Source organism: Calypte anna, chromosome 3 (genome assembly GCF_003957555.1).
Source record: "Calypte anna isolate BGI_N300 chromosome 3, bCalAnn1_v1.p, whole genome shotgun sequence".
Classification (NCBI taxonomy): Eukaryota; Metazoa; Chordata; class Aves; order Apodiformes; family Trochilidae; genus Calypte; species Calypte anna.
In genome coordinates, this window is record NC_044246.1 from 16068572 (window position 1) to 16140660 (window position 72089).

The following is a 72089-nucleotide window of genomic DNA, read 5'->3' on the forward strand; positions in this document are numbered from 1 at the left end:
AGAGAACTGCTTGACAGAGTCCAGCACAGAGCCACAAAGATGATTGAAGGAGTGGAACATCTCCCTTTTGAGGAAAGGCTGATGGAGCTGGGTCTCTTCAGCTTGGAGGAGATTGAGGAGCAACCTTATTAATGTTTATAAATATGTAAAGGGTGAGTGTCAGGGGGATGGAGTCAAACTTTTCTCAGTGATATCCAGTGATAGGACTAGGGGTAACAGGTGCAAGCTGTTGCATAGGAGGTCCTGAGTAAATATAAGGAAAACCTTTTTCACTGTGAAGGTGATGGAGCACTGAAGCTGCCCAGAGGTTGTGGAGTCTTTAATAAATGTGGAATAAAACTTCTCAGTGAGAGTCAGAGGAAAAAGCCATCTCAAGACTTCATATGCTCTATCAGTCTATTACTTATTGCAGAGAGCCCATCCCTTACCAGGATACACATCATGACCAGTCCATCTAATAGCAGGGAGTTTAGAAAGGGATTTTGGGTCAGCTTGGCTATAAGAACCAGCAGTTTCCCTGAACAGGCTATTTCTATTTAGGACAGATCAAGCAAGTAGAGTGGCATGCTACAACAACTCTGCCTAACAGAAGTGATGGTCCAAATGGATTTTCTTCTCCAATTCTGGTTTTCAGAACGACATAGGTACAGGAAATTTTAATTTTGACATCTTTATCACACTCCCAGGGTGGCTTCCAAGAAGAATACAACAAAGAGAAGTGTTCCCCAAGGACACCAGGTTTCCCATTCTCTTCTCATCCTATAAAATCCAGTGGATCATTGCATTTCACCTCCCTACTATGCCTATTTCAAACATATTTATGGACTATACTTTTGCCAGATGGAAGGAGGAGCTAAAACCATTCTTTCTCAAATTCTGTTTTGCTGTCATGGCATCATGTTGTTAGTTAGCTCTCTGCTCAGCAGACTCTTTCTCCTCATGAAGTTCCTGATTTTTATATATTTAAAGCTCATGAGAGAACTAGCTGAGATGAGGAAATCTAAACAGTTCTTCACCCTGTTCTTTTTGCATATAGTCACCCCCCACCCAAAAAAAAAAAAAGAAACCAACCCCTCAAAAAACACTCATATTTATCCCTATTCAAATATGAGCTCATTGCCAACCATGACACCATAAAGAAACAGTTGAGGTAAGGGGATGCCTCAAGCCCCATATGGTACACGTCTTCTTGCAGCATATAGTACAGATTGTACAATCTTCTTTATAGAGCTCAGCCAGAAAAGCATGTTTTTATTTAACATCAAATGCAATTGCTGCCTAGAAGAAACTGCTTCCTTGGCTTTGGAAACTAAAAACATTCCTGAAATCATTATGAGGCGAGATGAAAACAGGATTAAAGGAAAATAAGGGGCACCCACTGCCAGGAAGGATTTCCAATAAAATTTGTACCAAGTATCCTAGGAGGGAGGAGATGGCTGAGGACAGAAATAATCTTTTCCCTTTTAAAAGTCTGCCTTATGCATTGATTTAGAGACTTCTCTGAGCAGAAGCTGGTTAAAACTAGTTGGATCTATAAAGGCAGGACAGTTAGCTACATCTGAACGTCAGAAAGAAATGTCAGTGGATTTATGGATCTTTTGAAAAACAGCTGCAAGATACAGACTTTGTGGTTCACTGACTGGCATTCAATTAATCACTTGAGAAAGGGAAAGAAATACAATTATCTCCGTTTTGTTAGGGTGCTTGTTCACCTGCTGCATTGCAATTTAGAACAGTGTGTTTGGCTCTTCTCCAAAACAACTGGAGTCCTTATCAACACAGGCCACAAGAATTTTATGCAGGGTTATATGATTACTATCACATCCCTCTTCCAAAAAAATTCAGAAGTTATGCTGGACTGAAACCTCCAAGACTTATTTTCCAGGCATCAAATTTCTCCAATCACCAACACTTCCTATTTCCACTGGTGGCAATTACCCAAAACAGGTGAAATTATGCCTTATCTTTCCCTCTTTATGAACATGAAGATGAAATTTTTAAAAGTTGATCTCTTTCAGATGGATCAAAGCATCAGGTCTTTATTAAGTGCTCTAGCAGTCATGTTAAGAGACTTATGCTAGTAATATACAACTTCGTATCCTCATGAAATATGCAGGGGCTCAGAGCTGAACGCTCAAACTGAGATGCAAACAGGTGCCCTCACTCTCCCTGAAGTATCCTGAGATTTCCTTTTATTCTGTTTCTGCTGCTGACATATTTCACCACTTCAAAAAACTAACCATAAGCTGCAGTGGAGGGCCAGATCTTAGATCACAGACATAAAAGATAGAACAGACCATCTTCCTGACAAGCAAGAATAAAGCACCCTAATGAGATATTAGTCACATGTTAAGCCTCTCTCGTTTGATTTCCATTAAAATATCTTGGGTTAACACTTTACAAGAAAGAAAGAATTTCATAGTTGTTAAAAAGTCAGCACATGAACATGAAATTGCTTCACATAAACTTGGTAATGATCATAATTCATCGAATTCAAGTGCTGGGCATATTATATTTCTTTCTTATTTTTAGTATATTCCTGCTCTTTCTTCCCTCCACGGACTGATTACTTCTGTTTATTAAAATATTTGCATAATGTTATCTCTATATTTACCTGTGCAAAAGGGTAAGTAAGAAGATTATTAAATTATTCAGATCCAATTTCTACAACTTTCAAGTACTGAAACAAGATTACATGAATGCTACAGGGAAAATGTAATCCAACATTAGGAAATAGTGTGTAGAACACTTTAGCATCGCTGGAAACACAGCAAGTTTCTCTGGGTATTTCTGATAAGCTTCTTTTGCCGTAGAAACATCAGTAGACACTCTGAGACTACTTCAGAGGATATTTTCCCAGGAAACACAAGGTAGATCTGATCTCATGGGATACTTTAGCTTTAAACTAAGGGGTACTGGTAGAACTTAAAATGGCAGTGAAAAAGATGAATGGATAAAGTTAGGGAAGAGACTTTGTTTCAAGAGTTTGTGATCTGACAGAGAGCGCAAAGGTGGCTAACAAAACATAGGAGTTCAAAGTGTTTCTGCGGTGTAGGCGAGATATGAAAATGTTGTGAGGATGGGGCAAAGACAGCAAGTGGAATTATGGCTCAGAAGTAGGGTACTTTAGGCCTGTATTCATGTATAACTATCATCAACAGGCCAAAAGGGGCACTAGAAAGATGCCAGTGAAAGAAGACAATGCTTACTGTCAGGGGTCTTTTCATACCCAATCCTCTCACCCCTTCATGTTGGGCATATGTGTTTTTTCCATCAGACACTCATATGCTGGAAAGCTCCTTCACAGCAGAAACCAAACCAAACAAAACCCCCCTCAGTCTATACATTAAGCCTTCTGACATTCCCCACTAACAGCAACCGCAGTTTATGGTGTGGAAACCTCTGAAACATGTCCACTGAGTAGGCAGCTTTGGATGGACTTTGTGAAGCTGGTCAAAACTGCTGCATGGAGCTTGGTGAAAGCTGCTTCCCTCTTTCTACTGGTAAAGGAAAACTGCTGCAACTGTCACTGGGGTTGCTCTGATAAAAGAAGACAACTCAGAGCTATTGTGACGATAGCTTCCCCAAAAGCCACCAATACATAACTGACCCCTGAGGCTTACCCAGCTTCTGGCCCCAGACTACCACCACCACCCCCCCACAGAAGCAGAATTCCAATTCCAGGGAACTCTTCAGAAAGTTTCAGTGCTTCAGAAGCCCATGTTGGTCGTGAAGATCAGCCATCAGACATGTAGAAACATCTCTCCAACATCCTCTATCCATAGTGGTGGCCGGGCTATGCCAGCCCCTAACACCAGCTGTCCCATACATGTACCAGCAGTCTATCGAGGAACTTCTCTTACCTTGAGGGGCAAGAGTTATTCAGATGAAGCTAATTTACACCAAAAACCCATTATTCACAACATGTTTAGACCAAAGCCTCGCACTAAAAAAGAAAATAACTTCTATTCACAACAACATACACTCTTGCTTCTTTGAAAGTTGTTTCTGAAGTTATAACATGAGGAATTAAGTACAAATGCAGCTAGCTATTGTTAATATAAAATCCTGCTAGAAAGACTTTTTTCCACACATTTCAATGTAGCCTCTCTTAGAATGGCACCTGTCATTTATCTCTGGGCAGCATGGCTGAACAAAGAGAAGTCCTTCAGCTAAAAAAAAAAAAAAAACAATAAAATAATATGGCACAATCTCAATTTGTTCTGTGATTCAGAGGGACCTTTCCCATAACTAGGGCATCAGTGACTCCCCCCCAAGTCCTAAAAAGCAAAGACATAATGACATTAGTATGAGGGGCACAGAGGGAAGAAAACCAAAGGAAATGAAAGCCTTCCTTGTTATGCCAAGGTGATGAACAGCAACTGCTTCCTGTTCTCTTACTGCTTTCTTTTCCTAGGGTATAAAGAAATAGTTGTCTTGTCTTCAGCTTCTGTTCATTACGTGTCTGGGCTGACAATGAAGGAGGCTGCTGCTCTCTCTGCAGCCCCCAGGATCATGACAGAATGGGGTCCCTGAAGCAGTGAGGCACCACACTGCCAAATGACCTGTTCCTCTACCTAGAAAAAAAAAGTCACTTCAATGGCAAGAAGTGCCAGTGGCTTAGGGACTTGGTGATAAGTGCTACTGCACTACTCCATACAACATCTGTGTGTCAAAACCAAACAGCATTCAACGTTCAAGAAGTTCCTAAACCTGCTGCATCTGTGGCTGGTCTCTGCCATTCCTCTGCCCTGTATTTTCAGGCTACTTTTGTGACAACCTCTTGTTCTCTATTTCAGGGACTCCATCACATCTCCTTATCCCATGCCAAGGTTTCTAAATGCTTCTCTTACCACACTTTATCATTCCTCTCTTTTTCCCCCCATCATTTGCTCTGCTCTAAAAGAAATAATTCAATATATAAAAGGGAAGAGGGACAAAACCTGAGATCACAGGATCACAACATGCTTGAGTCTCGAAGGGACCCCTCTGGAGGTCATCTGACCCCCACCTACAGCAAGCTGCCCAGGACCATGTCCAGATAACTTCTGAACATCTTCAAGGATGGAGATACCACGAGCTCTATGGGAAACCTGCTTCAGTGGTTGCTTAGCCTCAGAGTGAACCTTTCCTCATGTCCAGGTGGGGCCTTGGATATTTCAGTTTGTGCCCATTGCTTCTTGTCCTGTTCCTGGGCATCACTGAACATATCCTGGCATTGCTGTTAGAGAAGACCAGAAGTGGATACCAACACTTTGCTGTTTAATCAATAAACAATTAGGAGCACAACTGATGTTGAGATCATACTAAACAGACCTATGGGATCTTGTTCTCTGACCCTTTCTGTTTTTATATATTATCAAAGCCAGATGGTTTCTAGTGGCTGATGTCTAGTACAGCACTTAGCAGGGTTGGGGCATTCATAAGTTCTCATGTTTACTGCAAAGAAAAACTGTAGACTTGTAAATAGTTCCCTCATTTCTAAAGCTGTGGTACTGTTTGTGGGCTACAGATTTGAAGACAGAGATGAAATCTGAGCTAGTAAATGTGTTGCTCCAGGCCACTTACACACCCATAGGAAAAGTAATGTTTCTGGTCACCATTATATTAACAGAGGGACATGCAGTTGCTCCATGTATGAGTACACACAATATGTATGCACAGTAGCAGTAGCTGTGAAAGTACAGCAACATGATCCTAGGACGCGACTATATATTATTACTCAGTTTTTCTTGCCAGTCATGGAAAAAGAAATATTTTACCAACATCAGCCAGAGGAATTATTAAAAAAACGCCAAGTATTGCTTAAAAAAAATAAAAAATTAATTAAGCTTCAGGAACTGCCTAAGGAGAGATATTTGATCTCTTACTCTCATGCTGAGCTGTCTGGAGAAATGACTTCCAGGTGTGGCAAAACACCACACAATGTAGACACCTGCTCTTCTGGGACCTAGCACAGTCTACTCCTTTAACAAATGCTAAAGATATGCACTGTATGGCAGATGCACTAACAGCATTTGAAATCACAGAGAAAACCCCATGGAGATGTTTTGAGGAGGTTTCCCCACAAAAACACCATGGAAGTTTCTAGTCAGAGGCATGGCAGGGTGAAAAGTCAATTTACCCACAAATGAGATGGAAAACCACAGACAGAAACCCAGCCTGGCCCAGAGCCAGCAAGCTCAGCAGCTGTGGCCACATGTTGCCTGTATGCTAATGTGATGGAAAGGGCTGCTGAAGATCCATGCCACTTTCTTTTGCAGCAAACATGGAAACAAGAAGATGATCATGTGTGTCAATCAAAGCTCTCTGCTCAGCATCACAGCATTAAATGCTGAAACCTCAGTCAAACTTTTCCCAATGTTTCCATGAGACTGACCCTTTCCCCTCATTAGTCCAGTGCTGCTTGGACACTGAGAAACAGGTGCTCTGCTCCAGGCTGGAGAGGCTCCTGCCCTGCCTCCATATCCATCTGTGCAGTGTGCTCAGACACACTTTGCTGTCATTCAGAGAGGGCACAGAGAGAAGAAAGGTGAGGTAGAGCAGGGTAGAGGCACTTTTAGTCCCCAGATGCTAAAGAAACATAGAAATATGGATGCTTTCACAGGGTCTCGGTGCTGCATGAGGAAAAAAAAATTAAAAAAAACACTCAGTCTTTTGTGAATGGATGTGGGAAAGCAAATTATTTGCACAAGTGCACCCATAACTCTTAGAAACTGCATAGCTATGTAAGTAGGGTAGAGAAATCCAAGATGCACAGTGATGGATGAGGCCACCTCAAGGCTTCTGAAGTATGCACGGAGAATCTCAAAACCCTGAGGATGAAAAGTTAAGCCTCTAACAGGGAGACAGAACTCCAGTTACAGAAAAAAAACAAGATAAAGAAAAGGGACAGAAATAGAGATCTGGAGGGTTGAATTTGCTCTTCACCAGGGAGAGTGATGGTGGCTGCAGTTCTGCAGCAGCAACTGATGTCTCTTTTCCATAATCACTCTCACAGACTCAACTTTCAAGGCTTCCAAACACAGAAAATCCAGAACAGGTTTCCAGGTTTCTAAAAACATGAGAATTGCACGATGTTTTGTGGCCACCCAGTTGCCTGCTTCCCTGGTGAACATCCTCTCTGCCCTTGCCTAAAGCCAACCCTGAGAATTTTGCTGGCTAACCTAGCAAAATCCACAGCACAAGGGAATAAACAGATGCCATATTTATAGGAAACAAACCAAGGTTGTTCTTACGTCTGATTTCAGTGGTTTTCCACAAGAGAACTTTAGACTCCAGATCCATTCAATGAGGAACTTTTGATAACATTAGTTTAATTTTATGTTATGGAAAGAAGAAAAGATTCACTCTTGCTATGGAGAGGGTGGAAATGACAATCAAACATCTACAGTGTGACTGTATAATAAGGTTCCTGTTTTTGTTATCTTATTTTTCCCCTCTGTTATCTTTTCTCCAAAGTATTTCTGGTTTGGAATGAGATTTTCAAGCTGAAAGTTTTTAGGATGAAGGGATTCCAACAAAAATAAAAGAAGGAAAAAAGATGGAGGAGGTTGCCCCAAATATTTATTTAAACCTGATGTATTTTGTTGTTTTGTTGGTTTTTTGTTTTTTCATAATCTCTGGGTTCATTTCAATGTCTTTGCAAACATGTACTTTTTTAAAGTGATATGTGCCACTTCCAGCAGCAGGTTCCTGAAAACAGGAAAACTCTCTAACATCTCACAGGGACACAGACAGCTTTCAGCTACCTATACAAACCAGATGGACTAAATTTCTTCTCAACAAATGGACCCGATGAGGGATGAGCTAGAAAGGCTGTTTCTTTTGGGTGGCACTAGTCATAAAACAGAGCATTTGATATCTACACTCTTTCTGCTCAAAACCATGGAGAGGGCAGAAAACCAGAGCCCTGTTGCTAACCAGCTCATTCAGATCATTATTTTCCCAAAGCAGGAGACCTGGCCCCTGCTCTTCCTGATTCAGAGGTGATGTCAGAAAAGCAGACTGCTTGCATCTCAGATGTCCCAATTTGCAGTCCTGTTCACACACTTGCTCTCACTGGCTTGGACATCTGCCCTTTTTTAGTGGTTCATGTGCACCAGAGGAAAACAAAAGCAAAGTTCAGAGCAGCCAGGAGATTACAGCATCCAGTCAGTAGGTAGAAAACAGGAGCCCACATTCCCAGGCCAGTTTGAGGGGAACTGGAGTTGAATATGGGCTGTCACATCCTAAATGAACACCAGAGTCCAGTTGTCCTGCCTTTCCACATGGAAGAAACAAGGTGTCCAAAACAACAAAGCTTGCTCTGCAGGGAGAAACAGTTTCTATCCCTCTGCTGAAACTGCTGCCTTTTACCCTGACACTCAACTTCAAGGACCTCCTTGAAAGTTAATACCATTTCTTCTTTCTGACAGAAGGCAATCTTTGACCTGCAGTGAAATCACACTGTAGAGGCTTATCTAGCAAAAATATCCCTTTCCTTGGACTCTGACTCACTTCTGTAATCAACATTCACAACCTCAGGGAAAGCCATATATCAGAAACACCTCAGAAAGCACTTATCGCCTCCTCACCTTCTGAACATGAGATGAGGGGACAACATATGCTTTAGCTCAAATTATCTGCTCTAGTGAGATTTGGGAATTGCTATCAGCAAGTAGGACACCTGCTGGGACTCCAGGAAAGGAAATACTTAACCACTGTTGAGCCATAACCGAAGGCTTAGGTTTACTCCAATGTGGTTTAAGACAAGAGGAGTCAGAACATTTTATCTGTCTGCTGAGCCTGTAGCCTTTTTTCTGTTTGTTTGTGAAACAAATGCAATCTGTTGCATGACTCATCAAGCTAAAACAACAATGTGTAATCAGCAAATTAAAAGTGGATGGATTACCTTCCTCAAAGCTGAAGCTGTTGGAGCAGTTATATTCTAGATCTTTAGTGTTAAACCTCCTGGAACAGTGCTACAGGCATGATAAGCAAAGGTTTGCTGTTTGTATAACAACACCTTCTCAATACTGCTGCTAATGGGAAAGTGAGAAATGGGAAATGCACCGAGAAGGACCATTTTATTCTAGAGAGTGTTTATTATTTTAAATGCTCATAGCTCTGCATTATATCTCTCTCTGTTCACAGTAAATAGTTCTAGAAAAAAAAATACCACCAAGTGGATTTTAGATATAGGCATAATTTCAACCTAAAACACTGCCACTGCACTTCATTTCTAAAAAAAAGTAATAAATGCACTCCAGAGAAAGTCTCATCCTCATCTTTTTCTACCATACTTGAATTGAAATTATCACCTTTTTTTATAGTCAATTGTAGTGTACAAGGATGACATATAGCATTATTGTAACGAAAAGTTTTTCCTGGTCCTCTTCGCAAAACATATGAATCTGCTTCACAAAAGCCGATGCAGAATTTTGGTGTCTTTGTCACAGTCCCTTTCAGCTACAAATAATCAGACTCTATAGAATCTTTTATTGTTTATTGTATAGAACTCAAACTGCATCTCAGGCACAAGAACAGAACAGACAACATCTCTTCTGTCTGTCTTGCACTTCTCACATAGTCACTTATAATGGATTTACTCTTCGTTTACCTTAGTATAGGCAGCATAAGACAAAGTAAAAGGCGACATGTTACAGAAAACAGAAGAAACTCCTGGAATGCAAAGCAGCAAGAAAGGCTCAGCTGCCAAAATGAAGACCAGAAGAAGAGCAAGGCACCTGTTGCAAGGCAAGTCAGAAGCAAAAGGCAGCAGCATATTGCACGAGTGACCGCATGTCCCCAGGCCCCCCCTTGCCTGTGAGTCAGTGGTGATGGGAGCCATCTGTGCTCATGTTCCTGCTGAGGACCAGAGTAAGCAAGCAAGTCTGGCTGGGTGCCTGTGGAGGTGGAGGCTGAGAGGAACAGGGAGCTGAACATGGATTTTCAGTGTGTGAGAGTGCTTATTTTGTTGACTTTGTGCCTTGTGCTACACCCCACTGTTCTGACTCTGCAGCACGTAACTGAGGTTGGGTATTTACCTGCAACTTTATTTGATTCTGTATACATTCCCCAGATTCAGTGGTCCCACAAGGAATAAGCTTTTCTTTAAACTGTGAACTATCTTCTAGCTGCAGGTTTCCTGTTTAACAGAAAACCAGAAATATAAAAAGTATTCATAATCTCAGGAAAAATGTGACTCTTGATTTCTCACCCAATTTCTTGCAACAACGCTACAGATGTTACAGATGTATGGATCTAAGCTGAGTTCCAAAGTCCTCATGACTTTCTGTGCCAAGACTGTAAACAAACTGGAGTTGCCTATTCATAAGGCTTTGAAATGTCATAACACAACATTGACAATAGGCTCAGGTCACCTTGTCCCTTTTGGGAGGGGAAAAACAGAGTCAAAAGCCTGAGAAAGAAAACATCACATTCTTAACTTTTCATTCTACATAGAATGATTTGGTTTGGAAGAGACCTCTAAAGTTAATCTAGTATAATCTCCATGCAGTGTGCAGGGACAATCTCAGCTAGATCAGATTTCTCAGAGCCTTAAATATCTAGAATATTGAATATATAGAAGCAAAGCACAAACACAAAAAACCCCAAACCAAAAAACCAGCCAAACAAACAAACAAAAAAATCCCAAAACACCCAAGAGTTCTGATAACTTTTATTTTCTGAGCCTGCCTTACATGGCTAAAGACTGGCTACCCATATCAGCATCTTCCATTTTGGTCCATCAACAAACATTTAATGGAAGTCATCCATTTCACTTGATTGGCTTACAATGAGCTTTTATCCCTTCTTCCAAATTGTATCATGGGAGGTGAATTTCCTACTCTCTTATCTTGCTAGCTCTGTTGAAGTGAATAAGATTCACTTCCAATAGCAGTAAATCAGTAAATACTGAGATACAGGAAGAAAAGTAGCTACATAGCAGTTATTGCCACAACAAAATAAGTGGCCTAAAATACCACCAGAGTACAGGGCTTCTTTCACAAACAATAAATCAGGGCTCATAAGTGGAAATGATTACATGTGCAGCACAGCTTAGAAGATTGCCTAGAACCATAATATGTGAATTTCTGCTGCTACTTTGGTTTACTGCTTGGCTATAAATTATATATAACCAATCCTGAAAGGATTGCTTCAGACCTCAGAGGCACAAAGATTTTCAGAACAAGCCTCCTTGAGCACAGGAAGTTTCCAAGCTTCAGTGCCAGCCACCTTGGAAGCCTAATCCACTGGAGACATCTCAGAAGGGTTCTTTATGTGTTAACTCATTAACTCCTGGGGGCTTTATTTATTGCATTTCAAGAGCTCTGGAGCAGGTTATTGGCATGTATCATTACTGAAATTCATTTGAGGTCTAAGTGGAAATCCAAGCCAAAAGAGTTTAATGCATAAAATGCAAAAAAAAAAAAAAAAAAAAAAAAAAAAAAAAAGAATCAGTAAATCAATCTCAATTGAATAATTTGCAACAGATGCTTTACACTGATTCTCTGCTATGGGTGTCATCCTCAGCATATGCTCTAAGAAACTAGGAGACAAGAGGTGGGGAAAAAAACACACAGATTTATATAGGCTTGTAATAAGTTAAGGAAAAATGTATTCCATTTACTGAAACATTAAAAAAAATTATGTGCTAGGATCTGGTCTCTTTTATCCTTGGTTCATCTGTTACAAATAAAAGCCTTTTCATAAATACAGAAAAACACCCAAGGAAACAGACCAAATATCTCCTTCTGCTCATTGTCTCTATGAATAATAGTGATACCAACAACACAAAAACTAAAAAAGCTAAGCAAAGGATTTCCTAAATTAGCATCTATAGAGTTCAAGGAACATAATCAAGTAAAGAAGGGTATCATCTAACCACAGATGGGTACAATATGAAATACATGATGTCTTAGAAAGAGAAGTGGTTAGTCACTGCTTTGTTTCTGTGTCTGTGATACTAAAACAGTCCCAGGGACAAATTGTCTCACAAAGGAAAAAATAAGCAATTTTAAAGGGAAACAGGCACAGAGGAGCATACAGCTATATAGCCTCCAAGCTGTAGGTTAAGATTTCAGGATGCAAAGTTAAGATAGAAATTAAGAGCTTTTGCACACTGAATGACCACTATGCTTTCCATCCATGATGATAACCATGTCCAGTAGTGGCTTTGATGTCAGCTTTAAGGCCTTTAATAGACATTCCCATACCAGCTAGTCATCTGATGACCTCTGTGAATTAATCAAAAGATCTATGCAATAGATACCCACCTTAGTAAGTGATTCACCTACTATAGCTGAGCAAAGCTGCACCATAAAAGTGTATTTCTCCTCAGCAAGCCTAAAGGAACACATGCAGAACACCTCTATATTGGCATCTAAACCCCTAATGCCTACATATTGTTTAGGGAAAAGCCACAATTAGTACACCTGTCAGCAGCCTAAGATGTAAGTCACTTGGTAGCACATGCACCTAGTCAGCTTACACTACAGAAGGACCTGGTTTAGTCCTCTGTGACCTCAGATGAAGTTTATTCCCAAACATAGAACAATGGAGAAATGGTAAAGATGGCAAGCAGGACCAAATGTCCACATCAGATAACATTAATTTACACTAAGCATTTTCACCATTTTCAATGAGAGCATAATTTGGACAGCTGGGAGAATACCTGAAAGTCCAATAACTAGGTGTTTTTTCAAAAAAGTTAAAATATTAAGAACCAGCTCTTGTAGACCTGAGGCATTTACATAGAGGCTGAATTTTCAATGCTATTCTGTAGAAGTTCTATTGTAGGACAATTTAAAAACAAAAGCCCAAACAACCACACATCAAAACCAAAAAACCAACCCATAAAATAACAAGGCACTTTGCACCCCATCTGCATTCAGTATGCTGAGCACGTTTGTAAAGTCTGACCTTAAATTATTATCTCTGACAGACTCAAAACGTGTTTTTTGAAGAAAATGTGCTTGCTGTCATGTTAGTGAGAAACGGAAGGGAGAAGAAAAGTGTAATCACAGTAATTTGAAACTGGGTATCGAGTTTGCCAAAATATGCCTGACTGTTCTTCCCTGTTATGCACTAGTTTATCTCAGGCTGCTGGCTATGCTTGTGCCAGATACAGGCATCAAAGTGTGATTTTCTTCCTCGATAGAAACTTTTTTAGTAGACGGAAAACAGAATAAATAATAAAAAATACGTACAATGCCACATCCCTTGATACAGAACTATGAAAGACCTTAGAGTTTGATTCAAATTTGGGAGGGAGGAGAGAAGAAGAAAAAAAAAAATAAAGAGAAAGAACTTTTTAAAGAAACCTGACTTGTCTACAGCAACAAAATTCTTCATGAGACATTAGAAACTTCTGAGAAGATAAGTGATGAGAGTTAAAACAGCTAAGCATTTTAATAACTTTGAAGAGCTTTTACAGCTTTTAAACTTCTTTACAAAATCCAAGAGCTGTTATTGATATTAATTCTTGAAAAGAAATTTTGTACAGGTTAGAAGGAGCATGTCTAAATTTCTATGTATTTATTTTACAACTGATTTCTATTCTTCAGAAAAAATTGTTCAGGTAGGACTTTTAAATTGAGAATACCCCAAGTTAAGTAAAATTCTAAAATTCTCTCTTATGTTCCTTTTCCATAGACAAGAATGGAAGTATTTTAAATGTATTTTCTCCTGTTATGTTGTTGGCTTTTATTCCATCTTTATCTTGGTCAGAAGTTATAAACATCAGTTTCTCAGATTCTCTTAATCCATTTAATTTCCTGGTTTTCCTGAACCAACAGGTACACTGACGTTCAAGTTTCTGATTCTCAGAATACTATAGTAATTAAGAAAAAGTGCATTTGAAACACTATGGAGAAAATAAAACCAAAACACCAAACCCTATTGCTATTATGTAACTTGGCTTTGATAAATAAATAAATAAACCCCACAAACCTCCTATAGCACAGTGTTAAGAAACTATCTTGGTTTAATTTGAACTTGACAAAAAAGAAAATAATAACAAGTGTCCCCTAATACAGCTGCACAGGGAAACTGTATAACCACAGACTCAGGGTTAAACAACTTGTGTGTTTGCTACAGATTCAAAAAGGAGGGAGCTAGTTTTACTCTGCCAGCTCCTAAAGGCATGGGGACCTGACAGTGATCCACAGTATTTCAGGAATTTAAGAAGGGAGCAGTCTGAAAACATCTCTACAAAAGGTAGATTATACAAGATTCTCTCATTTGATGTTCAGGGTGATGATTTCTGCATGCTTATAGTTACTGAGTATTAGTATTTCCTACTGTTTCTTCACAACTGTCTTACAACTTCCCTGCTCTACAAAGCAGAGGTGGTTTTGAAACCTTTCCCTACATTAAACTATGCAAGAAGGAGCAGAGAAGCCAAACTTTTTTCTATCTCCCCACAATTGCAAAAGAAGCAGGGTGTATATGTCACAGAGCAGTGCTGATGGTCCCCTCCCCAGCACCACCAGACAGCGGGAGCTCTGCCAGGAGCACCCCAGGACCCACAGTAGTTTGTAACCAAGCCAGGATTCGTAAAAGTTTTAGCCTTTCTGGGTTTTTTATTGTTTTACTAAGAAGTAACTCTCTCTTCCTGAGAACCTATGAATCTATTTATATATCAAATGCATATACGTATCTATAAAATCTTTGCTGGAAAGTATCAGAACAAAGGCTGATGGCCCCTTTCTGTCCCCTTGTCATGTTTAGGTGGATAGGGACAGATATGGAGAGTAACAGCCAAAAAAGTAGAACCAAGATGAATTAAACTATTTGGAGTCAGACGTTACAAAAGGAGGCTGTTAAAGCTATCCCTGTGAAGGAAGCTATTCCTTGCAGGGAGAGGCACTGCTTGGTCACAGGTGGAATTACCCTGACAAACGGGATGGGATGATTTTGCTTAAAGAGAAAGGGAGAGCAGATACCTTTAAAATTACAGCAGTAATTCTAAAGCTGAATGGCAGTTTTAGTCTTCATCTTCCCTTGCAGCACATAATTGAGGTAATATCATTACCTCATTACCAGGGGATACTGCCGTAAGCTTTAAAAATGGCCTCTAAAGAACCACTGGCACCACTTCAAGAGTTTTGAGAAAACATTGTGTTTAGGAACAAATTTAATTATTCATCACGTATTTTCTGTCTCAAATGAAAGGGCCTTTGCTTTGTGAGCCACAGACAGCAGACAGGAAGAGCTGCTTGGATGAGAATGCTCAAAGTGAGAGCTGTGGCAAAAGTAGGCCCAATTATTTTATAATGAAGACAGTGTCCCCCAGGACTGTGTCCAAAACAGACCCAAGACAGAGTATCTTATATTTATACTGCAGAGCCACTACCTAACTACTAACTTCAGGCCTCACTTGATATTATGGGCTCATATTATCTCTTCTTCATCTCCAATGTGCTCCATGCCAGTTGTTTAGTTTTGGTCAGCTCTTGCAATTTCCAGACATTTTTGCCCATCTCCGGTGGGAGGGACAAAGCTCATGCAAAATCAGAGGCAAAAACCACAGCAGTCTGAAGAAAACTGCACAGCTCTTGTACCGACACTGAAACCACACATATGAATTTTATATGCACCAGTACCATCCCAGAACAATGTTTTTTTGTTCTTATATGAATGTGTTTAAAACAACTTACGGTTGCCTATTAAATAGACAGCCTCCCCCCTTCCTCTTCTGGGTGTCTCCTACTTGCTATGGTGTCCATCTGGAACACCTACTTGTGGCCAGGTGCAGTCATAAAATGACAGTTCTCAGCCCAGTTAATTGTCCTCAAGTGACAGATGGGTTTTACTGTAGCTGGTAATCCATAAGCACATGAAGCAGATGAGAAGTTAATTTGCAATGCTACTGTTTCTGTGCAAATATCTATAGAAACAAAACATAAAAAGATCACCTTATCAAGCCAGTTAGTCCACCTTGTATATTAACATTTCTCCTCCTGTAGTACATTGTAAAGGTTTGGGGGTTTTTTGCTTCTTTGAGTGCTTGTTTTGTTAGCTTGGGTTTTTTTTGTCTTTTCTTTTTCTTCTTTTTCACTCTCCTCCCCCCCCAATCTATTTTTAAAATCCCAAGAGACAAAGTTTCTATCAGCTCCCTTAGGAGACCATTCAACAATTTAATGAATCTTGCTGTCAGGAAATCTCTTCTTTATGTTCAGCCTAAAGCTACTTTTTGAAAAATTGAGCAGGCAAAAAACAAGAGGAAAAAAATTCGTATCTGACAACTCTGTAGAACAATTTCTAAAAACAAAACTGAGCTTTCATGTTTCCTAGGACACATTAGCACTAGTACAATTTTCTCTCAGTGGCAGGTTTCTCTTTATCATACCACATTACACAAATCTAGAGATTCTGGTCATAAAAGAAAAAAGAAAAAAAAAAAAAAGATGTAAATCAGTAGGGTAGAAATGAACGTTGTAATCCCAGAAAGAAGGGCAGAAGGGCAATACAGTCAGTCTTATATTCCAGGTCAAAGTGCAATGGTCAATGCCTATGCAAGCAGACACAGTATCCTAAGTCAAATTTATTTATTTAGCTAGTATTCAAAATACACACAGGAGGGAGTGGAGAACTCTGTATAAAGGAACCCCCCCTAAGACACAGTTATTTTATAAAATAACTCTGATTTCCTCTGGGTTTCAAAATAGCTCAACTATGTCTGAAAAACAGTGCTAAAAAGCCTAAGGAAAATTACTCCATGAAATTACTGGAAATCAAGATATATTTTAGTACATTCCTTCTACCACATTTAGTATGTTTCTTTTATATCTATATATATATATATATTATACACCAGCCTTCTAATGCTCTTATGCAGAGTCCTAAGATGGCTGTTTGCAGCTCATAACTGAAGAGGTTTAGCAAAACAAGATGTGTCAGCTTTGAGAAAGAAGGGAGCCCCAGCTCTTGACAACAGTTGTCTGTGGAAGTCCTTTAGCTTGCCCTATCCTTTTTTTATTTTATTTTATTTATTTCCTCTTACTTTAGAATCTTCCTGTTATTCTTTGCTGTCTGAAAAGTCTTTCCTTACAAGCAACAGCAAAAATTCCTCTGGAGATGCAAGGCAGGTACCAATGAATTATTCAACCCTGCTAAAAATAAGTCAAAGAGTAAATGCAAACCAAAAATCCCAAACTGAACCAGCACAGGCTAGAGAAAACATATTTATTCATTGGTCAGATGTCTACTTAAAGGAGCTTCCCCTATCTGACATACTTTCTAACTTCCTAGCAGGACGAGCCCTATATTCAGGAGCTCATGCACCATCAGGAACCATACACAGCCTTCCCCAAGGTCTCTCTTCCAGACAAGAGAGCCAGAAGTTATCATTATTAAACTTTCAGATCAACCACTTCTCAAGAGAGAATACAGAATGCTCCTTTCTCCTCTTTTCAGCTTAACGACACCTGTAATACAATTTGACATTTTTTCCCCAAGAAATAGGCAAATGCTTACCTGCTTCAGCTGACCTCCTGGTTCTCCAGCCAACACAACCAACTGTAGAAAAGTCCAAGGTGCAGATAAAACAATTTTCACCTAACAAGGAGTGAAACACTGTAAAAGCAATCTGAATTACTCCATCCAGAGACTGATTATATCACCATCCTTTCTGAGTCAGGGGTGCTAATAACTTAGTAGTGAATAATTCAGTAGTGAAGCTCTATCTCAACATCCTGATAGGAAATCACTGTCTCTGCCCACAACTGTATGCACTGAGTAATTAGCACCTCTTTGCACCCTGCTGACAAACAGCTGGGGGGTCTGCCAAAACCTGCTTCAGACTATGCCATGAAGACTGTAGGAACAGAGTATCCTCAAATAATTCTGAGCAAATCTGAACTGTGACATGCCTGTGCTATATCCAGTCCTGTAGCTTGTTTCTGCTAGTAGTCACTAAGGTAAACCAATTAAAAAAATTAAAAGCAGTGCAAGCCTACAGTGATAATTTCCCAGAATACTCTCTCTCTTGGCCTCTTTGCTGCTAACATTGGTCTAGCTAACATTGTTAGCTGAAGATACTGTCTTTGATCATAAAAACCCTATGTCTGTCTTTTGTTTAGCTCTCCAATTGCTCTATAAATCAATGGAAGAATTTAGCAATCCCTACATTCTGCAAGAAAAGACATCACTTCTGCTGGACCTGTTACTTAGCAGTTTAATCTGTTCTAAGACTTGTATTAGAAGAGACAAGGAACAAAAGTATCTTTCATAGTCTTAGATATCTCCATTATATTGAGTCAGAGTAAATTCCTTCCAGAATGAGAAGTAAATATGCTATTCAGTCATTCTTCATGCAAAACCTGCCACATATATATATATATGTAGGCTGCACTTTGCTGCATTTATTAAAAATCCTTTTTCATGAACAGAACTGAGTAACATCATTGATAAGAGCACTGAAGTCACTTAGCAGCTCAAGACAGACCTAAATGGGCTGTTGCAGACAAGCAGGAAATTTTACAGGATGCTCCCCTTTAGTGCATACTGAGCACTAAAGTCAATTTACTGTCACTGGATAATCATCTGCTGTACCTACAAAATAGTACCACTTTGTAGCAAACAGGAAAGTTCACATAGTACTTTCCAGGGCTCTAGAGTAGTTTTACAAGGACTAAACCCTTATGCTTTTGTTTCCTGAGCTAGAGAGTATAGGAAGATATCTTCACAAATAAGATGCTGGCATCAGCCAAAATTTCTTCCTTCTGCCATCCTGTTCCGTTATAAAGAAAAGTAAATAAAATCATGAATGAATCATCACCTGAAAAATCACAGAAATTCACAAATAACAAGCTTATTGATGACACACTGAGTAAATCATCTATATTTAATGACTACTACTGTTCTTACTTCTCTTATGGACTACATGTGCTAATCACAGTGATTGTCTTTGAAGATTTGTTGCTGCTTTTCATCTCTGCTGTAGTCACATATTAGAAGCTTTTGCAATAAGAAAAACAAACATGCCACTGCTGACTGCATGATGAGTGGAATCAGAGTGGAGCCTGAACAGTAACAGTTTGTCACAAGCAGTTTCTCTTTGTTGACTGAATGTCATGGGAGACAGAGTGGGTCTCAGGCATTACAGGAATTATCACTGCAACAAGCAGACATGGAAGCCCATCACCCTCTTTTGGGTAAGTGAAGAGTGGACAGTTGAAACTGGAGAGTAAACTCCAATCAGCCAGATAACCCCAAATGTGAAGTGGTTTGATTGATGGCTGCAGTGCAGAACCTTCTCTGTTCTGATGTCACTTTGGTTTGGTTTTGGGTTTGTTTGTCAGTCCCATAAATGTGACAAGGAAAGACTAATCAAGGGACCTAAGAATTTTTTTTGCTGCTTTTTCATAAGTAATTAAAAATCTGTTAGAAGGTGAATCCTACTCTTTTTTTTCCCATATGAACCATTTATGACTGGTGGGTATTCTTCTCTATGCCAGTGATTTTGGGTCAACTGAACTTTCTGAATTTGCTAGACTGACCATTTTCACTACTAAAGGCTGAGGTTATGTTTACCTGCACAGTAAGAACAGGGAGGTGAGAAATCCTTGGGTTCTTCATATAAAAATTAAGAGGATAAGTCAGCCATGGGCTGAGATAAATTACATCCTCCAGAATTTAGATGAAATAAGGAAACCCCAAAATTAAGAAGCCAGACATAGATTAGGTGTAGCATATTGAATAAGCAAATGTTGTATATGTTGTATGAATAAAAGTAGTCTGTAAACTGGAGTAAAATAATAGTATCAGTAGAATTTCTCCTACTGTGAATTTCATAAGTAATCCAGTATTCACAATAATTAATAGAAAATATGTGAAGATTGGGACTGCCTTGACATATACTGGGAAGCTAATATATAGGAATATATAGGAATATATAGGAATATATAGGAAGCTAAGTATAGCTATTTCTGCATTTTTATTTTTTTTTTACAATTAATAATGCATTATTTTCCATATCCCTCCCAAATGACAAGTAAATAAACTCAGCAAAAGCAAAGAGGAAGATTATTTTCTTCAATGCTGTTAAAGATTGGAAACAATTGTATAAAAGGATATGGTGGTTTCTAGTCTAGTTAATCCTTGCTACTTGAAGAAGGAAGACTTTGACTTAAATTGTCAGACACTCCTCATTTCCCTTTCCCATGGCAGAGAAAGATGAATCACCTGTTAAGGATAATCCCTGATACATTTAAAGTGGAGTGGCTGCGAGTGTCATTTTTATTAATAATATGAACCAGGTATCAGCCAACAGCTTTTCCAGTATGAAGAGCAGTGAGCTGCTGCATGTGGCTGCTCCACCACAGGAAAGTTTTTCTCACTTTTTTTTCAGTGGTTTGTTTTACTTTTCAGCTCTCACAGAAGCATTGGAGGTGAAGTTCTTTTTAACTCATTGATGATAATTCATGTGTGTGTCCCCTCCCACTCCTGGTTGCTTCAGTTCAGCTAAAAATCAGAGGTTAATTCTCTCCAGCATTTAGGAGCTGTGCAGGTCTACTTTGCTGCAGCTCAAGCCTCCCACTCCAATACCTTTGTTGCTGTTAATATAATATAAATAACAAAGTAATATGAACCTTTTTACAGCCTATTTTATTTGGAGAAGTCATTGAACTATCTGATCCCTTTACACATAGCTATACACAAAGAACAGACTGACTAATTATAATATGGAGAGTGTCTTTTTATAGGAAATGAAAAAGCTTCTTTTCTGTAAAAATAAGAAAAAATGGCACACTAATGTTTTCACAGGGTAAAAATTTTAAGTTTGTTTTAAAAAAATCTCACCAACATACCATCTGAAAACAATAAAAAAAAGCAAAGAGAGATGTTGCAAAAGAACCTTCCCCCGACATACCCAGTAAACTAATTTTGACAAAGCCTATTCTATGATGAAAAATGTTGACATGAAATTCTTCAGCATCTGTCATTAAGTTGTGTTTCTCCTTTTGCCAACATGGAGTTATTTCCCTGAGTGTATTCTTCATCTTCCCTACAGTATAACAGCTTCATTACCATCAGTACACTTTGGCTTAAAACAGATCTCTGACATACAGGAGTAGTATCTCCAATTACAAAAGCAGATGTGAAAAGCAAAGTTTATGCTTTTAACCAAGAATTAATCTAACCATATGCACACACAAATGTAGCATGTGTGTATGAACATATATAGCTAATGTTTTGGGAAAAAAATAATTAAAAGGGATAGAAGGAAATTTAAAATGTTTTTTGACCTGCAATGTTTTCTTGAAACAGCAGGAAGATACTTTATTTAAGCTGGATTCATTTTACATTTCCAGAAATAGTTATTGATTCTGCAGTGGAAACATAATTGTGAATTATTAGAGCATTTCATTCCAAATTACCATTTCCATTTCAGAGCTGATCTAATGTATGACATAAAAAAGGGGGGAAACCTTTCCGAAATTAGGCAAATTGTAATCAGGGAATCTGACATCCCTTTTTCTTTGCAATAAAGTATGGGCTTTTGGCAAGTTCTGGATTGTTTCCTCAAGGCCTACTTGGACTTTAAGATCAAATTCTCAATTAAAAGGTTATGCTTTGTTGCTGAGTTTCTATTCTAGTTTTGTCCTACAATAAATAAATATTTATTTATACATATGTATGTCACAGGGGCTGATACTGCCATTGCTTCCCATTTGAGATGCCAGAATTTACTGAATATCAATATTAAAACGCACTTATTACTATGCAGTCTGCATTTTATTAATTTTTAATGTTGGCTAGAAGTATTGATTTCCAAAATATTTGCTTTGATTTAATTCTTACTTTAATTTTTATTTCATCCCAATTGTTTCATATATATTTGGCAAACAAAATGCCACATACTCCAGCTGTGTGTGATTTGCCAGATCCTAACACTCCTGATCTGCTTAATCGCTGTTTGTGTTGCATTCAGATTGTTGGTCATCCTAATCACGTCTGATACAGATGATGCTGCTTCTCCAAATGACTCAAACACTTGAAAGTCTGGACATTTGGATACCACTCTAGTCAAGCAAATCTCAGAAAAATTAATGGGAATCCAAATGACCAATATCACTTCACGTCACTCGAAGCTTAGGGTCTATCAACAGTATTATAAGGAGCCATCTTCCTCTTGAGCATCAATTTCCAAATGTCTACTGGTAAAATCATCTGTCTTTACTTAATGTTAATGTGATTTTATTCCCTGATGCTCTATACACATTCAACAATATCTGCTACTCTACTACAAGTTGATGAAAAAAGAACTGTATGTTGGCAAGGTAAATGCTTCTTTCTTGTTCCTGGTAAAATTACAGAAATAAGCAAACCAGACCAAAACAAAATCTAAAAAAGAACCTAACAATAAAAGGACCCCAAGATATGTTATGAAATAAATTTATAGCTACAGGAGAGATTGCTTTGAAAAAGAAAGGGAATTATTCTGAGAATGACAATCTGAGATCCCATATTAATTCTTTCCAAACAGCTTTCAGATAATGCCCTGTTTAAATGTCAGAAAGGCTTTGAAAATTCAGTCAGGAATCAAAGGAAGGGAAACTGAAGTCTGAAACTGTGTTCTTTTGTTCTTAAACGTTTTTGCCACCTGTAGCTAAAGACTCTGCAAACATGGCAGAATCCACTTGGAGCACAATTGCAGCCTGGCTTCACATCTTAGAACACTGTGACTGAAGAAACAGGCTCCTGGAAACAGACCTGATTTGCTGGAAACTTAATATTTGCAGCACAAATGAAGTCTCAAGCTGCAATTTGCCTTTTACCTAAGCCAGCAAGACAAGACATATTTAGGAAGAACAGCTGGCTGCAGAGTTTGTTTTTTGTTCTTTCTGTACTTTCTGTCAATATAAAGAAAAAAAGAAGGAATGATTGTGAGAATGTTTGAGTGCAACTATATCACTCACTAAACATTGGGAGGCTTTTTATTTAGCTTTTCTGAAAATATGCTTGATTTCCATAGCAGAAGAACCTTTGTAGAAAACTGCACTTTTAATGCATGCATTAAGCTCCTTACGGTTCTATGATAAAATAACACATGCTATCAAAAAAAAAAAAAAAAAAAAAGTTGAAAGCAATTCCTTAAAACAAACATGATTAGACATATGTAAAATAAGTGGAAAACTAAATAATAGAAAGAGATAAGCACAGGCTAACAAAGACTTCATTCTCAAGTCAAGTGCCTGGTGAGGCAGAGGTGTAAGGGCCCATATACCTGATGGCCTCTGTGTGTAAAGCCTACCCCAACAGGGTCTCAGTTTCAGTCAGGTCACTCCATGTTCTGCCTGTGATTTGACACTAACCAGGGAAACGTGGGAGTAGCAGGATGTCTCAAATGAGATCAATAAGCTATGCTGGAAAGAAGTGCAGCAGCTGTTCCTTGCCCTAAGGGAATTCTTTATTTTTAAATGTAAATCCTATAGGTGAGGTAGGATGTAGCATAATTTTGATCATTTTTTTTTGAGGTACAATGCTGATGTAGGATAGATGTCACCAATGCACAAAAATTTACTGTGTCCTATATCAGCCTTCTTGCAGGAGAGAGGACTTCTTCCTTTTCTTGGCACAATTTCAAATGAAAGGAGGTTTCCTGAGCCACAAACATACAGAGTTGCCTCAGACCTCAGTTAGCAGGAAGCTGAAAAAATTGTTAAACAAGAAAATAAAACACTGAAGTGGGTATGAAATACAGTCATTTCCTGTCCAGAACAGAAGAAAAAGAAGACCTCAGCCCATTACTTCCCCTTTCTCTGGAAAAGATACCCTATGAAGATGGACCTGTCATGTTTCAGAGGGACTTTTTCACAATTTTGAAACCTTGTTGTTAGAGTCAACTTACAATTGAGAGGAGGGGTTATAATTGTTAAAAAGTGACTCATCTTCTCACTGATGTTAAAAAACTCTTTCTATTCGATGCTAAGGAAAATAAATCAATCCTCATTCTACTCATGGATTCAGGGAGGTAAAAGAAAGATGGAGAAAACAGAAACAAATGCCCAAAGGATTTGATTAATTTTTTCCATGTTCACCAACCAGCTAAAACAGATTATATGGGATAAATAAAGCACCCCACAGTGGCTCAAGGAGGGAACACCTACATACACTGTGACTAAAGGCATGTATCATAAGCCCTTCTTCAGCTTAGCCTAACACTCCAGCTCAGCAGCAATAAGGGTCATACAAATATATAGAGGCAAAGACAGCTTCACCACTGCCAATTCTTTTTTCTCTCTTCTCCCTTGCCCTATCAAAATTTCCCTAATCCTTCTCCAAGCTTGACAGTCTTTGCCCTCAGTGCATTTGCTCTCATAAATAGCCACCAGGTTGCCCTTCAACTCCTCTGCACTTACCTTCTGCCAGTAAGGCCAGCTCTCTCCAGTTCACACAAAATAGATCTCAGCCATGATTGGATCTGAAAAAACCCCATCATTTATTGAGACACCTAAAACTTCTCAACCCACCAGTCTGAGGACCGTCAGATACAGTCAGGGTAGGCTGTTGAAAGACCATGCACGAGGGAAACCTCCTTCTGTGAGACTCCTGGCAACACAATTTAATTGTGAAGCCTCTCAACAACCTTCCCCCTCACCTCAAGAAGGGCGAAGAAATCACTGCCCAAATACACCCGAGGAGCTGTGGGCAGAAGATGTGGAGCTGTGGTAATAAGGAAAGGTCACACTGTCCTTGCAAAGGGGGTGCCAACCAAAGAGTTCATGGCTTCCTGTACTACTTGTTCCTGTGGAATGGGATTAGAAAATATTGGCATACCTCACAGTGGCATTTGCCAAAAAAATTGAGATTTTCCAGTGATCACTACAAGAACCCACCCTTGATTCCCTCCTCCATAGGATTTTCTGGGACCTGACACATTTTTCCACTGAACATTTCCAGAGGAGATAAATTATTCGATGCGACTACTGGGAGAAAGTGCAGTCAATAATTTGGAGAGAAGGAATCAATGTTGTATCCTTATTTAAAAAACAATATACAGTAAATATCTGCCAGTGATAACATTCACTTACACTGGAAATAATTCAAACAAAAAGCCAACTAGCCATCAGTTTAGGAAACCAACAAAAGGGTCTCAGTCCAGGTAAGTTATGTCCTATCAGTACAGTTTGGCCTTTTTCATTTTTAGTTTGCTACACTTGTTTGACATACAAACCATGCAGAGCTTTCTGAGTATCAAATGTGTTTACCTAGCCACATAAATATTCACAAGGGGAAGGAGATCAAATTACTACTAAAATGGTTGGGAAGATTTCGATTTTTATCTCTGAAAAGACAGACATTTATTGTTGTTGCTTTCAGACCAGACAGGGATGGCTGAGCAAGCCATGACAGGCATTTTTTTTCCTCTTGACTTTTCCTTTTGTCATTTGATTGCTCATTGTTTTCATTTTGTACAGAAAGGGCAGGTACATTTTTTGAATGCTGTTAACAAAGGGATCTGATATAAATTCTGGTACAGTCTGTACTTCATTTCTAGCATACATACAGGTTCTGCCCTTTCACTGATACCACAACTCACCCATCCCACCACTGCAACAGAGGATGCAGTGTGTTGTAGACATCCTCATATCCTTTTGTCTTCTTAATTTTACACTTTAGGTTGCAGCACAAGAAGGACTACTCATTCTGACTGACATGTATACTGAAGCTTTTCTGAGGAGCTAAGGCATGATGAGAGAATGGCTAAGCACTCTGCCATTTTGAGCTCCCTTGCTCCTCATCTTGCCAAAGCATACGGCAGCTCTAAACACAGGAAAGGACAATTTTTTTCCTTACTCACCAGTGTATGTATTTCCTCCAATATCACATGTGGCTTGATAATATTGAGGTCTACCAAAATTTGTCCTTCTCCCAGCTATGTTCAACTGAAACTGAAGGAGTGGAATACTTACGCTCAGCACTGACCTACCTGCTCTGGCTTCAGTGAAAGAATAACACTGATAACTTTCTGCACCAGTGACACACACATTTTCCAGGGATTTTCAGTGCCACATCAGCTCCATTACAATAAATAAAGTGTTCTTATGTACTTCCTGTCGATTTTATCCTTAGCCCAGCATTTTGTTCTGCTCAGAATCTGGTTTAGGATGCACTAGGATGCACCAGCACTAAGTCTTACCTTGTGACTAATCAGGGTCTGGGCCTGTTTTTTACTGGATTTAATGCTATTCCAGGGCCCTCTCCTTATCTCACCTTTTTCCATAACACCACAACAGATCTGCTGGAGGATTAGAAACCTGTTCATTCCTGAGGAGAGATTAGTGAAGCCTTCTAAATGCTCCTCTGTACCACTTGTACCATCACTGCACCCATCCTCTTATGTTTGCTCTGTCATATCAGAACAGGAGTTTTTCACAGTTGGAACAGTGATTTCAAGAGCAGACACTTGGGCCTTTCTATGTCACAGCACTTGCTGGCAAAATGCTACTGGAATTATCCCCTTTGGCCAAGTAAAGTGACTTTCAGGTAGGACTTAGCATAAAAACATTTTCTGGTTCCATGAATTGAAATCAAAATGCTTACAATTTCCATGGCCAAACTGAGAAAGTAAGCCTTCTTGTGAGATAGGAGTATTTTGTTCTAGTTCAGCTCACAGATTGACTTGTCATTTAGCATACTGGGATCTGAGCATGGCCCCTTTTACAATCAAGTTTCAAATGAGTATCTTCAGTTTTCATAAAAGATGTATGAACTGGAATGAAAAAAATAAAATTTATCTTTCAGGAAAAAAAAAAGCAAGATGTTTTTTTCTGGCAGTTTTCTCCCTACAGTTTTTTTTCAGTCAGGAAATTCATAAAACTGATCATTTCCCAGTCTGCATTTTTCTGGTAAAAACAAGAACATTTATCACTGAGAAAATCCAACTCAGCTTTGTCTTCAATACAGGCTAATAGGGACTCCAGAAAGAATCAGACCCTGACATAACATCTCTTCCTTTTCTACCATATTTTCAAGTCAGCATTTTTAACTAAAAAGATGTTTTCTGACTTTTGCTGCCGCTGCTCATTTTGTATGCCAAAGTTGGCATCTTGGATTTGTTACAAATGCTTTACCATGAAGATGAGTATGTCATCAGAGACCTGAATCATGGGCAGGACAGAGCAAATGTCAGGAAGAGAGAAAAATTAGAAACACTGTCATGCTAATATTCTGAATTATGGAGAAAACCACTGCTCCTAGGGAAGTAGAAATATTTCTAATTGACATGCCCTTTTCCCAGTTTTCCTTGCGGCATCACTGTGGGTCTTTTAATGACATGTTTACATCTGTTAATTTCATGCCAGGGTTTGGCAGCCACCCACACAGAAGGTAATTTGAGTTCCTAGAGGCAGAAGCATCCCTTAGGAGCTTCCCTCCCTCCTGTGCATCCTAAGTGGAGGTGGGCTGAGCAGGTGACAGCTGCCCCTTCCCTGAAGTGCTGCATTGCAATGGGTGATTTGTGGTGTTTGCTATTATTCCAGAGTACTCAGATGAAACCTTGTTTCTTGTCACAAGTTTCAGTGACAAAATGGTGACAGATGACTGTAAGTGCCCAGCAAGTGAGCAGAGTTTCTGGACACTGGCAGAGTATATCCCAGTACCTTGGTGACTTGCCAGGGCACATTCACTGAGGTCTAAAGGGTTAAGGAAAAGTGGAAGCATAAGGAATACAGCAATGGCCCATTTATTTTTGGACAATGGATTCCATAGTCCTCAGAACCTGCTTGAAGAAGCCATAGATATCTCCCTTCTGCCTTTCCTAAGTCGTGTTACTGCTTTTCAGTTCAAGTACTACAGGACAGTCTCTCCCCACAAAAAAATGACACATGACAATCCACTACTACAAACCCTAAGAAAGTAAGGCTGAGTGCTTGGGCCAGAAAGAAGACTGAGTTATACACTTGGAACAAAATACCGTTTTTTCCCTGCAAGTGATCTTTTCATGTCAAGGTTGAAATGCATTTGCAATGTAAAAAGGGGTTTGGGGGTGACATACCCTGTTATCACCCTTTACACCCCCACTCTGGGTTGGAATAGCAAATGCAGCCTCGAGGGTTACCAGCCTGCAACCCCTCACCAGGCAGCTAGAGTCATTCTAAGTCACACGAAGTATATTCCAATCTATTACCAGTCAAACCTTGATAACTTTGAATCAGCTTCCGTTTTGTTTTTTCCTTTATTTTTTGTCCCCACAAAGACAAAAAAAATAACAATGAAAGGGAACCAGATGGGTCTAACAACATTGCACGGTCAGGGACCAGTGTCCTCTGGGAAGTGAGGGAGCAGGAGCCCTTCGACAGGGATTTCCAGGGAGCTGTCAGCCTGGGTTCCCCTGAGCAGCAGGCAGAGCAGAGGCTGCAGGGAAAGGGGATATTTGCCTTTGGCACTTCCCTTAAGGAAAAATTATCAGTGATGTTCCAATGCAAAGTTAAACAAGAAACGCCAGTGGTGAGGGGAACATCATGGGGCAGAGAGAGCAGAAGAAATGGAGGCTCTGAGGATGGATCACATTTCTCAGCCTGCCCAGAGCCAGGACTGCCTGCTTGCCTGTTTGCCAGCACCCAGCACAGCCAGACACAGGGGGTACAGAGGGCCCAAAGGCCCCTCAAAGATAACAGAGCTGTGCTTGGGAGAGCAGGACAGACACCATCTCCAGTCTGGGAGGTGATAGAACTTTGCTGGGATGCACAGGTAAAAAAGGCTTGGTTGAGCATAAGTATTTTGTTCTTCCTGTAAATGTGTTTAATTTTTATTGCATTCCCTCTCTCCAAGAGAACTAACAGCGGTTTCAGGGAAGGTCTGGAGCTCTGCTGTGACAAGGCAGCTCTGAGCAGGGCACAAACAGAAAGCAGTGTTGTGCTCAGCAGTGAGCTGTAGGCAATGCAAACTAACCACTAACCCAAGGCAAGCTGTAAACAAGGAAACTGTAACAAGCCTAAAACACAGCAAAAGTAATTATCCATCTCTTGTCCTTCTCACCACAAGCTCAAATTCGCCTTAATGCAGCCTCTGTGCACAGCAAGGTTCGATAGCAAACTGATACCCTGTGTGAACACATTTCCTCTTTACCCAGGGAGTAGAAAATACCAGTGCAATTGTGTGGTGCCTGCTGGGTTAACCCCAGAAAGCAATGTATGGTAAAGTTAAGAGGTGTCAATTTAATTAATTGTTGTTCTGTGAAGCTTAATGCTGCTTACTGTTTGCCTTTCAAAGCCTGTCTCATCTTGTCAGAAGAGTTCTTCTGTTGTATGAGTCCCAAAGATTTGGTAGATAAAATAAACTCTATTCCTCTTAATATCCCCATGACATTCCCCCAAAAAGACTGGATCAGCCCTGGCAAAAAAATGATTCGTTATTTAAATCAATGCTATTTGCCTCCTTTGGGTAGGAAGGAGTTACTCAGTATGAGAACCCTTCCTTACATACATTACTGACCACCTTACATTTCCAGTTTACTAATGCCTCATATTGGGACTTGTTGACTTAATCACCAAATTTTGCTTTCTCCTTCAGTTTCTTTCTTGTTTTTTTCAGTCATACACTTGTTTTGTATTACAAAAGTGTGCATGCATCATGCAAATCAGGGAGAGGCTGAGTTTCCATTTTGCTACATCTTGTCCTGTGCTGCCATTCAGATGCTTCCCCCCACCCAAATTCTCAGTACACTTACTTGGTCTTGTAGAGAGCACATATGTCTGTTAATGTCAGACAGCCATGACATAGCATATGCCTGCTTGTGTACCCCATTCCCCATATGTCTGATGTTCCAGTTCTGGACATCCATCACCAGTGGCATCACCTTACCAAGCACACCAACCTCTGTGACAGCACACACTGAAGTGGGTGCCCACTGACTTTCCACACCCCTCACTCCCTTCCCTCCTTTAGCTGTTCCTATGGCTCCTGTTTCTTCACATGACATTTGCCAAGGTCCCCACTCTTTCACTGTGAGGTTTTATATACAGCAGAGTCGATCTGCCCAGCACAAAGTTCTCCCTTACCTTTGAAAGATTTACTAATTCCTCCAGATTGCTGAAATCACTTTCACAGCCTTACTCTATTGCTCAGTTTTTCCTGTATTAGAAACCAAATTATTATCCTTTCTTTCAAACCTCTTTCCGTCACTGCTTCAAAACTGCCATGAAAAAATTAACACTTCAAAAGAAATGTTCTTTTTGAAATGCCTCTTCATGCCAAGAGAAGCAGAAACCAAACAGAATTTTCTCTACATTAACAATCTCAACTAGGCTAACATTTAAAGAAAATAGTTATAATTTTTTTCAATGCTTTAAAAATTCATGACAACAGATTTTCTGCCAGAGGTAACTGTGTATAAATGTTTTGTGCACATATCTGTATATGGTTTATATTACAGCTATATAGCTTATATATAGATATGTAAAAAAACATGCACTTACCTTTGAGAAGTAACATTTATCCCAGGCTTGGTAAAACAGTCTCAGGCAGGCACTTAGACCTTCTTTCTACGCCATGCATCCTTTTTCCAAAAGCAGATATAATCAGAAAAATCCTGGTCGATCTCTAGCAACCCCAAATGCAGAATAGATCGAGGCATTTGTCAGACGCAGCCTGATTCAGTAAAGTCCAAGTGTGGGAATTCCTGAGACTCCTTTTTCAGTAATATCCAAAGCACACAACAAAAAAAGAAAAAAAGAATTGAAAAAGAAGAAAGAAAGGGGAAAAAAAAGTGAATAACTTGTTCTTTTCTTGTTTGGTTTAAAAAACCCAGTCTTGGAGGACTAAGCAGCCTGCAGGCTTTTCAGGCATTCAGATCCTAGTGCATCCCAAGGTAACACATGCATTTTGGTACTGCAAGTCTTCAAATTCATTCTAGCAAGTCCAGCTTCCGTGTATGTGTGCGTGTACAGGGGAGGGGGGATGAGCTGGGTCGAGGGGGGAGAAGAGGAGAGACAGGGAGATACACTCACGCAGAGATGGAAAAAGGAAAAACAGCAAACTGGAGTGATCTCACAAAGTGCTCTAGATGGCAGAGCCTGCACGGCTTGCAAGACAAGCAATGTGCACACACTGAAAAAAAAAAAAAAAAGGAGAGAGAGAGAAAAAAAACCCAAGAGAACTAGCAGGCAGCCTCAGGATTTACTTCTTACCTCTTCTGGCGATTCAACATACAGCAAGTGCTTTGTGCTGCATAGAAATCCGTGAAGGCACGACTCAGTCAGACTTCTCAGTTCTGAAATAAACAAATGTGTAGCATAGGAAAGGGAAGAAAATCAGAAATCAGAGGAAAGAAGGGGACGAGAAGATGCTCTTAAAAAAGTAAGAGTGTCAGGTAGAAGGCTTAAGTGGGTGGGAGGTGAATAGTTAGTACTGAAAGAGGCATCCCAGCTCCTGGTCCTAATACAGATTGGCTCTGTAATTATCTAGCAAAGCACTGCCTTCTAAGCCATTGCATAATAATAGAAACCTAAGCTCTGTAGACACAGCCTGACATGCTAAATCCTCAGGAGCTACACTCAGTGTTTGTCAGTGCACAACGTGTCAGTTCTCTGGGGGTGGGGGAAGCTGAGGCAAAAGGGAAGGGGAGAAAAATTTTACCGCAAAATGGACAAGCTGCAGCTGCAAAGCACTCTCAGGTGGTGCCAATGCCTGGAATTTATAGTGGAAGTCATATATAACTGTATCTATGTAGGGGGAGATAGATAAATACAATAACACTGTCAGCTCTATTCATGCCATTCAATACTGGAAGAATTTTCTCTTGCTATATTTTAGTAACTTAAATGGCAAAGAGAAGAGTGTGTATAAAGGTTTTCTGTGTTAAATATTATTATTTGTAATGCTGCTGGAGAGAAGTAGGTCTCCCTTTTGACTTAGCAGTTTTGAAAAGTCTAAATAAAACCTAAATTATGATAAAAGAAACCAGGATAATTTATCATCCCTTTCCATTTACAGATGGGCTCCTCCCTCCAGACAGTAACACAAACATTTTCTTCTCTCTTCCTTGGTAGAAGAGGCTTCTAGACAGAGCCAGGGAATGGGGAGCACTGACTAAATAAGAGTAGGCAAAAGCCCAACTGAACTGAACTACTACACACCAGTATTATCAATACACCAAAAGACAGAACAAGTTACAATGCACAGGGAAGGATTTAAAAAAAAAAAAAAAAAAAAAAAAAAAAAGAACTATAATTTCTCAGTGGGAATTTACCTGGAAACTGCGGCCCTGGTTCACACCTATGGTCCAACTTGTATAGTATTCTGCCTCTGGACAGTGATCAGCACCACATACCTCCAAGGAATGTGAATGGATTTGTGCTTCTAGGGCTAGACAGGCAGGGCTAACCTGTTCATTGGCAAAGCTTCTCCTTAATCCCTGTTCTTTAAAGATTAGTTAATGCACTGAAGCATGAACAGGGGAACAGTTTGCTTCTGCACATCCAGATTAAACATGTAAAGTTTGATTCTGAGGTCCTTTGTAGTTGGCATAAAGTACACCTCTTTTTAGACACCTCAGATCTAAAGACTAAAATCATCTGATGCTTTGTAAACATCCCAGTGTGAAGAAAGGGCATGAGTTCAGAAAGAGCTGTAGTACTTTGGTTTGGAGAGTGAGAAGTGTATTTCTGTATAGTCTAGTCCAGCCTAGCTATTCTCCTAATTTACTTCTTAGTCCTGGTAGAAGCCATCTAATGCAGGCAGGAGAACTGGGTCACTCAGCTAAAATGTAGGTATGAAATTTGGCCTCTGGAAAGTCAAACCAGACTGAACTGAAAACTTTGAAGATATTTTTGAGAATGACTGTAGAGAGGAACACATCCTTCTTCTGGAGGGGCTCATGACAAAGATTTTGTTGCATACTTTAGATCCTTTATGTCACCAGTCGTACTGCTTTGATACATGCCTACTGTGTTCCTGAGTGCCTCTCTGTACTCCCAAGCTGAAGACTGAAGTTGTTGCACATAAGGAAGTTATTGTGTGGTAAAACAGAGGAAGAAGAGTAGATATTGCAGCATATCCAGGTTTTTTCAGATCTACATGAAAGCTGAGAGCAAGGCCAAGAGTTAGAACCCAGTAAACTTACTGGACACTAAAATAAATGGCCCGGGCAAAGAAAAAGTTTAGAAGCTGGTAATTATCAAACCAAGCATTAAGAATCTTACAAAATTACTTCATTTAATAGAAGACTAAAACATGAATTTAAGAAGGTAACTTTAAACATAGCTCCTGGGAACTGTGGGACAAATGTTGGCTAGAAAATCAAATCGAAGCTTTAATCACACCAGTGCCTTATAAAATAAATGTCAGTGCATCACAGACAAAGACAGCACTTAATGACATCAGGAATTAATAATAGACTCTGGGACTAGCATTTCAAAGTCGGATTTGAAAACAAAGTATTGCTTTCAGTGGCAGAAATCAATGAATTCCATCAATGCACTCCAAAAATCTTCCAAAAATCTTTCACCAGCTACAGCTGTGACAGTGCCAGTTCCAAAGGAAAAATCAAAGATGACACAACCCTGGCAAAAAGTCACCTAAAAAGGATTTTCATGAGGTTGTGTTGTTGTGGGTTCCTACTGTGCTAAACCAGCGTGCTTTCTAACTTTCCCTGGTGCACTTTAGCTTAAATCAGAATTCTCTGGGGTTCTCCAAATGGCTTCTTCTCTCTACTAACCATCCCTGGTATAGATTGTTTCTTTCCCAAAGAAGGAGCTTCTTAGTGAATGAACCTTTCTTTCTAGTTTATTCTGGCAGGAAGAGAGCTACCACTTCCATTCCTACCTTTTGCTCAGGTTTCCCCTGTCTCCAATCCTGCCTTAGTCCAGTCAACCAACATGGTTCCTTCAACTATGTCTGCTCTCATTTCCAACTTCAGGGAAAATCCATCAGAACCCAAGGGCCACAGGAGATATCTCACTCTGCCTAGGCAGTGATCACCTCCTGGGCTCACAATGCTTTTCCCTGTAAAGAACTGTTAAGGTTCAATATCCTGTTCCTGACTTAGGTCTGGAAAATACATGACGGAGCATGACTCTGGAGGACTAATTCCATGCTCACCAAACCTTTAAAACTGCTGCATTGCTGAATCTTTCAGTGATGCAGCAACACCAGTGCCCCAACACTGTGCATCATTTCTATATGAAGAGATCTCATAAAGCGTTTGGAAGGAAATTTCTCAGCCACATTCATACACATGCCCTTATACAATGGCAACCACTCAAAAGATGTAGCTTGAAGCAGAATGTAATGTAGATATTCTCCTCTGACACAGTGCCTAAACCAAACAAAAGCATGAAGTAGAATAGCAGAGTAAAAAACAAAGATGCTTTTGCAACCTCTGGGACAACTTTATCTGCCACAAATATATTGCTCCTTTCCTGGTATAGCAGACAACATACCTTTGGCCACCTGATTGACAGTACAATTTATCATGTACACGTAGACACTGGCAATTGCCATTTCCTGCCCATCCCCTTCAGACTGAAGTAGTCAGTACTGGTCCTCATGACTGCCTAATCAATGGCTGCCAATCAATTACAATGATTAAAGAACAGTTAAAAAAACATTTTGCTGTGGCCCTACTGAAGAAAACAGTTATCAGGAGCTGAACTCACTAGCTTTCAAACATTGGAGATTTGGGGAAAACCATATATTACTTGGGCACTGTTCAGCTCAGCACTTTACAAAATCATTGAATGGCTGTTTACACATATATATGCCAGTACAAAATATCCCTCTCACATCCTCCACCCACTCACCCCTCTGCTTTTGAAAAAAGCTCCAGCCAACAGACAAACTATATATGCTTTTTTTTTTTTTTTTTTTCTTTTCTGTTTTCTGCATCTTACAGGGAAACCCTCTTCTGGAATTTCTAGACTACAGAGCAGATGTTATTTCACAGTGCAATGGAAGAAAAAGGATTTTTGAGGCTACTGATGAGGTAAAGGCAGCAGAGAAGCTCCCTTTTGCAATGTACTGTTATAAAAAGCACAGACTAATATTGCATAGGAAATATGAACTTTTTAAAAATACTTTAACAACTCCACAACAATCTTTCATTGTCTATCTTATAGCTCAGTGAAGAAGGGTTTCTAACCACCAGTTTGAAAACAGTTATTTCAGGTTATACAATGAATTGCATGTACATAATCTACTTCATTCTAAGCATTTATCTCAGCGGGGACAACCATAACGCTTACACTAACCTTAAGAGGATCCACTGTAACTTTGTAAATGCTCTGAAAGAAGGTCTGAGCAATATTTTAATCCCAGGGTTATTCTTTCCAGGTTCTCCCCTTATACTCAGAGAAATCCTTATACTTCAGTTTTGCATAATCATATGTCCAGCACAGTGAGAGAGATTCAATGCCCTTTGATTGATAGGTTAAGACCAGAGGGGATTATTATGGCCATCTCATTTGACCTAATATGTAACCTCAGTTACAGAATTCTTCTCTGTGGTTCCTGCATCTATATTCATACTATTGGCTGATGCAGAAGAGATCTATTAAAAAGCCAGCCTCTTTGATTTAAGGACTTCAAGCAATGGAGCATTCATTCTCCACTCTTTCTGTAAGCCTGCCCAATCTTTAATTGCTCTCACTGTGAAAAAAGTCCATACCTTATTTTGTTAGATTCTGGTATGTTATTAAAATCCCAAAGTGATAATTAGGAATTATAGATGGATATCTCTGGACCAGAAAACTCAAAATGTGTAATACCAGAAGTTTCTCCAACATAAGTGAATTTGTTCCACTGAGGACTAAAGAGTGCTATTTGAGACTAGTGCAATCTATTTACTCAACAAGCAAACATACAAACTTCTTGTTTAATGGCCATCTGTTTCAGCACGGCGTTCATCAGAATAAAGAAACTGCCTTGGCAGTGCTTTCCCAGTTCTTGTAATTTGATGGAAAGTACAGCATTAGCTTCCACAGTACACCTGGAGGCAGCAGTACTCTGCGCCTGCCCATCAGGAAGCAGGACCTCATCCTGGTGGGTTTGCAACCTCTGGGTTTAAAAGTCCCCCTGCACAGAACCCTCCCAGCCACCAAGGAAATCCAGAGGGGCAGCAGATGCTCCCCATGCAGTCAGTGCAATAAGAGCACAGCACAAGAGCAGTGTAAGAGTCTTCATTATGTATTTTGACCCTTGCCATATAGAATACAGGATGCTTTTTTTTTTTTTTTCACTACCAAAAGAAGGATATGGAGGCTTGACAAGCATCAGGAGGTCCACAATTGGAGTGGATGCTGTTAAGCTGTCATCCTCTCTTGCAATTCTACAGGCCAGAGGAGCAATGTAAGGAAGGTCAGGCTCCCCACTGCTCCAGCTGGGGCTTGCCACAGCATCTCCACTATAAATCCCACATTTGCACTGTCTGAACCATTTGTCTGGATGCACTGTTACATGGTATAGATCTTGGTTTGCTTTTTAATTGTTGCTTAAGAAACTGTTCTGAGGGAAAGAAGGCTTATTGAGGTTTTTCAGTCTTTAAGGAGTGAGGAATCATGAAAGATTGGGGACAGGTAGCCCTTAGGATTTGTCAACCAGGGATAATGTTGTGAAACCAGTTTTACATTAATCATGTGAGAAACCAGGTACTCCAGCATACAATGGACAAGAACCCATATCTATGTCAAGGTCAGCTGCTTAAGCCATTTATGAACCATCATCCTAATGCTTTCAAGTTTGTATGTCTCAGCCATGGAAAGGAATAGTTCCAGTTTTGTATCTAAATGAATAAAATTGCATGGGGGAGAGAATATTTTGGCCAGACCCTTGTTTTGTATCAAAACTACAGCCACCATCATAAATAAAGTCAGTATTTGCCACATTATGGTGTGAAGGTGGCAAGTGAATGAATCCATCAATTATCTGCACTGTAAATTGTGGGAAGAAAGGACCATTCTTCCCATCACAAAGCACTCAGAAAGCTTCTGTGGTAGCAATTATCTGCAGGTTATTAAGTTTGCAAAGGTTGGGGGCAGGCACTTATTAGGAAGAATCCCAGACCTTAGAAAGGAACTAAGATTGTATCACAGAGTTTGCAGTATGCAGAGCAAAAGAAAAACTACAAGCTGCTATTTTTCTTAGTGAAGCTTAAGCGTGATGTAAAAAAGGGGGTTTGTCCTCTTAAAATTTTACATGACTTCAGCAAACTACTTTGGGTGGAAAAGAAGAAAAGGTGCAATAATACATGTAGAAAACCCATGAATTTGGCAGCTTGGGATCTGATTCTGAACCTGAGGAGAATGAGCAAGTTTGATGCAGAATGGAACAGGAATTCCTTCTTGCTACCCCCAAGAAGGAAGCCTGCTATGCTGGGCCCCAGCTTAAGGTGATGATGGGCTCCTTCCTGTTTCTTTTTCCCAAGCCACATGCCAATAAAGTGGGTGCATGTAGGAAGAAGGGCTCAACTGTTCCATCCTGGATCTCACCTGAGACCTTGGAAGCATCTACAAGGTGTGCAAGAGTGAGGTCCCTGCTACCATTCATAACCCAAGTGGACACAACAAAAGAAAAGAGGATGAGGAAATTTTGAGGTGCTGCACTGAGTAGCAGTGTCAGGATAACAAGTGACTTAAATTCCACTCTCAGCCTCTGTTCCTATTGGGTTTCATCAAAGGAAAAGTAAAAGGGAGAAAAAGAGTTCAGAGCTTCTTACTCACTCACTTCCACATCTTTTTACTTACTTCTTAATGTTAAGAGAAATCAAAGAGAAAATTGCAGCTGCCTTAAAAACATCAGTGAATGCAAGATCTAAGTCAAAGTTCCTAATATTAGGCTGTGATCAGGAAAAGGCACATCAAGAACTACTTGTCTGTGAGAAGCAATAGGAGACACTGAGTAATTTCTGAATTTTTTTGTTATCTCAAGTATGGTATGAAGATATGTTAGTCTCTGAAGAATTACCCCACTACAGAATATTCTGAGTTGGCTTTTACCATCATCTGTGTTCTCAGGGAAAATGGGACCTGTGGTTCTTCAGTGGGAACTGCAGTGTCCAGGGCATCTCTGCACAGTTCTGTTTCTATTCTCTCCAGGGACTCTGAAGGAGGCAAAACATGTAAGCAATAAGCATACATAGATGAAAACTTCAGTTATGTATTAAAAAATTGAATATTTCTTGCAAGGCACATGTGATCCATCTCAGTATTGCACCACCCAATGTTAAAATTTTGGAAATTCAATTTTTTGCAGTAAGTTTGCTATACAGAGGTTGAACCATCTTTGGATGAGCTGCTGCTTCTATTTCCCAGTCTCCCAGTTCTCTCATGTTCACACATGGAAGACAGTCTGTATTTCATAGAGCAACAGAGTGAGAAAGACTAAGTGTATTTCTGTACTTCCCTGTAATGTTAAATATGTCAAATTAAATGAGTTTCTTGTACTGCTCTTCTTTTCAGCTCATCGGGTCCTCCTCAGATGACACCTGTCCTGCTACTATGTGATCTACCTCCAGAGACTTTACCTTTAATGTTTTTCAATGCAAGATCAGTTTCAGAGCAGAAAAAAAAAAGAAAAATACAGCTTTCAGAAGGACTTGATTGCAGATCAACTGCTCTGTCTTTATCACAGTTGTATTATAAAAGAGATGGAAAAGACTTTTGTTGTTACAAGTATAGGAAAGACATACAATAAGGCTAGGAAGCTGGTGAACTGAAGAGCAAATAAATACTTCCTAGAGGTTAAAAGGAAATTATTCTGAAAGATATGCAAAAATCTCTCAGAAACCAGGCACATAAACATACAAACACAGAATGAGCAATTCTTCTTTTCCTTTTGACAACTGCCCCTCCTATTGTACATAGGATTGAACATGAGTCCACCAAAGCATAAGTCTGCAACATTTACATATTTCTCTTGTACCTGGAAATTGTTGTCTCTGTAATTGGGCATAAAATGGGATATTTAGAACATATTGACAAACACTGAACAGCTGGATAAAGAACTGCAGAATTATAATTGTTTTCACAAGAATTAGGAAGCTGAAAATATTGAAGTGAGAAGGAAATGGGAGAGCAGGTACAGCTGGGCATTATAGAATGAAACTTAGTGGAGTGAAAAAGCATTGATAAATGTAAGAAAAGGTGAGATTATACAACATGTACATACATTGACAGAGATACACACAAAGTCAGTGATGGCTGGAGTGCTGCCTCAGAGACTTTGGAGTCTTACAAAGGCTACAACACTCCACAGGTGACTGACTACATTCAAAGCAGAGCTTTCCACATCTAAAGCCCTTATAAACTAGATTGGATGTCAGACAGGTGAATTAATGTGTGTTGAGGAAGTAAATTGGGCCCTTTGATCATAATTTTGATCCAAGTCATCTCCCTGAGAGCAGAGAGCCTGCAGAGCTGTGGGATGATAGATGACCCAAGGCCCCATGTAGGGCCAACTCCAGACATTCCTGGACTGCCCATTAAAGTAAAAGGTGCTGGATCCAGCCTCTAGTTAAGAGTCCTTCACACATTTAGATAACATCTCTATCACTACACTTTGTATTGCTTTAACTTAAATGCAGGTTGCTTTTCCTGTCTATAAAACAGAAGCACTTAGACCTGATGCAACCAGGTGACATGAAGCTGACATCATCCTGCTTTACAAAGGGAAGAAGATGAGGGATAAAAGCACTCCAAAGCATCCCTGTCTCCAAGTCTCACATCTATTCCCCTGCTACAGCAGTGTAGGAGGAGATGGGGTGCAGAAAGGTGAGCATACAAATGTCCCAAGGTGTTTACCCCTTCCATGCTGCAGCACTGCTCTGCATTAACCTAAGGGTTAATTCCTCATTTCCAATGGGGGAAAGAGAAGCTACCATGAGGTGTCTCAGGGTTTGTGGGAAAAGGTGGAGACACATTCTGTCTGTCACACAGAATGAACATTAAAAAAAAAATAAAATAAATTAAAAGGGTAGAACCAAACTTACCTAATGTGAAAAGAGAACAGGGACCAAAAGCATATAGGTGAAACAGAAAGTGGAGCATGAACAGGAACATAAAGGGCTTTGAGACTTAGATGAGTATAAGAATAGAGACTTTTAGTTATGAAAGGGAAGTCTAGAGCAGAGGAGAAAATAAAGGCAAGAATGCAAGATGTAAGAACACAAAAAGGGGATTGGTGAGGGAGCCAAAAAGGGCAGGAAGCATTTATGATTGTCTCCTCCCTTTCTGTCTGGGCAGCAACTTGAATACAGGCTGGCAGCTTTAGCATCACTAGGAAAGACAAATCATTTTGTGGGGTATCAGTGAAGTGTGCAAATATTTTCTGAATGCTTTCCCACCATCTTGTACTGGTTTATTAACATGAGTACCTTGAACCAGAGGTCGAGGCTTCCAAACAAATAAACATAACAAGAACTCCCTGCTTCACAACAGCGAACTAGAGATAATCTCTGCAATTGCAAAAACCGTGAAGCTGAAGTGTTAATCTCTTTTGTGCCAGAGGTTTCAAGACAAACAGTAGCTTTAGTTAGAAAACAGTATTTTAGAGAATCTAAAAATTCCCCTACAAAAGTAATAAAAGTGAAAGCCTTCCCTTGTTAATAAAACCATAATGTTTGCTGAATGCATTTTGGGAAGCTTGATGAGCAACCAAACACCAGATTATTTCTGTTTTCATGTGATATGTATAAGTACTTCTATGTATGCAGGCAGAAGAGAGGTTCATTTATACATTTATACACATATATTTCAGTGTTAGCAGCTTGTTCCTTTTGCTCAAACATGTCATTGCTTAGAGAACAGAAGAATCAAAACAGAGGCAGACATTCATGAGCAGAGAGGCAGCACTCAGCACTGGGACCCAAGGCACAACCCTTCCTTTCCCCCTTCAGCATTTCTGTGGGAGCTCAGGGGTGGCTCCAGGACCAGTTCCCATCACTGGCTGCAGTGTGTACTACAGTACAGTAAAAGCACACACTGAAAAGCAGCTGTGTCACTCTCAAATAACCTGTCTGGGAACAAGGTCTCCTCATTTAGCCAAGGACTGTGACTCAGCCACAGATGGGATGGCATCCAAAAAGGCATCAGCCAGGTAACAGAGCTACACCATGACTTGGCACAACCTATGGTCACAGGACATGAAACTCACTCTCGGTTTTACATGATTAAGACTTCCATTCAATTCTTGGACTAGCCAGGTGCTTATAATTGGAAATTAATTTGCTGGTGCCTGTGTTTACCCTCATGCATCCACATGAGGGTAGTCTTGCTGAGACAGGCCAAGAGTGAAATTATTTGTCAGAATACTGGACAGCCTGCTTCCTGGATAAATGAGACACCCCTGCAAAGATGATGAATTACCTACCAGCAACAGTGAGATGCCAAAACTGCTAAAGCCAGGCAAAAGAACACACAAGGCACTCATTTGCGTGGTCAGGTTTGCAAATATTCATGGAAATTCAATCTGAGTTGTCCAGTCATTGACATTTCATGGGCCAAAGCCCTTCAAATCACAGAAATGTACTGCACTTTCTTCAGTGGGTTTTGGATCAGATCTTACTGAACAAATCAAACTGGCCATATATTTTGTTTTAGGATAAAATTCCTTCTCTTTGAAGCATGTACTTTTAAATAGTCTAGACAATAGGCACATGCCCTGCTAAATGCATTCTTTTTATGCAGCAGGAGAGCACTCCTAGTGCTGGGAGCAAAGCCGTTTGCTCTGAACCTCATTCACATATCCTCTATACATAGAGTACAGCTCTTCTCAGGTGCAGTACAAGGGCTGAGACACTTAAATACAAAGCTATCACACCTAAAGATGTAAGAAGTTTTCCAGAAAAAGAAACAGCTGCACTCTCCACCTCTCCTCAAGTTATTTATTTAAAATGAGTTGTCATTTTTCCCTTATGGTTTCCAGCCCAAAGAGAGAGTAGTAATCTAAAATTCAGATCTAAACTATAACTCATTCACCTCTTTTTAACCCTGATGTAAAATCAGAGGTTTTGTCAGATTAGGGTTTTAAAATTATGCAAGTAATACCAAGCTCTGAGGCAAGGAGGAACTTAGCATGCAGAGTCCCTCACATAGTAGGTTTTTTTATGTTCTCTCAGAGATCATGAACCAATCAGGGGTAAAAATACTTCAGAGGCTCGGGTTCCTCTCAAGCACAGTTATGCTGTCTGAACCTGAAATTTCACTGAACATTCAAAGTAGCCTTATTTCCCTCCTAGAGAGTTTCATATTAGAAACAGACCTTCTTTAAAAACATTGTTTCTACTTATTCTCATATGAAAGCTATTGGTTTGACATACACTTTCAACCATGCTACTGTTTTTTTCAAGATTAATTAAATCACAAGGTGTAGAAAAGGAAAACTGTGAAAATACGATTGACCAAATTAAATTTCATTGAACAGTGCAATTGCCAATTCCACTTCAGTGCTATACCTAAAAGGCTACATTAAGGCTTAAAGGAGCACTAAAAGTCAATATCCCAAGTGTACTGAAGTCCAACTTAAATACATGGCAGCCGTACCATGTTTCTTATTGAATATATGGAATCACACAATCATTCTGGTTGTAAAAGACCTTTAAGATCACTGAGTACAACAATAACTTAACTCTACCAACCATTAACCTAACTCCACCAAGTCTAGTACTTAAACCATGTTCCTAAGCACCACATCTCTACAACTTGTATCATCACCTCTAGGGATGGTGGAGATTCAATCTTCTCCCTTGGCAGGCTATTCCAGTGTTTAATTACCCTTTCCATGAAGAAATACTTCCCTTTTTAGACACACAAACTAATATCCCTGATGAAAGCAAAGAAACATAATGTGCCAACTATTTAAGAAAATCAGAAATGCACGTTTATTAACCAGATTCAGAGCATGAATGAGAGAAGTTCCTTTGGTGGGAAGCAATTAAACTGAAACTGAGGTCAAGGACTACCTGTAGACACAACATTTTATTAAGCATTGTCAAGAAAATGAGGTGAAAAAACTTTTAAAAGGCCAACAATCACATAATGATAAGGATTTAAACCCCTTCCTTCTGCTATTAACTGCAGCTATGGCCTTAGCTCCTGATGAGGAGTAACACCAGTGCAAGGCTAAATCCACATAAAACTTGTCACCTTTTCTATGCTCCCCAGAAGCTGACTGGGGTTTCAGTGAAGATCTCTGACAGAGGTAGATTTGAAAAGGCTTCATTTTTACAGCAAAGATATGATACACACACAACCTTAAAAAACCCTTAGCAAGTCCTCCCCCGTGTTATTCTTCACCAGCTCTATGCACATCATAAAATTTGTACACTAATGGGACTATTTCTTAAAACTGTTGTCATAGTTATTTTAAAGAAAAGCAGGCAATTTGGAGGCCTGTATGATTGAATCTGAATTTATTATTTATATTAGAGAAGACAGCTCCAAATGGAAGATTGATTATAGCCATCTGAAGATTGGATGTCCAGAATGTAGATTCAGGAGGATGCTGCAAGTCAAAATTTCCTGAAGAACCTGAGGGAAGGTCTTTATCAAAGTCACAAAAGGTGACATTGCTCAGTTCACATTCCTTCTTTGAAAGCAGCTGTTGCTTCTCATTTCAGTTGCCCATCAGCTGCTCTTCAGTGCAGATGTGAAAAACCTGCCATGGTAGATACAGGCAGAGTACTCATACAGACTGTGCCATGCTGTGCCCTCTGTGAAGCCTCCTGAAGGGAAACTATTTCAGCTCTTTCACAGCAGTCTTTTGGATCTCTCCTGGATGATGTTCCCATGGAGGAACACTGCATTGAATGGAATGAATGGAGAGACTCTCTCTAGTTCCAGCTTCTAGGTACAGTCAATTAAAAACAAAAAAATGTTCAAAGTTGCTAAAGTTTGGAATCTTAACTGTAGTAAAACACCTGACACAGCACAACTGATACAACTCTACTATTCAAGCCCTATACAAAGACAAGCCTAGGGTGCATGAACCAACCAGAGAGCAGCTATCTGTCTCAAACAGCTCTAAAAAAGATGCAAGAAGTGGCAGTAAAGTTTTCAGAGGAAGGATAGAGGAGGCCAGCTCAAATGTAGGACCTCTTTGAAGATAATTATAAGGAGGTTAATAAATCTGGATTTTTTTTCGTAGGTCTGCAAACCAATATCTATAGAGAGCTGTAGCTCAGGTCAGGATTATAAACAGAATAGCCATCCATCTCCTAAAGATCCAATTCACCTCTGCCCAGAGAATCAGGACACTGACTCTGTGTTACTTATGTCTATTCTTGATGTCTCTAAGAATAAATGACCTCATGCTTGCTGTTTGCTGAGGGATCCACATCATGCTTGAAAGGTACAACTCACGGGGACTTTACCAACATGCAATTGTCCTTTGAAAAGCTCTGCCTAATTTTATTAAATGATTTAGAATTATTTTTACATATTCTACTTGTAGAGGGTCTAGGATGTATTTGAGAAGTATTTTCCCTCAGGGAAAAAAAAAAAAAAAAGGCAAACCAATCATTTAATCGTTTTACTCTTTTTTTTTCATATTCTTTAAGAAGCAAAAAATGCCACAGTTAAAGCCTGTTTTCATGACATTTTCCATGTCTGTAGAGTTTAGTAGGGTGTAGGGAATACATTTTGTTAGACCTTGTATTCAATTTTTGTTGTCATTCCCAATATACTTCTATTATATTGATAGAAAAATATGCCCTCACTTTCTGTATTACCAAGCATTGTGCAGTAGATGAAGTGCCTGTTCTATATGTAGAAGCAGAACTAAAAGTGCTGAATGGAAAGGTTGCTCCTGCTGCAACCTAAAGGCTAACTATAGGTCACAGCAAGAAAAAAAATATTCACAGTAAGATTTCAGCCCACTTTTTCCCTCCCTTGAAGAACAGATGTGCTGTAATAAACTGCAGCTCAAGCCTTTATTGCCTGAACATTGCCTGCAGCCTGTAGAAAGAACACTGACACATTTTATAACTTATGCCTGGGTGTGCTATGGGATGTTGGCTGTGGGTTTTCTCAATTTAGTTGCTCTGTCTTCATGGATAGAAGAGTGGGGTCCTTCCCACAGGTGGTGCAGCAGCTCCTGGTGCCACATAGCCAGAAAGACTAGAGGGCACAGAGCCCAGGCTGGGATGAAGAGAGGTCGGGTCTGCACACTCACTTCACATGGATAAAGTAGCCAATCACCATTTTTTTCTACCACTGCAAATTTAATTGGAAAGAACATGCCAAACCTCTCTCCAGAGTTCCCAAAGTTGCCAGGACATGGAGAGCCCTCTGCCAAGAGGTGTCCATGCTCATGACACAAGACACCAAGGTGCCCCGGAGAGTATCCTTCCATGAGTGGGCCTGCCCACACTGCACTTGGGCAAAGATCAGTGATGACCACACAAGTGACATCCACACCTTCCACAGACCTTGCTTAACTTGGAGCTAGGAAGATCCCTGGTGGATGAAACCTCAGAATTCAGGACTTGATTTTCCATGGGAGTGCAAGAAGGGCGATAGCTTCCTTCTTCAAAATGCACGGGTACCATGCAAGCAATGTATTCATGATAGGCCACCTAAAGAATCAGGCCAAGTGCCTAACAATTTCTTGTTTAATTCATTTTAACAGTGACAAGTCTGCCCAGGCTGAGAGATCAAAAGCTTTGTAAAATTAGGTTGTGTGAGTGTTTGGCTCAAGGCATCTGTGTAGTTTTAAAAAAAAAAAAAAAAATTTAGGATGGTGACTACCACTGAAAAAGTCCTGAGATGAATTAAGATCAAGTTTAAGCTTGCTTCTATGAGCAGCCAAGCCTCTGCCCCCGAATATTGACTTTCCACTACAATGTGACAAGCAGAGCCAGAAGTGCTCTACACTGGTTATATTCCTCCTAGCTTGAAAAGTCTGGGCTTTGAAGCATACAGCTTGATGTTTCAAAAAGCAGAGGAAAATAAAACACAATAGCCCAGTCCCTGAGAGAGAAAACTGGCAACACAAAACAGTGACCTTATGTGCCTCTGCTGATATTTCCTCAAATTATAGAAGAAATATTGGTAAAGCAGAAAACCAAGAGTTAAAGAGCATGCAATCTAAATTACAAAAATAAAAAAATTATCTTAAGGATAAAGAGAAAGTAATATCTTAGGAAAAGGAAGCTTTACAGATAATACTCTTTCATCTTTCCAACCTATCTTTTCCCTCTCCCTGTTCTTTCCCAGATAGCTTAGCCCAATAGCCAATTAAATCCAACAGTTATACAGGGACCTTAGAAGTATAAAGAAACCACAAATACCACAAACACCCATCGGCTAGGAAAAAGAACCATTATATTTGTCCTTGATAAGAGCAAGTTCTGCAGTGCTGCCACACTAAGTGCAGACTTCATAAAGGCCTTATCACATCAAAGTTGCTCCTCTCCGGGCACCCAGGGATCTCTGCACATAACACAGCTGTATCCAGTAATCTTGTATGCACACTATTCAAGAAGCAAGCTATTTTTTTCTGCTTTCTTGAATATGCCTGTGTATTATGAAGAGCTTCTCAGAGGAAAAAATAAATCTATGTATTGCAAAGATGAATGGATAAGCAGACAAAACCCATCTGTTCAAGATGCAAGGCCCTACCCAGAATTAGATATTTGACCTAAATCACCATAACGCTGCTTCCAGTTTGAGTGCTGGCAAATCAGGTGTGCTTAAACTTCTTGTACACGAGCCATGGGACTGCTGAGAGATTAAAGTGAATAGTGTATAAATATGATTTGATAGCCCTAGCAAGGATGTGCTGCAGAAATTAAACAATCATGAATTTGTACTGCATTTCTAACCAATAAATCCTTGCTTTCTTTAAACATTTAAGTAGACTGAGTTCTGAGGAAAACAATGTACACCATGAGGAATGATTTTTCTGAAAACCATTATTTCTCTGTATCTTCTCAAAAGTCACAATGTTTGCCTAAACACTGTCCTTCACTTCTGTCACCTGAGCAGCCACTTTAACCTCAAAAGCGTCTCAGCAGCCTGAGGGAAACAGAGGGCAAACAGAGCAATGTTTCTGTGCCCCATCTGCAACAGTTTTTCAACAAAGAAAATTATCTTTATGGATCAAGACATGAATTAATATATGTTAATATAAATCTTCATAATGAATTGGGACAGCTTTGTAGGCTATTTGCTGCCCTCAGTTGTGGTGATGCTCTTCTCCTCTCAAGCCCAGAATTTACTAAAGCTCTTAAGCCACAAGGATATCTGATGGTGCTTCATGGAATGACAGTGTAATGGAGAATCAGGTCCTAAAGACAGAGTGAGACTGTGAAGAGTATGATACTAGCACATCCATTGGGCATTTTATCAGCATAGCATTGCTCAGTTCAGCAGAAAATTGTCATAAACAGTAAATAACAGAAGTCATGAGGCTCAAACAGGAAGATAATTAAGAAAAATGATTGATGCAAACAAGAAAAGAGCAACATCTTATTTTGATTACTTGTCTTCACACATACATGTGTGGCAGGATCTATCTTTGGGTATGGGAGCAATTTACAGAGATTGGCAAGGATCCCATTTCCAGTCCCTTTCTTGCTGTCTTGTGCAAAGGAACTTTGCCTTGTACACTTCATTTTGTGTTGCAGAGCCTGATATAGAAACCTCATTCTTATTTTTGGCAAGTAACCTGCACGCTGTTAAACTCATTTGATTGTTTAGCCTACAATTGAAAAGATTTCTGTGTAAAAAATGTTTTCTCTTTGGCTTTTATGCAGTGGCTTTAGTTGCAATTTATGTCTTTCTGTCAACAAACAGTCATTAATTTCTTGCAGTTACAGTCAATATCTGATGTAATTCTGCCCCCTTTATGTTAGTGGCTGACCTTCCCTCATTCTATTCATAACAAAATTGGCTTTTATACTGCCTCTGCAGCAGTCAATTTAGAGGCCCACTAAATCAAGCAAAATATTAAAACATAAAATCACAAGACTAAAACATAAACATGAAAATAAAAGAGAGATAGAATTCTTTTATAAGCTTCAAAGAAGAGGAAAATTGAGCCTGAAAATGAGGAAGTCTTGCAACTGCCCAGCAGCCAGGCAGTAGATCAGGTGGTAGCATAAATAAATACACCTTTTTAATTCCCTGGAGTTTCGTTACCATAGGATAAAGGAAAGTTAGGTCCTTAACATCTAATTAACCACGTTATTTTAGTGCAGTTCTACCATCTTTACAAGTCCTTCCCCATGTGTATCCTCAGATGGGAGCATTATGCATTCAAGGAGATGTGTAGTTATTTTGGTTTTCCTGACCCATTAATTTAGGGGAAAGCCAAGCAGGTCCTTCACACTGATGATGCACAGAACACTGTAATAAAAGTTTCCCCACTCTTCAGATCAATGGCAAGTCCAATATGTTCACTAAGTAGTGAGTAATCTTTGAAAGAATTCACTTATAGAGAATGGCCAAGATAATTAAAATGCAATTTGATTTAGAAGAAAAAAAAAAGTCTGTTGTCATTCAGTTCCAGCCCTTCTAAATAACTTCTCCAAACATAAAATTTTGCAATAGATATTTAGAAAAGTGTTCTTAGAAAAGTGAACTTCAAAAAGGTTTAGAAATAAACATTACTAACTAAGAAAAATGTACTGAGGAAGGAAAAGGTTTGGTCTAATTAACCAGAGTGTGAAATACATACTTCAGGGCTATTTTAAGGGAAGTTCAGGTGAAATTAAGGTGAGCCCAGAGGAAACAGAATGCTGAAAACTATGTGAGGTGGCAAAAAATTCAACACCTGAGAAGTATATGAGAAGACACTGAAGAAGCTGGAATAGGAAAGCAGGACATAAAAATCCACTGTGAAGGAAAACACTATTTCAAGAGAGGAAAGTGGAAAGAAAATCAATCCTCTGAGAGAACACTTTCAAAATGAACTGACTATGGTGGGATTTATAAAGGGAAAAAAGGCTTTTTCATTCAGGGCATACCATTAAAGATGCAGATACTGTTCAAAACTCAAACACTTTCAGCATCTATCTTTTGCATATTAATACTCCTTACAAAGCTCTACAAGCCTTGACTTACATTCTGTGGGGTAACTCATTGCCTGGGTAAAAGAACCATTAAATAAACATGGAATTTCCACAAGTAATTGGCTATTGTTTTCTATATTCTCACTTCTAACAAGCACGTTTGATAGTAACTTCTAAACATTAAATGAATAGAGAATAGCTATAATGTTTCCTAAATATTTTTTATATTTGCTTCTAGGCAAAAGATTTGTAAGTAAAACATGTAATTGTTTTCAATTCCAATTGGAGAATTTCAATTCTCTGGAATTTCTTTCTAGAATATAATTCACAAGAAAATTACTTGGAAGGTTAAACAAAATTATGATTATGTCATCCAAAGGGATCCCTAGAAAGTTTCTTCTCTTTCACTAGAATAGTTTTGCATTTCACCACTACGATCAAACAGCCACCTCTGCCTTGAGAGGCAAAAGTATCCAACTTTGGGCAGGTTTTCTTCAATAAGCAACACATAGAAGAAAGATGGATTTAGTTCAGAAACTCAAGGTAGAATTAGGGCAATTGAAAAAATAATATTTCTTCTTCTGGTTCTTTGCTATGCCTGCACCTATTCCATTTAACCAGTCTTTCTTAATAAAGAAGCTTTCAAAAAATACCTGGAGTAGAAGCAAAATTTGTATTTCCCTGTCTGATATGTGACTACCCTGAGAAATGAGCACTAAAATGACAGAAAATATGCATTTATGTCAGTACTGGCTTTAATGCAAACCTCTTCAGCATTGGGACTGTTTGAATTTTGTTTATTTCTTCATAGTTTAATTCTATCTTTAATTTAAAATGATTACACCATGGCTAAATAGGGATGAACAAGCTGCAGGATAAACTGAGCCTGGGCATATATTTGAATGCCAAAATGTTTAATATTCTGCTGAAATTCCCATTCTCCACTCACTCCTTTCTTTCCTGGTTTTGTTCAAGAGTGTTTGCCATCATTCTTTCCAATTCCATCCAGGACCATCTGGAGGCTGACAGCAGAGAACAATGAACACACCCAGGAGTACAGGAAATCACTTAGCAGAGGGGAGGGATAGGTGCAGGAGGAAGAAGAGAGATCTCCAGACAGTGAGATCAGATGCCATGGAGATCTGGACCGCCAGCCCTTAGGAGGACACATTTGCTGAGAAGTACAGGGAACAGATGGAAGATGCTCAAATCCTGTAGGACGTTCAGAAAGCTGTGGGAGAAGAATAAAAAACTTTGCTCTGCTCACTTGGAAGACATGGGCTGGTTAGACAGTGTGACATCAGCTGTCCCATGGAATTTCATGAAACTTGCGGCATTTTCCAAACAGTCAACACTTCCTACTAAAATACTGAAAAATAAATAAAAATAAATCCTTTCTTAGTGAGATGGTCTGTTTTTTTCCCCAACTATTTCATTTAAAAACAAGTAATATTTTCAGAGAACTGATGGACACACTGATTATACCATCCTGCTACAGCTCTTGCTACAGTAAGTTTGGACAGTTTCCAGACTTGTGCTGATGATCAGAGAAACAGGATCTGGTCCTTTAGGCTGGATGAAGAGAGATGAAGAGGCTCCCTCTCTCCTCTGCCTTGGTGAGGCCACATCTGGAATATTGTGTCCAGTTCTGGATGCCTCAGATCAAGAAGGACTCAGAACTGCTTGAAAGAGTCCAGCTCAGAGAGATGATGAAGGGAGTGGAACATCTCCCTTCTGAGGAAATGCTGAGGGAGCTGGGGCTCTTCAGCTTGGAGGAGAATGAGGGGTGACCTCATTCATGGTTATAAATATGTAAGGGACGAGTGCCAGGAAGATGGAGTCAAACTTTTCTCAGGGGTAACTAATAGTAGGACAAAGGGCAATGGTGATAAATTTGAGCATAGGTGGTTCTGTATTAATGTTAGGAAGAATTTTTTCCCTGTGAGGGTGACAGAGCACTGGCACAGGCTGCCCAGCAAGGTTGTGAAGTCTCCTTTCCTGGAGATATTCAAAGCTCACCTGGAGATATTCAATGTGTTCCTGTGTGACCTGCTATAGGTGACCCTGATCTGACAGGGGGATTGGACATGATGATCTTTTGAGGTTCCTTTCCAACCCCTCATTTTCAATGATTCTATGAAGAAAGTTACCAATATCTGCCACTAACCAGAAGTCACTTGGCAGCTTAGAGATAGGGTATTTTTTTGGCCACTGAATTATGTGCACCATGTAGAAACAGGACAAAAAACTGAATGTCTCAATTATGGTTACATGTAACTCAATAAAGCTGTTCACAGTTTTCCATACTGCTCTTCACAGAATTAAATTTTTTTAAAAATTACTTGAAAATTTGATATTTTTCTCCACATCAAGGGGAAAACAAATGCTGATGCTAGAAATTCTCCAGGGATGAGAAGTGTAGGTCTCTCAGCAGAAAAGATTTCTATCTGTACTGTGCCAGGACTGCTTGTAAGTGACATTCAGGAAAGTGGGAAGAATACTTGGCAGTCATTAGAGAGATCACACAGGGAAAGAGCAGGGGCTGCTCCTCTCCAGTATGGTACTCACCTCCTTCATGATACATTGAGCAGCACAAAGCAGATGATCAGAAGCCTAGGAAATGACAGTGAAAGATTCACAAAACATAGAAGGTAAGGAGATTAGTAAGGAATGTGATTTTAGAGGAGTTACAAGGTCAGACAGTGAGACTTCATGCATGCAATAATTAGCAGAGGAAATATAAATATTTCTCCATCTTCTTTTTCCTCTCTTTTCCCTCTCTGTTACCCTGGCCCTGCTATCATTTTGTGTTTCACCCAACATTCACAGTAACAGCCCAAATTTGCTGCACATATTGCAAAAGGAAGTGATAAAGTGGGAATAAATTATACCTGTAATGAGACAAATCTATGTCTCTATGCCTACTAAACCTCCAAAACTAGGACTGGCTAATACAGTTGTATGGAAAGAAGAAATAGGATGATAAAATGCTCAGGATGTAAATGGGTAAAGACATGACCCATAATTTTTCCTGTTTCATTTCCACATAAAAACAGCTATTTATTTTGGCTCTTGTATTTTATAATGAAGGTAAAGAACAAGCAATTGCATGGATTAGATGAGGGAAAACAAGTAGTTTAGTTTTGTAAGCCTATCAGAGCTCTGAAAAGAAAAAAGAGCTGATAGAAAATACACAGATGGACACTAAAAGTTAAAAGACCATACTGGTAAAAGGACAAATGAATATAAACCACACACATAGGCTTATTTCAAAAGAAATAACTTTTTTTTTTTTTTTTTTTTTTTTTTAAATCAATGGAGATGTGATGATCCAGGACAGTCTTCCAATAAAAATAGTAATAGTAAGAATCTATTGTACTTTAAGGTGGAGCCCAGTAAGTTTCAGAAAGAGTTGAAATGTGATTTCTGCAGCAAAACTGTTTTGATTGCCCAGGAAACCAGTTGGGTCCCCTCCCACATTTTTACTGCCAAACCTGCATCCAGTATTAAAATTAAAGAAGTGTCAGGCACTTGAAGAGCTGCAGTAGAAAGACAGGGGCACACATGCCACACGAGGAACTACATCTCTTCTGCATTTCACTATTTCACACATCTGGTGCCCCTGACACCCCAAGTCATCCCCCACCTATTAAATAGTGGTACAGAGTTGCTCAGTGTACAGAACCATCTTCTTGTGAAAGAGTGAGGGAGCAGGCACACGGGATCTCACCTTCAAGTTTATCTGATTCAGAGTTTGAGGAAAGAAGAGAGAAAAAAACAAAAAAAACCCCAAAATTCCACAGTCTGCTAATCCATTCCCTTTCGTGATTTCTTTTTCCTGTTTTTCCTGTCTGACAGCAGAAAGAGGATCTGATTTCCCAGTGAAAGATTAAATTCTAATTAAGCTTTTTTCATGTTTAAAATTTGGAAACAGTAGTTTATATTCTGGGAATTAAAGAAAGCAGAGTGGGTGACTTTTGTGTGCGAGCTTTAGCTCAAAAGTAACTGTAAAGAAGGCATATACTGTGACAAACTGAAATTATCTCTAGGGTCTTCATCAGTCAAACAAGTTGATTCACATTTCATCTGCTTTCTGAATGAGATATGAAAATGAGTCTGCTACATTACTTCTGCTGTCAAAGGACAGGATGGATTCAGCCCCCTTGAAAGTGACAGTGAACTTTTTACTCTCTGTCTGAAGAGTGAGTTCATAAGGTTTGACTTTATCTGCAGGGAATTAACCTTATCTCATGTGTAGAGAACAAGAAGATATGTCCAAAAGACTTCAAGATTTGGTCCTTTGGGCCTAAAGCAAAAATTCATTTAACTTTCAGCTTGTGTCTTCTGTCTTGAAGTTTTTCTATTCAATTGATTATGAAAGACATCTGAAAGACAGCACTGTTTGGGAAGAGGAAAGGTCCCAGCACTCCCCGAGCACTTGTTTTAACTGGGAAATTAGAATTCAGCAGCTTGCACAGGAAGGGAGAGCAGAGACACTAAATGTGCTCGGGGAAGAGGAAGAGTTAAGAAACAATAGTGAGCAAGACCTGTCCTTTAACTGACAGAAGTGACTGCAAAGCCATCACCAGCAAGCCTGAGACTGAACCAGTAAACTGAACATGAGGTAAAATCTGTTTCCCTGTCATTTCCTTCACTCAATATTTTTTACCTATCCTCTTTACTTTTTTAGCAACCAAAGTTCCTGTAAACTTTCCCTAAAAAAGTCTTTAATGCCATGCAGAAGCAAGGAAGCATCCAGATAAGCTTAAAACAAATACTTAGCTACCACAGCCTCCCATTTCCATTGCCCTCTGTTTGTCATGTCACTTCCCCTGTCCCTTCAGTCTTTCCATCTCTGACATTTTGCCTATTCAGTCCTTTGCTCTGCAAACCTCGACCTGCTCAGTTCGAGGATCCACCTGTCTTGCTAAGATGCCACATTCACATATACTGCAGACCAAGTATGCAGAAAAGTATTCCCCCAGAACTGAATTTACAAGGACAACTGTGTGAAGGTGCCTGTTGGGTATAGATCTAAACCCTGAAGGTGCCAGAGGTGAAGACAATTCTACTCTGTCTGAACATCCATATACCTTTGATGTGGGCTTCCTGAGGTAAAAGAGCCAGAAAACCATAAATATACCTCCCAGTACTGATCAAGAAGCTTAAGTCAGAATCTGTTTGTGAAATGCATTTGCTTGCTAATGAAAGCTGTGAGAACACTTTGTCCATCAATCCTGTTGTAGATGTGCTATTGTTTATTAAAGAATGTGATAAGAAGAAAGCAAGACAGAGCAAGTGCACTGCTCTCAGTGAAGACATTCATTTAGGAGGCAGTTGTCTGGGTAACAACCTTGTTCTATAAATTATTTTTGCATTTTTAGTCATTGGTCTGTACAAGATAGGAATGTGCACCACAGTTCAGGACTATCTCTCCTCAGAAAATTTCCTTTTATCTCCACAGTCTCTGCCTACATTCCCATTTTTGCCATAAAATCTATACTCTTCATCAGCTGAGGCAGTTATGGTTTTGCTCAGTGAGTAAAACTAGTTGTGGCTCCTGTGATTTTTGCAATGTTTAGTGGGATGAAGGTGCTTTATGTATGGCAGACCAGGCCCTTCAGGGACACTGTCAGAGGAACAGCTTGTTTCAAGATCTCAATTGGTTTCGGCAGGAGGCATGTGCTGAGAGATTTGGCTCTGTCAAAATGGACACAGATCTGAGCATGCGAAAGAACAGAATGCTTGGTGTCTTAGAAAGATCAGTCATACAGACAGCTAGACATTAAACAGGAGTTTTCTGGGTCATACTGCTGATTTTTAGATGCCTAAGTCTTTTTCTTAATCTCAGTGATATTTTTAGATGTATTTAGACACGTTTAGAAGAACCATTCCAATGTGCTTCACAAGTAATGAAAACTGCTTTGAAAAAAAAATATTTTGAAAAACCATTCTACAACTATTGTGACCTCTCACCCTCCTCCCCATTTCCTGGTCTTTCAAAGCCTAGGCAAATGTACAGTTTTCAACACACCTGAAGGACCTCCTTTTCAAATATGCTACAATAAAATCAATGCAACATATAGAGACTGAAAGAACAAAGTTGGGACTCGCAGCAATATTCACATTTAAAAAGAAGAAGAAGAAGAAGAAAAAAAAAAGATAATGTTTTTTCCTAGGACCTGCTACTGCATGATTTGCTGGTGAATAATAATGTACCCCAGTGTCCCAGTGGAGGACAGACATCCTCAGTTAGGGTGGATACATGAACAATCATCAGTACCCATCTGCTTCTTCAAATAGCAAGCCAGAAGTAGCACTCCCCTTTGCACCAATGGGGTCAGGATCAAAACTGTTTCCATCATGATAATTCTTATATTATTTCTTCATTTCATTTTTGTTCCAAATTTAAAGTAACATGGCTCAGGTCTCTTAAATAATTTCCACCTTTCCTAGGATTTCCATGTTTGCCAGGATCCACACAGTGGTCCATCCATTTGAACATCTGCTGCAGTTTGTTGCCTGCATCCATCTGTCAGACTCCAAAGTCCCAGCCCCAAAGATTGCAGTCATGTAAACTCCAGCCAAGCAAAACTGTTTCTCTCCAATAACAACTTCTTCTATAACCATAGATCTCAAACTACTCACATTACTACGATGATGTAATTTGTAAAGTTTATCCATAGGGTGAGAACAATTTCCTTTATGAATTGAGTAATCATGTTCATATAGTAATTTTTTTCTCTGAAAACCTTATTTAGATTTTACCAATAAACCTGCAGTTCACAGGCATTCTGAAAAGATAAACCAAATGGTCTGTCTGAAATAATTAAATCACTTATTTAAAATCTCTTTTGTAAGTGGAAATAATGATAACTAATGGTGATGAAATAATGGGTATGCTGTCTGCCTTAGGTGGAGAAAAAAAAATACAGCTTTGGAAGTGTGAGCATGCATTCTGGAAGCATTGTATTCACTGAGTATTCTCCCTTCCCTCTCTTCCCTAGCTCTTATGCTTTGATAATTTAAGATTTTATTTAAAGGCAGTTACCATTCAATTACCATGTTTGCTTTTTAAAAAAGGAACAACAACAAATAATGATGCTAAAATAGTACTATCAACCTGACCAAACACCACTGAGAATAACAGAGTAGCTCAGGTCCCTTAACAGCTATTCATTACAATGGGTTTCTGACAGTGAAATGTATAGAAAACATTTAGCTGTCCCATCTGCTCCTGATTTCAGAAACACTTAAACAAAAGAGATAATTTTACCTTGTAATGTCAAAATGCCAAACTCCACCCCCACATCCCATCCTCTGCATTTAATCCTAGTTATCAAAAACCTGCATTTTCTTTGCTTAAGATATAACAGATATTAATAGTAAGAACTAAATATGGAAACTGTAGGCACTGTTTCAATACAGCATGAAAATAAACATAGGACTTAGATTTAAAGTATTGAACATATAAGCTCATTTTTGTAATGATCACTTGATAGAAAATCTTCCCTGTAAACCCATTTACCTACAAAAACTGTAGTCTACCATAATAGGATTCCAAGAAGTTTCAGACAGAGTTAAAATATAATGTGATGTGAGAAACAGGGATTACAGCAAATGGATCCGATATAAAGGTTGTTACAGGGGTTTCTCTATGCTTTTGAAAGCTCTTTCAAGTCCAGGGACAAGGGAAAATGGGTAGCACAAGATTTGTTTCCTCTCTAGAGGATGTGCTCAAGGACAGAGCCCAGAGCAAAGCCTGAACTCACCCAGAGTGGTTCCCATCCAAGAGCTACTGCTGTGCTCATGCTGAGGCTCTAAATTACCAGGTACTGCCCTGGGGGCTGATAGAGGGCATGTACAGCAGAGGTGATGACAGAAGAGCTCTTCCTGCCTTTAGTATGTAGCTGACAGTACTGTACTTAAGGAACATTGCAGATGCTTTCCCAAGGCAGCAAATTACTATACAGGTCAATACCAAGCTAAACAAAACTGAAGAGCTGAGGTATTTCTCCAGTTAATGTAAACCACAAGTGATTTGTTGACTGGTTATTATGTAATGACATGTTAAGCTTATCGATGTAGGGATCTGGATGAACACATCTTTAAATCAGAACATTAACAGAAAAGTAGTTTAAAAGTTCTACCAAAAAAAACATTTGTCAAGGCATGCCAAGATGACTTAGGAAGGAAATAATGTCAGCAGGGCTATGACTTGACTTTTTAATGTGCAGATGTTTTAATGAGAAACAATGGGTTGGATGTTTTTTTAAAGAACAGCTCAAAGAAGAGAAAATTTTTGTTCCAAAGTAATGGCAGGTTCATGTTCTTACAATCAAGGTCAAATGCATGTGGAGCTTTTTCAAGCTACCTGATTTCTGAAGATAAATACATGTGTTCAGAAGGCCATATTCAATCACTAAGCCTATAGCCAAATATTAGTTGGAATCAGAACTTGAAAAAGATGGCTCCTATTCTATATGTCTTTTAATTTCCATGTAAAAAGATATACATAAAACTTACTTTAAATATTGCTATATAACTGCGTACATCCATATTTAATTCCATGAATAATTAAAGCATCTAGTTATGCTGACCAATCTAGTCCAAACAATTAAAATCATATAATGGCAGCATCAATTTCAACCTGAACAGCTACAGCATGAAGAAACACTACAACAAATAAATACAGGATTAAGAATGAAGTCAGGAAGATATTTCATTAATATCTAAAAACTACAACATAAACAAGGGTAATTACTTTTGGTTTTTTAACTCTTATCTGCAGGGGCTGAGGGGAGTAAAAATATTGTCTGTGTACTGGATAAGCATCAGATAGGCACATAGTCATCCAAGCCTATGGTCAGGTAAAAGATTTTAACCCACGGCCACAAGAAATACAGGTTGGACACTTTAATCTTTTTTTTTTCTGCCAAGGGTGAACTCATTTTCATATTGATGTGCCTATTTTTGGATACATAAAATTTTAGGTATGTAACAAAATCCCTCATTCTTCTCAGGCTTTGGATAAGACTTCTAAAGGAATTTGTGGAGAGAAAATCAGGTTCCAAAAAGATTAACATACATTAGCAAACTTTGAGCAGATAACACCCTCACCTTAATCAACGATAAACACTCTTCCAGCAAATGTAACTCAAAAATCCCTTGATGTGACCACACTTCTATGAGGGCAGCAAACACCTCCAAACCAAGCTTCATCTGGCACGGGACAGGAGCAGTTAATTTCCACCCAACTAGCATAGAGTAGATGATAAACTCACTGCTTGTTTCCATCATGTCATCACCTGCCAATGCAAAACCTGGTGATGTCCAGTATTTTTAATATGGCTACTTAAGATTATATTCCACAAAATACATTGCCTTGGGTTTTTTGGTTTGTTCGGTTGTTGGTTTTTTTATGCTATGTAGAACACTACTGCTTCTGATTTCCAGCTTCTTGAAGGGGGTCTACTGATAGATATACTGAAAAAATATAACAAGTTTCAGAAGAGTTTAATCCAGCCCCTAACAACATCTAGAAGTAATGTGGCTGTGGAAGTACCACTTCAGAAACTGTTCTCCACTGTGATTCAGCATTTCTTCTTCTCCTCTTGATCCCCAAAAGCAGAAAAGGTTAATGGTGGCAACTTTGGAAGATGATTATTTTCCTTTTCTTAAAGTGATGTCTGTGAAAATGATTCAGCTGCAATTACTGGCTATTCTGAGCCTTATGTGCAGAATAGTTTCTAGATTTTATCTCACAAAGTGCCAGCATAAAATAGCTAAGCAGCTGCGGGAGCAGAGACTGGACCAGAATTCCAGATTCCCCTATTGCCCCTTAGTCTTCAGTTCTTAGATTTCAGGCACTGTCATAGACAATGAAGCATCATGAGCTAAGTGGAGTGGAGTTGGAGAAGTCTCTGAAAAATAAGACAAGTAGCTAACAGACACAGGGGAGGTAGCAAGTATGTGTTAGAACTAACTCACAACAAAAATCAGTTGAGCCAGACTCTTCTGCTTCCTTGGCAAAAAGCCTCACCAGTGAGCAATAACAGCTAAGAAAGGTAGACAATGCCCCCTCATCCAGTGTTTGTGGGTTTTTCCGAGGGATAGGAGTGATTTCATGCCCTGAAACAACTTTTCCAGGCTTTTGACATTGGGGGACATTCAAATGAACAGATGTGGCTTCCAGGAGCAGCAGGTGAGAGCAGGAGGACCTCTCTCCTTAGCCAAGCTGACTACCCCCTACAGAACGCCCCTATGGAATCCTCCTCCAAGCAATGGCCTTTCCAGACCTCACTCAGTCCCTCTCCTTGCACAGCAACTGTGTCTCCTCATTGCAGAGTTCAGCTTCTAGGCTCTGAAATCTGCCATTAGTTACACTTCCCACAGCTCCCTGGCAAAACCCAGCTCCCAGGCCTTCATGGACTCCATTAAGCACCTTCGTGATACAAGGATCCTCAAAAAAAATCTGTTCATGGTTATCTGGGAAAGCACAGATGCCATACCCTCCAGCATTGCAGCAGACTGGATGCTACAAAGGTAAAATAATAGCCACCTAAAAAGTAAAAGAACTTATTAGCACTGAGGTCCACAGCTGAATCACCTTTTGACCTCTGATATTCTAGTAATACTTTCTGATCTAATTTTTTTTTTCTATTTATACAACTTTATACTGTGGCCTTAGTGTATTTTGTGCTCAGACTTGCTTTGGGCTTTTTTGTGCACTTGCAGCAAAGCAGCATGAAACAGGACAGGGAACAAAGGAAAAATAAGAACACGGATCTTCACAGTTATGAGGTCTATAAATGTACTTATGACACAGGTGCCAAACAAGATCATATGTGAGCTACCAGACATTCACAGTTTTGTCCTATTGGTTGAAACCTTTCTTCAGGTAAATTCAGTGTAGCTGAAAGTTACCAAATTAAAGAAGTAGGGACTTTTAATTATCTGTAGAATAGTTTCAGAATGTCTCTCTTCCATGCTCCTATTCTTGCCTGCAGACAAGTTAAGCATACGAAGGGGAAATATTTGGGGAGAGACAAGACACACATGAGCAGAATCTCAGTAGGTATAAATCTGTAACACTTCTTTCTAAAGAAAGATTGCTTTAAACTCATTTGGATTAAAAATACTAATGAAATATAAAGTTAAATTGCACTTTTTGAGGGTTGGAATGTGCTCTGAAGCACTCAACTATTGTTCTGCTGATGGCTGTTCTGCCCGAATAGATTTTTTCCCTATGGCCTCAGATATAGACACTAGGAAGAAAGAGACTGAATTTCCTTTCCATCTAACAGCTCCCAAAAAGGTGTTGAATCAAGAAACTACATAAATAAGAAAATGAGCTGCAGCTTTTTTTTTTTTCTGCCTCTTTTAGGAGCAAGATTTGGATTAATTCAAGCCTGACAAGGAATATAAGTCTATTCTATTGCAGCTCAGATAGAGTCCATTCTCTTTGTCTGGAAATTGAAGAGTCTCCAGATGAAGTCAGCTCCCTGGCAGCATAGAAGAATTTACCACACTAGAAAGAAAAACAACAGAAGAGATGAAGAACAGCACAGAAGGGATTACTATGAGATACCTTCCGCAAGGTATTGTTCTGTAAGCATATTATAACTAGAAGACAAGAAAAAACCCCAAAAACTAGAGGGTGGACAGTGACTTAAATGCTATGAGACTTATTTCTGGGACACACTGAGTATATGAATATCAATTCCCAGTGCACACCACCATCAATTGTGCAGTAATGTCCCACTATTTTTTTGTCCTATGATAATCTGCAAAAAGCTTAAATAAAAATCTATTGTAGTTATAGAGTGATAGTCTAAAGGAACGTCTTAATTAGTGCCCAAGTTCTGTACAAAAAAAGATGCAAAATAATCCTAAATACAACTGCTGTGCTAAGAAGTTTGCATTACTTTTTTTTTTTTTCTTTTAATGTAATGACCTTCCAGGTCTGTTCTCACTGAAGGGCTTGGCAAACTATTGTTGTAAACCTACTGCCAGGTCATTTTGTCAGGCTTACCTCTGCTACTTCAGCTGTGAATATGGAACCTATTACTCATTATTTCTCACATTTTCCCTATCACTTACAATTATTTGGGCCTACATACCAGTAATTCCATTTGCAATCTGAAACATTTTTTTCTAACCTGAATTAATGGTGTGCAGTAATCAAAACATCAAAGACAACTACAGAATAATGGACTAAGAGAATGGACTAATTGAAAAAAAAAAGTACTGGAGTATTCTGCTTTGTTCTCTATTCCCTTCCAAATCATCCCCATCTTTCTAGTTGCCTTTTCAACTGAGGTTGAGTATTAAGATATTTTGTATTGAACTTTTTTCCTATTTTGTATAGCTGTATAGATGGAAAAGATCTGAAAAACTGTCAGCAAATGCTATCATATTACTGTTCACTTCTTTGTGGAACCGGCTTATGAACTGGTTCACCAACACTGATCCCAGCACAGACCTTAGGGGAAGGTGTAGAAAACCTCTCATCTGTGAAAATTCACCATTATTCATTGCACGTAAGTAATGAATAAGTCACTATCCACCCACATTTTTTACTCTTCCTGAGAACTTAAGTATACATCTGTAAGACATGGCCTCCACATAGAAAATATATGGGAATTATTTCCCAATATGTCATATTAATTCATATATGTGCTTCTAGAATAGCAGTTATGGCCTTTACATGAGGCAGATAACCATCAATTTTGATCAGATCTGCAGCACTTATTTTTAAAAATGGCTTTTTGTTACATGTCTAGTCCACAGATAACAGAACAAATTTAAATGAAAAACTATACATGGCCACTAATAGTTCACATCCTTGAATGGGGCATTACTAAAAAGTAAGTCCAGAGCAGAATCTTAGACTTATCTGTATCTCCTTTTTAATCCTTATTTTCCGACACAGCCTTGCATTGACCATACCTGCCACATACTACCATTAAATTACTCATGAAATAAAGGACTCTATCCTGAATAAGAGAATCACAACCTTGCCTTTAATAAGTTTCAGGTCTATCTAATAACAGGTGTATTTACGGTCTTGATTGTTTAATAGCAGGAACTCAAAGCACTTTCCTGGGATTTTCTGAGCTCTGCCTTTGACCCCATTTATTACCTGGACTTTCTTTTTAGAGAAAGGTCACAAACTAGAGATTTCTGTCTGATGCTCAAAGTCAACAATGCTTCAGCTTGCTGACAGCAAGAAAAGGGATTCAAAGAGTCTGAAAAGACCTAATATTGGAAATTAAGCAGGGGGTTGGAGCTATCAGCCTTTTTTTTTTTTTTTTTTTTTTTTTTTAAATTAGATCTCAACCACATTGCAGGGTTAATCAGCCATGGCAGATTGGTTAGCGTAGTAAGTTATATCTTTGTTATACGAGACAGGCTTAGCATTTCCCCAGTTAACCTTCTGTACCTTACAAGTCTTTTTCCATGGAAAATAAAGTCACTCAGTCCAACAACTGGAGAGTCAAAATAAGTGAGCATGAGCTGCTACACCAAGGGCAAGCATGGAAGTCTGACTGCAAGAAGCACCAGGAGGTACCTAAACAAAAGATCACAAGATAACCACCTTGATTCCTCATTCCTGAAAATATCTGTTTTGTGAATGGTAGTGAAGAGCAGCACGAATGAGGACACTAGGGTCTATTACCACCCACTTGATGAGATGAGAGACTGTAATTTAGTCAGTAATGTGAATTGGTTGTGCCTGATAGCAACCAGAGCTGATGAAGATGACTGTCTTTAATTGAAGCTCATGAAGGTGCATTTGCATATGGAAAGAAAATTATTTGATTGTACTGTGTATCACTGAAACTCTTCTTGGGTAGAGAGCAATACTACAGAGATAAATTTACAGTACCCAACAATTAAGAGAAGAACTTATGAAGATCTTATCCCTGCCTCCACAATTTCTGACAGCACTTGCTTAGCTTCACAGAAGTCACATCACTGAGCACCACCAAATGTTTTTCACGCTCAAAGATATACTTAAAAGGTAGAAATTATAATTAGACAACTGTTTCCCACAGGAAGTAAATGAGATTCAGTACTCTCTGTACACTTCTAAAATATCTAAAAATCAACTAAGACCTTAATTTACCCCTTTCATTGGGCTGAACTTCAATGAAAGAGAATATCTGTATGCAAAAGACATCAAAACTCAGAAATCACTTCAGCTTTATGAAAATCAATGCATTCCCACCATCTATTCTATTTATTGTACTGTGTACTTGCTTGTATTACATGATTCAGATACAGTTCTTTAAAATTTTCTTGATAAAAAAAAAAAGGAAATACCTTTCCTTGTTTTTCATTACTTCAGGAGAAAGGGTAGTTTTGTTGCATTGGAGTCAAGAAACAGAAGGTCTCTATACACGGTCAAAAAATATCATAAGGTTTTGTCCCCAGGAAAGTTTCCTGTGTGGTGACATGCTTCCCCATCTGCCTCTGTATTCATAGACCGTTTTATTTGTGCTGGTGATCTAATCCTCATATTCTCACACTATAAACACTAGACTCTCAAGAACTTCTTTGACAGAGTTCATTTCTTAGAAGTTGTAAAATCCCATTTGACACAACGGAGTATTTGCCATTTTATACTGAACCACACAAACTGTCTGCAGAACAAAGAAGTATTTCCATGCTCTAGTTTGCAAAGAAGGTAACAGTGTGTCTTGGTGGGTTTAGTACAGTGATGTTCTGAAATCAGGGGGGGAGAGGGGTAGCTCCTGTGAAAAGCTGCTGGAAGATCCCCTGGTTCCAGTCCTGGTCCTGTTTCTTCCAAAGCTGAAGCTGGATGCACCTCTGTAACATATTCAAGGGGAAATGAAACAGAAAATAAAAAAAAAAAAAAAAAATATATATATATATATTACACACACAAGATCTGCAGAGCAGAGGACAAAGTGAGAGAGCAGTGCCAAAGAAAAGACATGGAGGTTAGTGAAGGAGGAGGAAAGGTGCCCAAGCAGGGATTTCCCCATAGCCCATAGTGAGATGGCAGCTGTGCCCCTGCAGCACAGTTGGGTAAATGTGGATTTGTAGCCCGTCAAGTGTCACAGGTGGGCAGACGTGAAGTGGCAGCCTGTGTGGGATCACAGGGAGGGGCAGATGTGGATCTGCAGCCATGAAGGACCCTGTGCCAGGGGATGTGACTGCTCCCAAAGCAGCTGTGACTCTGTGGGCAGCCCAGGCTGGAGCAGTTCCTGAGGGACTGCACCTCCTGGGAGGGATTCACATCGGAGCGTTCATGAAAGGCTCTCACCTGAGAGGGACCCCGCATTGGAGTCAGGGAAGGCTGTGAGGAGTCCTCCCAGTGAGGAAGGAGGAGCAGTAGAAACACCGTGTGGGGAACTGTCCCTGAACCTCCCCTGCCCCTCACCTGTGCCCTGAGGGGAGGCAGCAGTGAAGGGACCCAGTCTTGGGAAGAAGGGAGGGTTGGGGGGGAAACAGTAAGATCAGGTCATGTTTTCTCTTTCTCCTTGCAGATTAGGTTTCTTTCCTTCCCAACCTGAACCCGTCTGTGTGTTGCTTGTTACTGTCACTGGACAATGAAACCTCCCTGTCCTTGTCTCTGTTAAAAAGCCTTTGGGCAGATTTTCTCCTCCCTGTCCCCCAGTGGGTGTGGGGGTGAGCAAGCAGAGGCCTCAGCTGTGACACAGAGCCTGAAACGTTGCTTAGTTCTTAATGCATATAGAAACTTGTCCTTCAAAAATAATAAAACAATAGTGTTGTCTCCATAGCCTCTCAGTAACCAGAGAACCATGTGTGAAAAACACAAAACAACACTATTATATTGTGGTCTCTTGTATGGCAAGAATTACTTTCATAACTTCAATAACATATCTTAATACAGTATAATATTTACATACTAAACAATAACTTCTTTTCATTGTCATTATATGTTCATCCCCTTTTTCACTGTTTTATATTTTTTCTCATCCCTGTATAGGTTTGCCTTTCCAGAGTCAAGCCATTTATACCAAAAAACTACACAGAAACTATAAGAAAACAAATAAAAATCACATTTTACTATCTCTCAAAATTATTTTAGTCAGCAGGATTTTCTAGTAAAATATAGTACAGACAAGGTGCTGAGCACTTCAATATCTTTACAATATTTACAATTAGGAGATTTTAATTACCTGCTTTCAAGGACATTTCCTTCTACGGCTTATGAAGTGAATAATTAATTTTTAAAGCACATATTATAGGTGGTATTGACTGTATCAGTCAATAGGCTACCATCAATACAAGTGTAGGCTGTATGATAAAATTCATTGAGTGATTCCTCGGTGTAATAACCTGTGTTCTAAGATTTGAAATAACTCAACCATTCCCAAGGAATAAGGAAAGGAACAAAGTAGCAAAATGAAAGCTTTTTATCTTTTATGATTCTGTGCACCCAGTTGTGTTAACATCTCATTTGCTTACCCGTCAAGTTTTAAAGGACATTTGGAATCCCTGCAATGGCATTCCCTAAACAATTTCAATCTTCATTGGAACAAATTTTGACCCTATCAAAACTGATCAAAATTCCCATGCATTGTAATGCCACCAATTCACTCCCAAAGCAGGGTTTATGCAAGGAGGTGAATGGCTCGGATACCAATTCTTTTAAAAATAATCTTTCTCCTCCTGCATCAACTATTGCTGTTCAGCTGCACTGACCCCACCAGAGGTGGCAGCAGTTACAATTACTGCTGATCCACATGGCAAATTCTACCTTTGTGCAAGCTAAGCTGCAACTGACATATCAGCTGAAGGAGGAAAGAGGTGTAGAAGCAGATGCGATGCAAAGTGTATACAAAAATAAAGTACAAGAAACTAGTGAATGCAATCAATAGCTGTCATCCTAATATTGAGCTGTGTGCCCAGTGACACACATGCAGGCAGTATGCAAGCAGCATGGAAACTCTCTCATACAGTATGGGTCTAGTAGCACACCTAATGGCCATGCAGTAAGGTGGCTTTGCTACATTACTCAGTCTCATCTCACAGAAAAGGCAAAAAATTATATTTATGTTTGACAAAATGTACAAGGAAGCGAGGATTTTGCTAGCAGAACAACTGTATTTATATGATTTGTTTATCAGCTTGTTGGCATCCAACCCCACAGATTACCAGCAAAAATCTGTGTGTAATCAAAGTCTCTCTTTCAAAAGAACCTCCTGAGCCTTTTTCATTTTCCTTCGTCATTGACAGCATTAGCACCTTGAACAGAAATACTGCATGCCCCATGACATAGACATTACATTTGTCTGACCTCTAATTTCTTGAATATAGACATTTAAGCCAGCACCTTCATTTTATTCTCAACTGCATCAGCTTCATGATATAATAGCCAGGTATGGCATTAACTCCTATGCAATGAAGTCAGGACTTTTTAATTTTTCTTCTTTTTCTGTAAAAGGACACAGTGTTCCTAAGAATGGCAGAGAATTTCTAAACATGTCTGGCATCTACAAAGATCAAATTTTTTTCAAAAAACAACTGTCATTCTCTTTGTACTTCTAAAATTCAAACTTGTCTGACCTTCTTGGGTTGGTTTGTTTTGTTTTGTTTTTGTTTTTCTTTTCTGTAGCATTCAGAATCAGCACATTCCTCTTAGAAATCTGTATGTAAACAAATACCTCAGATGTGAATCTGTCTCTGTGGAAACAGTTGGTAATGGAGCAGACAAATCTCTTTTCTGAGGTCCTTGTTGGCTTACAAAAATTTGTTTCAGCAGCATCTCTGTCATAACCTCCAGGTTTAGGCAATGCTCAGACCCAACTGAGCTATTCACTTGTGGTAGGGAAACAAGCAGTATTTTAATTTTTTTTTTTTTCTGAAACACGTGCTTGTCAGATCATTACCATGAGAGGACAGCCATCAAGTCAGTGCTGACCTGCTAGAGCTGTGTGACAAGTGGGTGAGAAAGCAGGAGTACGGGGGTTTTGCAGGTTGCATCAGATCAGTTGGAGAACAAGGCTCAACATCACAAAGATTGCTGTGGGCTTACTGCACCATGTGGACAATTCTGAGATGATCCAAAGGAGACCACTGCTCTGCTCTGAAGAGCTGTGGCAAAACAGCTGGTGCTGATAGATTACTGTTATCTAAATCCTAAGGTTAATTAGCAAAACTTTCATTACACCTATCCACAAGATACCTGTCTCTAATGCTGCTATTAACCGCTCAGAGGCAGAAGAGATACATTTCCTGAACAGAAGAGACAGAAATCCATTTTGAAATGCTGACTTTAACAATTGTTAGGAGATTGTAGCTGTTTTCAAGCAAAGTCTAACCTAGCAGAAGGGATCCTTTCCATTTTGAGAGAAACATCACTGCAGTAGAAACACGTTTATCTGGCCTTGATGCAAAAATCTCCCTCATTTCAATCCCACAGTTTTGCAGTACTCAAGCAATCATAAGTGGCAAGTCATTTTCTGCAGCAAAATAGATACTGATAAGGTTGAAGCATGAAAGAAAAAATAACATGTTGATAATGAGAAGTATTCAAAATGATCCATATGTGTATTTGTACCATCTTAGAAGAGACTCTTCAAGCCTACACTGATGATGCTTATCAGTGAGTACAATGATGCTTTGTACTGACATATCCTATTGAAAGTCACCTGAGGCTTATGCTTATCATCTGAAGTTCCACTGTAGTTTCATCTAGAGAAGTTATTTTTACTTATCTGAACGAGGATACAGATTTTGCTTTTGAGCTACAATACAGAAGTTGAAGAGGCAGAAGGTCTAGCTGATAGATGGCTATTGAGGGACTAATTGTCTATCATCTATAGGATCCCTCTAAAATAGAACAGATGAAGAGGAACGGACAATGGTCTAGGAACAAGTAAATAACTGAAACTAATGAGTTCAATAACCCATCACATCTATCAGACACAGCTTGTAAATGTTGACATGCACTAAGGCAAAGTAGATACACAAATAAACCCTTGAAGAGGTAATGTGTAAGCAAAATGATAACAATACTTTAAACCATCTCCAGTATTGTTAATACTTGATTGTAAAACATGGTTTGGAGGTACTGAAGCCAGAAAACAGGATAGAAGTTAGCTTGAACAGCCAGGCTTGCTTGACTAACTCCAGATTCAAAACCCTGAAAAACACAGCCTCTTGGTTTCAAGAACAGATTAGAAGATAGATTTGGCCTCTGGGTCCAGGTAGCCTTGGCCATATCAAGGAACAGGATAGCTTGTTGGGACTGGGCAAAACAGATGATTCCCAAGGTCTGAATATTAGGGATATTTCTTTGTTGAGTGTAGCTACTAAGCTCATTTCAAATGTGCTTGTTAAGACAAGTTATTAGCACTGAAGCAAAACAAAGCATCCAGGACCATGTTCTCCCACTTGCATCTAGTAAGGAAGTGCCAAGGCAGACATAGCCATGGAACCAAACATGGGAACTCAAGAACCATTTTTGTTTCACCTAATTTTTTCCCATGTTCTAGTCCTCTCCAGAACAGAAATTACCAAATTACTACAAGAAAAGGCAATCTGACTGCTACTTCCAGCCAGGCAAAACCATAATCTGCCAACTCCTGAGCTGATCTACAAGCATCTTGTACAATTTATTACCACAGTGCTACATGAAGAAGACTTACACAATGCTTACTGTCATAACTCATTATTCAGCATCTAACTCAGCACATAAAGTCTTCCTGCAATGTTCCTGAAAGCTAGGGGAGATAACAGTAACTTAATAAAACACAAGGCTGAGATGCTGTCGTTTATTTAATACACAGTTGTCAATCATGTACACACCACTCCCAAGTTTCCAGTCCCTAAGGAACTAAAACTGCAGCAGGTTTTCAGAAAGCATCGGTAAGAAGGTCCTGTTTCCCTGTGGGCTCAGGACTCATCAGCTGGCAATCAAGATGTCTTGTCAGTGCAAGAGTGTCCAGAAGGGCTTATTCAATCCAGTGCTTAGGCACTGTAATATTTTTGAATTGCCAGAATGGTATATCAAAAAGAGCTGTCAAATTTCACAGTTTAGGATGTAAAACAATTGGAGAAATTTCATTTAAGAGCCCTGGAAACCTGATCTAATAATCTTAAAAATCAGGTAATGCAGCTACTGGTACTCCCCAAGTCCTACTTTAGCAGGATAAAACTGCTGGATAAAGCATCAGGTCAGTCTGATGACATAGCTTGAAATAAAGTAATTCAGACAAACCAGTGATTAGTAAGATCTGAGTGCACCTGTTGAGTGCTGGGTAAGAATTTACCTGAAACACTATTGTAATTTCCCTCTTTTACAGAAAGCACCTGTCTGGATAGGCATCCCTTGAAAAAGTAGCTGTTACTCTTTTAGATTTCTTGTGTCTGCAGCTGAAGCCATGACAGATACTGTCTTCAGCTGGCATTGAAGTAAACCAGCATTGAAGAGCACAGCTACTTATGCCTAGACACTGAGAACTTGTTTGATATGGGTTTGCTATGGGTTGGGACCCCAAGTATGGGGTATTATTTTTTTGCATCAGAGTATGAAGCAGCTCCTTGGGAGATCTCTTTACTACAGATACAGTCCCAAGCAGTTTGTTCACTGACCAAATGCATACTGAGGTATCACCATCATAATTAAAACCTGGCTTTAGGTATATAATATAAGTGGGAAACATATCTTGCTCATTTCTATTAGCTTGAGCCCACAGTTCCTGCATTTCCCTGACAGAAATAATGCAAATTATTAATGACAAAGTATCTGGCAAAAGAACTGGTTTTGGAGCTACTGGAACATACTGTTTTTTCCAGAGGAAATAAATGTTATCTGAAACTACTGAAGCCTTTGTCTGACAGCATGAACCAGGATCATTCAAGCAGTTATTGCTGAAAGATGTGTAAATATGTAACAGATGCACATGCCAATGGTCACTGCACTGCTCATGTGGCAGCGTTTGCCAGGGTCTGTTAGCTGACAGAAAAAAATAGGCACTTAACAGTAGTGGTTTTTTTAGTTTTGTATAAAAGGCAAGTCATATTTTGTAGTCAGTTTTTTTGTTGTGATTTTTTTTTCCCAACTAGAGCTTCTTGTTTAATAAAAATAAACAGCTTCCAGAAACAAAAGTCATTTTTTAGGTAGACCATTTTTAGGCAGCCCATCCATCTATGCCCATCTATACCCTGATTCTTTTGGAAGAGTGGCTCAGGAATTCATCATCACACCTCAGCTGTTACCACTGGCTGAGCTGTTTCTTACCTCTATGGCTGCTTTCCTTTTAATGAAGATCTTGATCTTACTTGCCAGACTACTTCACATTGCTTCCTTCACTGCTACATGCTCTCTATGCAAAATTCTTCTGCTGACTTGTGACCGGTGGCCCTGGGTAACCCCAAACTCTCCATCGTCCCCTGTTAAATTATTTTAACATTAATTTTAACTGAATTCAGTCAAGCAGCAAGTTTGATATACACTGCTGGAGATCAAAGCCATCTAGTTACCTGTCCGACAAGTGCTGCAGTCCTGCCTGTCAGAGGGGATTTGCTTCCAGTCAGACTGGTTCATGTGTGGCTCCTTCAGCCCCTGTTGCTCTCTCCAGAACTTGTCAGCACAGGGTCACTGGGAGCCCAGGACCAGCTGTGGTAGCCTCCAGCTTGCCATCATTGAAAGAGAAGGTCACTTGCCCACAGCTGTCAACATTCCTCCATGCTTCACTGCCCAGCAGCAAAGCACAGAAACAAGCACTGTTTGGGTAACAGAGACAGTCAAAAGTCCTCTGTTATTTCTACCCTTTTAGAGCTTCAATTTAATTCTAGTAAAATGACTTGTCATTTAAATCTTTTATCTGTATGTTTGTTATTTCTAGCAAGAAGTAATTTTTCTATTAAACCTTTTTGCAAAGAACAACTTGGCATAAAGTTATTGAATAGTTAAGATTATTATAGGAGTTTGTTCTGGTTTGGGCCAGAACTATTTATTGGAAACTCTTTAATAAGTATTTCTGTGCAGTAATCGTATCATGTTTTGATTGCTTCTACCAGAAAGTCACAAGTACTCATGAAGAAAATAAAAGGCACTGTTTTCATAACAATATTAACTACACTCTTTTTTCTCCCTGTGAAAAAGTATCTTTATTAAAAGATAAATTAACCACTCCATTATATATAGCAAATCCACTCCCTTCTACTATTCTGTTTTCAAATTCATTTCATTATTCATTATATTCATTATTTCAATATTCATTATATTTTTAAGCTTCAACTTGCTATACACCTTAAAATACAAAATACCAAAACACATTCATGGATTCTGATAGAACACTGAAAATGGAAACTGCAGTTTCCTCCAGCACAACTGAAATCAGCTGCATAAAGAAACAAAGATAGAGACATGAAGTTTTAACTTGTATCATGGATATTTAGCACACAGTGTACTCTCTGCTTATATATCTCCCAAACTTACAGTTGTCCCTTGTGAAACTCTGCTAGCACTGATCACTTTGTCTTTCAGGCAGCATAATGTTTCTCCCTTTTTCTTAGTTTATCACAACAGCAAAAAGCCCAGTTGTGTCTGGTTGATGATCTACAAGAAGAGACATGGTCTCTCTTTTCCAGAGTTGTTCCTGTCTACCACCTCCTTACCATCCTGCTGGTTTAAAAAATAAGTTCTTACGAAGTCACATTGTTTTCTTTTTGGGTTTTTTTGTACTTGTTTGTTTTGTATGGTTGGTTGGTTTTTTTAGAAAGCCTATTCACTCAATACACAATCCCATTACTTCTGTAAAATCTGCTTCCCCAGGGATTTCAGCCCCATTTTTTATTATTTTTTTTCTCAGCAGAATTAGTTTTGTAATGCTAGTCATTTTGACAGGAGGTCAAAAGTGTCAATCTGCCTCCATCACTCCTTAACCTCCTTTTCTTTCACTTAAAGAGCCACTTTTCCTGTCCAGTTGCCAGAAATACCAGACCCTGTAGTTTCCCCTGTCATTTCCCACACATAACCACATTGTCACGGGGACTAAGGGAAGTTCATGCTCTGGGTGGTGGTGACTCCTGGAGAGGGCTTGCTAATTGCAGCCAGTGGCACACACCTCTCCCTTCTGCCCATGACAGATGCTCTCACACTGTCACATCTCTTCTCACACACTGTCTGATCCACTGAGAGAGA